At 39.7% G+C, this 71,289-nt stretch overlaps 4 protein-coding genes across 6 annotated transcripts; 2 read left to right on the forward strand and 2 right to left on the reverse strand.

Moving 5' to 3' along the window:
• Positions 1-635: 635 nt before the first annotated feature.
• On the reverse strand, positions 636-14,307 carry ldlrap1a (low density lipoprotein receptor adaptor protein 1a). Of its 2 annotated transcripts, XM_088010100.1 has the most exons (10): positions 13,993-14,307; positions 8,328-8,470; positions 7,519-7,631; positions 7,325-7,439; positions 5,567-5,639; positions 5,374-5,463; positions 4,460-4,587; positions 4,237-4,271; positions 3,980-4,011; positions 636-1,446 (listed from the first exon to the last, which is right to left on the reverse strand). In XM_088010100.1, the coding sequence occupies exons 1-10, from the start codon at positions 14,075-14,077 to the stop codon at positions 1,400-1,402; spliced, it is 861 nt and encodes a 286-aa protein (XP_087866226.1). In that variant the 5' UTR covers positions 14,078-14,307; the 3' UTR covers positions 636-1,399. The 2 variants fall into 2 exon arrangements, with proteins under 2 accessions (XP_087866226.1, XP_014853644.2); XM_014998158.2 differs by lacking the exon at positions 3,980-4,011 and having other exon boundaries at positions 13,993-14,290.
• Positions 14,308-15,627: 1,320 nt separating this feature from the next.
• On the reverse strand, positions 15,628-26,896 carry LOC106924458 (macoilin-1-like). Its single transcript, XM_014998169.2, has 11 exons — positions 26,689-26,896; positions 25,328-25,469; positions 24,894-25,020; positions 24,669-24,792; positions 24,371-24,549; positions 19,609-20,134; positions 19,323-19,481; positions 18,668-18,850; positions 18,464-18,584; positions 18,164-18,338; positions 15,628-17,751 (listed from the first exon to the last, which is right to left on the reverse strand). Exons 1-11 carry the CDS (start codon positions 26,766-26,768, stop codon positions 17,549-17,551), a joined length of 2,019 nt encoding a protein of 672 aa, XP_014853655.2. The 5' UTR covers positions 26,769-26,896; the 3' UTR covers positions 15,628-17,548.
• A 55-nt stretch (positions 26,897-26,951) lies between these two features.
• Positions 26,952-30,086, forward strand: srfbp1 (serum response factor binding protein 1). The gene is made up of 3 exons (XM_088010097.1): positions 26,952-27,075; positions 28,126-28,521; positions 28,816-30,086. The coding sequence occupies exons 2-3, from the start codon at positions 28,126-28,128 to the stop codon at positions 30,040-30,042; spliced, it is 1,623 nt and encodes a 540-aa protein (XP_087866223.1). The 5' UTR covers positions 26,952-27,075; the 3' UTR covers positions 30,043-30,086.
• Positions 30,087-32,273: 2,187 nt separating this feature from the next.
• Positions 32,274-44,863, forward strand: e2f3 (E2F transcription factor 3). Of its 2 annotated transcripts, XM_088010098.1 has the most exons (7): positions 32,274-32,466; positions 32,708-32,840; positions 33,381-33,600; positions 34,655-34,786; positions 34,893-35,007; positions 35,089-35,278; positions 43,919-44,863. In XM_088010098.1, the coding sequence occupies exons 1-7, from the start codon at positions 32,419-32,421 to the stop codon at positions 44,143-44,145; spliced, it is 1,065 nt and encodes a 354-aa protein (XP_087866224.1). In that variant the 5' UTR covers positions 32,274-32,418; the 3' UTR covers positions 44,146-44,863. The 2 variants fall into 2 exon arrangements, with proteins under 2 accessions (XP_087866224.1, XP_087866225.1); XM_088010099.1 differs by lacking the exon at positions 32,708-32,840.
• Positions 44,864-71,289: the final 26,426 nt, after the last annotated feature.

Below are 71,289 nucleotides of genomic sequence, written 5' to 3' on the forward strand. Positions count from 1 at the left end.
CGATCAGCTTCAGTTCGTTCACATTCATGACAGACACATTACCAGCTGCTAATGCTGAAAACATTAGCATTGGAGTCAAATACTGAAAGGCTTCCTAAAGTGTAAATTGTTTCTGAAAATATAAATGCTAAGTTTCTAATTGAGCTTTCTCGGTGGCTTTACATGTTGGATACATGACCAAATTTTAACAGTGATTAAATTGTGAACCGAAAACTTGTGGCTTATTGCTTCTGCTCACATTTTGTTTAATTGTAATCAGATGCAGATAACTGCATACAAAGTTAGCAGTTTTAAGTTTCATTCCTGACCTGATACATTATTTTGTGATTATAATCATAAAAAGGCAGTACAGCTGTGAAAGAGGTCAGCTGATATCATTTACATTTGATTACCTTAATGCCGTGAAAGACTGCCAGGTGATTATAGAGAAAAGCATGAACGATTTTCAACTTGGAATTGTTTCTTAAAATGTAAGTAAAACAAAAATATTTTTCTTCTTCTAAGAATGATGCCCCTCAGTTCATTCTCATATTCATAGAGACCCCAATGTCATTTCCAATCAGAAATGAGCTTCTTGGGTAAATACAAATAACTTTCAAATTTATGTTAACAGTCAAAGAATGTGAAAAAAAACCTTGTGCATTTAATTAATACATTTTATTCCTGTACTAAGCCGGTTGATTAAAAAAACGTTCATTAAGATGGTCATTCAAAATGAATTTTCATTGCATCAGTGAGAAATATAGGCGTACTACAATATGCAAAGGACATAAATAAATAGAATAAAATTTCAGATTATACACAGAAGAATATGTGTTGGCAAAGGAAGGCCAAAACTACACAATAAATCCATGAAGGAAGTGAATAACAACTGAAAACAGTAATTACCTTGTTAAGGTTTGTCATCTGATTTTCAGGTTAAACTGTCCTACTTTATGCATTTAACAAAAAAAACTGTAACTATACAATGTAACCAAAGCACATACATGTTACTTCTGCGGCCACGAATACTGATTAGGTGAACAAATGCTGCGTCGTATGCTGATTATGCTGAAAGACTCCACTACAGGTCGTTTGCAGCGTAACAGCAGATTATACGTAGTGTTAATATGGGATGTTATTATTGCTTTGGTGCGCAGATGCAGCAGACCGAGCACAAGGAAGAACTACGCATGGGAAAAGTGCAGAAGCGAGGACCACACTTGTTCCCTTGTGCTCTCACTGTTGCCTCTTGGTAAATCTTGCATTACGTTAAAGGAAGGAAAGTTTCCGCCCCTCCTTTGCTGTGCCGAGATCAGTTATCAGAAACCAAAGGGATCGTCCTTGTGTGCGCTGAAACAGTGGTGAGGGCTTCCGTCAGTGCTGTCCCAGTCAGGTTCGGTGAGCCAGTCTTGGGGCATCACCCCAATGTCCAAGACCTGGGGGTTAGTACGCGATGCTGCCAGTCTGAGTCAATGTAGGAAGAAACAAAAGAGACACGAAAATGAGTGAAAACGTCTTTAAACCTGATAAGTGTCTGAAGTTGGGCTAAAATACTACATAGAGCTACACCAGTCAATCGGCCAGATTTTAGAGTTGGATAAATGTCTGTCAATAGGATGTTCTGTTATAAATATAGATAAGTGCTGGATAAGCATTCTGTTTTATTCAAAACTGCTATCAATATTAAAAAACATGCAGCATATTTTTCTGCTTTCTGTTTTAGTTTTGAGGAAAAACCTATTTGAATTGAATCCAGCTGGTTCCACTGGTGCATCACAAGGACTAAAGTGTTATCACTCTGTGTCACATAAAGATGCCAGAAAAAGAGTCTTTCTGAAATCATATTTCATTTAGATGAGAAAACCTAATCAAATGATCCAATTAATTCTTATTTTAAAAAATATTAAAAAAAAAAAAAGTAACACCCTCCCATACTCTATAAGCCATAAACTCTAAAGGGTTTATGGTTTAAAAGTCACTGGGTCCATTCTTGTCATAAGCTGCCCCATTACTTGATTCATCACTACATGTGAAACTTTTTCAAGAGTCTTTTGCTGCATTTTCTGTTTGTTGAAGTGGAAGTTCAGACCTTTAGAATGGGTTTCAATAGGAAACTAATAGAAACTAATGGAGTTTTCTATTAGTTGGAAAAGCAGCTAATAGAAAACTCTCTTAGCATTGTCAGTTTAAATTAGCAAACTGGAGCTAAAAGTTAAGGGAAGGTCTGAGTAAAGTCACAACAAAAATCAAACTGATGTCATATTTATGTCTAATGTTTTTTGTTTTTTACAGTCATTAGCAATAATCAGTAGTGGGCACACTTCCAGTGGTCTGCTAATGTGCTAATAGCGGCACTAAGTCTTTGTTTAGTGATTTTGCGTTATTGCTAACTTTGAACACATTTTGAACACCTAGCTTTGCCTAAATATATTTTCCCCATAAATTATAAAGTGCTAATATACTTGGCTGTTTTGTAAACCTTCAGTTGAATAAATTCTGATATAATTTGGCCCTATAGAGGGCAATATGAGACATATCACTGACACATGGTGGGTGTCAACATGGTTCAAATTAGCACTTTAACATTAGGTTCTACTAATTACTATGCTGATGTAGTGCTTTAGTGTTAGCTTATGATTAGCACTTTAGGGTCAGGACAACTAACTTTTTAGTTATCGCTGCCCATCACTAGCAGTAATGCTTATTGTTGGGTACAGTTTGCTTTACTTGTTTTTCTATGAATCCATCTCAGCTATTCGCCACTAGGGGGCACTCGCAAACAAACATTCAGGAAAGATGCTAAGACTGTTATCTACAAGTTAGATACTAACTTCACACACTCTACCACCACAAGCCATACTTTATAGTGAAGATAATGTCAGGATATCTAGATTAGCTTCCAGATTAATACAGTCCTGAAGAATTATAAAATCAAACATTTTTCTTTTCCAGAGTCCCCAAAATTATTGGAACTTGGGCTGACCACATTATGGGGATATAAGTTGATTAGTGTAAATATTTATAGCAGCTGAGAAGCAGCTGTGGGATACAAGAGAAACGGCTTGTTACCAAAGGATGTGGAGGGGCAACCTGTTGCAGCAACCAGAGGCAACATGTTGCAGCAACCAGAGGCAACCTGTTGCAGCAACCAGAGGCATGACTTTGATGCTCGTTAGACATTCAGTAACTGGACTTTAAATAAATCAGGTTAAGATAAGTTGATTTACCGTAACCTGGATTTGTTCCTGGTTTATGCTGGTTTCATTTGGTTTTCCATGAACCTATCTCAAAAAGTGAGTAACAGCTATTTCCAAGACGAGGTCTAGAGCTTTCAAAGAAAAATTGTTTAAAATGACATCAATTGGTTATTTCTGCTGCATGAGGCCATTTGATGAATAGACCTTGGAGGTGAGTCATATATTTTCAGGAACATTTCGTGATTTCTCGTGAATGGGAGGAAACGCTCAAATTGATGAGAACATGATGCCTCCTTTTAGTTTCCACTTTATTTGTTCTGATTTGGGAGACCTGGATTAGCTGCAGACATCCACTTACTGTGTAGAATAATAATGTTACAAAAGATTATATAGGAGACATTCAGGTTGCCTGAACCCTGATATAAAATTAGGCGCATCACAGTGAATGCACACTACACTTATAAGATTTTTATTTGAAAAATGAATCTTTTTTTCATTCCACATTTATGAGATAATTTGTGTTGATATATGAAACAAAATCCTCATAAATAATGTCAAATATTTTGGTCGTAATGTGACACAACGTGATAGAGACTTAAAGTCATCTGTCTTGTTTGAAGTATGTGAACAATTTACCCATCAGAGATGCAATGAAAGATTACAGAAGCTACTTCAAACAACTGACACACATTAATGACCTATAAACAGTTTTATTGGCTTTGGTAGTGATTAAATGAAACAGATTCCGGTTAGGTTAGTGATTAAGACTACTCATGGTTGACTGCGATGCTTAACTTTACCTGGAAATGAACCATAGCTATCCAGAGCACAACTGGAGACACAAACACACAGCAGATTGAGCAAAATTACCAGTTTTGTTCCCAATTTGTAGAGAAATCACAGGTTTGGAGACTGCAGTACATAGAAATCACCAGTGGGTGGCACCGTGATGCCAAGCAGGACGAACGAAAACCCTGATTTGACAAGCTGAATTTGCAACAGGAATCAACACAGTTTAATTATGGATGAATAAAAATGCTCATAGTTTATATCCCACCTGGAAAAGGCTTCATCCAAACTGTCTTCCATTTCCTGGAAGAAAGAAAAAAAGGATATCAATGATCAGCCACGAAAGATTACGTCCAGTTTGTTGTTATTTATAGTTTCTATATAAGCAGCAACTTCCCTAAGAAATCTCACATTTTCTTAAGCTTTAAAATAGCAAATACTTGATAACTTGTTCAGTCTGTAAAACAGAAACAAGTCAGAGAAGATCGTACCGAGGCAGGATTGTTGTTGGTCTCTGAGGGCCTGTCTGTATCCAGCTGATCGCCGCCTGTATTCACACTACTCTCCACCAACACCTTCACACCATCCTCCAAGTCCAAAAGGATTTCTGTGGCTGCATCTAAATGAAGGGAAAATAAGAGACTGTTGTCATGTGTTCAAATGTTTCAACATCTGTTGTTTAATGTGCCTCACTACTGTTTTGTATTTTGTCTGTTTGGTGTAAAATTTACAGCTAATCTATCAGGACTTAGTAGGAAACTTTTATTAATATCCAATGATTGGACCAGCTGTTTTGTGCTTTGTATGCAGCCTTAGACTACGCTAACTCAGCAGGTGTTGATGCTCAATTCGACATGACTGTTCAGACTGCAGATAATTTGAAAACTACATAATTACGTAGTAACTGATTGAATAGGCCTGTTTAGACTGCCATGAAAAAGTTGGATTGCATTTGGGCAACCAAGAAAAAAAAAGAAAAAAACGGATTTGGGTTGCATTTGCCTGTTGTGTGAACGTCACCTAAGAGGCCTCCACGTGGTCAAATAACTTTTAGCTGAATTATTAAGAAAATAAATCCACTCCATACATGTTGATATGAAAGAATCTTCATCACTGCAGACAAAGCGCATGCATAGTGTTGCACTTAATTAAGAAATGCTATTATTAGAACTAAAATAACAAAAATACTTGTTTGCATAAAAACAGTAACATTGGCATCAATGGATTCTTCGAAATCACCAGGAAAAAAATTAAAGCTACTTGGTTTTGTACCTTAATCAATGTGCAACACTGTGCCTATATTGTGTATGGTGTAAAATTTATTTCCAGATGCTCTAACATTTAAAATAAGAGAGTGACAGAAGATTCGACTTCACTGAGATTATGTCCCAGTTCTCTTTCTCACCTGTTCCTTTCAGACTCCCCAGACTGTTGGACCTTTCTGAGTGGGTACTGCTGCTGCCCTCTCCCGCAGAACCAGACTTAACTCTCACACCTTTACAAAGAACAAAACACCTCACATAAAAAGCATCCGGACCTACAGCCGTCATCAACCCCAAGGTGCATTTAGGGGAAAAGAGAGAAGAAACTTGCCCCACCTTCCTTCGCCACCTGCCAGAGCTCAAAGGCTACTGTGAAGGCCTGGGCGACTGTCAGGGCTACTGCCTGCGCCTGGAATAAAGAGAGGAGCAGAACTAATGATGCTCTGTGTCAGGAAACACTAACAGAATATGACAGCACATATTTTATTTAGTGAAATCAACAGATTGGTGAACCTTGATTTACCTAACTGAAGAGGGGAAAAGGACCAGAAGTACACATTGAACCAAATATAAGGAAAAAAAAGTGTTAGACTGAATTCACGCTGAAGTTTGTTTATCAACATAAAGTTCATCAATATAAATATGATTTCATAGTTCTATATTTTCAAGAAATTGACAAAAAAAAAACTCAGTGAAAAAATTCAATGCAATTTGGAATAAGGGTGTGATATAACAAAATGTGGAAAAAGCGAAGTGGTGTTAATGCTTTCCAGACACACTGCATCTGATCAATAGTCAGTTTTCCTTTCATATAAGAAGTCAAAGGAAAAGTTTACTCTGAGAACAGAGTCATAGCTGAGCCCAAAATGATTGTTTCCACTGGTATTTTGACAATTATTGATGAGCTCAAGGTGTGTGATATTGGAAGGTCTCTTTGCCATTACCCTAATCTTTAGCTCCCTCCACAGATTCGACTCAGAACTCCACCAGGGCCACGCCCAAATCCTTACATTCAAAAGAAACATGCCGGTAAAATTAAAAGATTACTTTATTCTTAAATCTGCAAGGTTTATAATTAAGTTTCAAGTAACTTGTATTCATTTAATATATACAATCAAACATTTGCTTGAATCACAAGTTTAATCAGCACTTGGGAGGGCAGTAGTACTACTCATGTAAAGCAGGAGGGAGGTTTTCCTAGAAATTAGTCACTCTTCGGTCAGCAATGTATGTCTGTCCACTGGTCTTGTTGTTTGGACAGAAGGAGAAGCTGGAAATGATGCATCATGTCATCCAAGGGACAAACATTAACAGAAGAAAGCAGTGATGAAGTCATTTCCTGGAATTCAGTTCTAATCTTCTTCCTTGTAAATATGTTGTGACTGGTTGATACAGTCTTCTTCAAGGAGTTACAGATCACATGAATTTGTTAGGTGGTTTGTGGTAAATGTGAAGTTAATTGTAGGATGTCAGATGTTTTCATTCGCCACAGTACGCGGATGTTAATAAAATTGGGTTATCTAGGCATTAGGTGTTCCTCAGGGTGCGTCTCTCGCACCCCTTTTTTCTTTCTTCACACTTTAACCAAATCTTGAAGAAGGCCAAGATGTTAATAAAACTGGGTTACCTAGGTAACGACACCCATGAGCTTTGGTGTTTAGGTAATCCTCAGGGTATAAATCTGGTACGCCCTTTTTTTCTTTTTATGCACTTTAATCAAATGTTTAAAAAAGCTAAGATATTTGAACATCCAGCTGACTACAATATAAAAAAAAAAACACTAAAGAAAAAAATATGTCAATAAATAAAGACCAATGAAGCAAGAGTTAACTTCTTTACAAAATGTTTTAGTTTTTAATTAGAACACTCACCTTCCTAGAATGATGAACCAAGTTATTTTTGCTAAAAGTGATTTTGTTCTTTTTGTTTTGTTTTTTTTACCTAAAACATCTTTTGGCAAAGAAGAGATGGTATTTTTGTTTGTTTGTTTTCTTCTTCTTGTATCTTTTTTTTTTTTTTTTTTGCAAAATTCACTGTAGAATTTATTACAGGAATCTTAATAAAGTAAAATGAAAACAGAAACACAGAACCTACCACTTTTCTCTTGGAGCAGAGGTAAGCGTGGCACTCCAGGGCCCCATTGAGGGTGTTCTGAGCGATGTAAGCAAACACTTTGTCATGCAGCTTGTCCACCGTACAGTAGGATATCCTGCAGGCCAAGAGGAATGGATGGTTTAGGTAAAACAGACTTTCTGAACCTGCGCTCCATCGCTGCTTCGTTATCACACCTGTATATAGAGACGCTTTCCAGGAGTTTATTGGTAGACCTGTCCAGCACCACGATCCCTTGAGGGGAAACCTTCAGGGCAACCTTCTGGGGCTTCTTCCCACTGGCTTTAGTCTGTGCAGCACAAACATAAATTTTAGATTTTAATAGCATTTAGAATTTTATACACAGATCAAGAAGCAAATGATGTTTCTACATCGTCGCATGACCATCATGCATCTATTTGTAGTCAACTTTGATTGTCCAGAAGAAAATGAAGATAAGAAAAGCTTAGCCATCTTCAGTATTTTGGAAACAAACATTAAGCGTCTATCCATATGAGGCCAACCGATTCACTGATAAATCCTGGACCTACTCTGAACTATGTCCGCAATGACTTTAATGCATTTTATTCTTCCAAACTTTTTTTTTTTTTAAGAAAATATATATTTTAATCTAATATCAGGCTAACTGAACTTACTAAACTGCCCTTAGGTCTGACTGTGTTTATGCATTGTGTTCTATGTTACAGGGCCAGAAACCTGTTGATTAGGTAAAGGGATGTGGAATTCAAATGCACACCACACTTTTCAGACTTTTAGATGCAAGAAGAAAATTTTAAATTATTTTCCTTTGACTTCACAATTACCCACTACTTTGGACTTCTAACATAACAGTTCAATAAAGTACATTAGCATTCATAGATATCACGTTGCAGAGTATGAATATTATTACACCAACAATTTCTATGAGACAAACGCATAAGCAACAATGAGTAAGAAGAGATTTTAAATCCCCTAAAAAGAAAAGCTGGAGCTCTTTTACACCAACCGTAGCAACGATCCTCTTCACAGCGGCCGCCGACAGCTCCTCTCCCTTGGGTTGATCCACAAGTGTCATGCCTAGGTGCCGGAGGTTGAAGGTCATCCCCTCTAAAATGGTCTCCCGTGTATCTGTCCAGTTCTCTGGAAGCTCTGCAACGAAAAAGGGTTGCTGTGTTGAATTTTTTTTTTTTTTTTATCTAAAATTGTCAAAATAAAGTACAGTTTTTAGAATGATCTCATTTTATGTTACTGTATAAAAATACAGTTTTTTCTTTAAGGAGCTGCATGTTGGAGGAAATGTAAACATCAAGTCGAAAACAGAGTATCTGGGTCAAAGGTTCTGTGGATGCAAAGTAAATATTTCATCTCCAAAAAAAAAAAAAAACCCCCGATAACTTACATTTACAGAGGTGACCTGGACTTTGACACGTTGTGATAAGAGGAAATTGTCTCTTTTTCTCCCTGAGAGTATGATGTTTTGTTTTTTTAAGATTTTTTTTGGCACTATAGGCCTTTATTTGACAACAATACGACACAAATGGGGCAAAGTAACTGAAGACAGGAGTTGAACTCGGTACATCTGCTCTAACCACTGGAGCACACGACGCCCCAACATGACCGGTGGGGGTTAAAAAATAAATAAATAAAATGGTGTGTTTGGTAGTTATGAAATTAAAACTGGATGAGCTGAAAGGACGGCGTGTGCCTTCATGTGGTTTCTTATCAGGCTGTGCACGGTGCCTGGCGGCCCTGACCCCATGTGTCTGTTTACAGAGATTTCCTTGCAGTCGGCGAAGTGGGGGAAAGGGTGGGAGGTGTTAGTGAAGATGAGATCCTTACCTCAAAATTCATCCTCCCAGAGGTTTTCTTTATCTCCTGCGGGATGCAGGGCATACCACACATTCGTGCAGTCGCACGTTTTAACTCAAGATTTATAGCAAGAGTCAGTAACCAGATATGTTCCACTAAACCCTGCTTAAAGTGACAAGCTGGCCGATCAATGCCCCGAGTCACAGAGTCAACCTGCTTTCAGACGGACCTTAATACTTGTTTTTTTTTTTAACCTTATCTCTCATTTTTCTGTCTTCCAAGGGAGAAGCAATACCTTGCGAGTAATTACAGATGTTATTTTCCCTCCCTCACAGGAGCCACTGTCTGGTTTCCAAGAACCCTTTTACAGTTTTTCGAGAAACCTCTACAGCACACCAACAGATCAGGTACCAGGCTCCGCTCAGCCTGAGAATGTGGACGAATCTGGGTTCAAAGGTCAGCTGCGAGAACCACACGTGAGGGGAGACAGCTGTGTTCATGTGCTGAACCCTTACCGTTAATAAAGGACAAGGAATCCCCACTATATGAAACTTTAATATACTGTGTTGAAATAGTAATGTTTATTCTTTTAAAATATGTTGTTCAAGCCAAATCCATGATGATAACTCCACTAGATTTAACAGCTTTTCTGAGCTCAGATTTAGTCTTTCTTAATATTTCACCTTCCAGTATGTCTTGTAACATTGTAGAGAATCTGTTACATCAAGTTGCCACAACCTGAACTCTTTTTTATTTTTATTTTTAATATGAGAACCAAAGAGAACTTTCTGATTGGCTCTGCTACCTTGTGAAAGAAGATGGCGTGTTAAATTGTAATTGTTACGTTTTTAGGGAAGGAACCTAAAGATTTGATACTAGAACCTTAAATATGTATGAACAATTTTAGATAGACTAGTTTAAAGACAAACTTCTTTTTCAGTTTGATGGTCGAAGAGCGTCTGAGTGAGACCGATTACTTTTTGGGGTATCAGATAAATGATCAACTCTCTTAAAACATCTTAGTTTAACCTTTCAAACTGCTCTTGATCAAGTTTCTCAGTATCTTGGAAGTCTTTCAAACTTTCTTTAAGTCTAGATACTTTGTTATTTATGTTCTGTTTGGTACTTCATTTTTAGAAGAATGTTTTTTGTTTTTTTTAATTGCCTCTTTACCCTGTCGTTTGAATCATTCAGGCATAAAGAGGCTCCAAACCTCAAGGGACAAACCAGTGTTGTGTCTTCATACAGTGACTTAACCAAGTTTGACCAATGAAAAAAATATTTTAAACACCAACAAGCTATTTCCAAATCAGTTAATGGATGAGTAATCTTTCGGGTTTCGTGTTAAGTTTCTGCTGGTTTTGTCTGTTCCTTTAAGACATGAATGTCATAAATGGTTCACCTATCTTTTCAGGCCAGACACTTTTGTTTTTTAGTTCTCCACCTTCTTTAGCATGACAAATGCAGCCATGACTGGGTGCAAAAAAATGTTAGAAAAGCAGGCAAAGGTCCACAGAATAACACCAAAAGACCTCCAGAAAGCATAGAGAACAAATGAGGAATATCTGGAGTGCACTCCACGTATTCCACAGTAGAAGTGGTTTAAAACTTTTCCACAGTGTGCATCCTTGATAATAAAAGGTGAAAGTCTGAAACAAGAGTCGATAATATTTTCCCCCATGAGGAAACACTCCAATGTCGGATCAATGGCAGATGAGGGACACCGACAGAAACCTTTCTGCCTCCAACATTAGAATCCTGACTTGTTGCTGAGACAAAAGTCTCTATTTTTTTAATTTCCTCACAAAGTTATCACTTTACATCTAAATGTATGAGGAATTCAAGCCAAGCTGTTCGTGTCCAACAATTTGATCAGATGTTAAGAAGTGGAATCTGGAGTGAACAGAAAGGTACTCAGAACAACATGCAGTGTTCAGCTGGATGGAGGGTCTCTGTTCAACACTATGACAACAATGTTGCTGATCCAATAAGTTCCGATCGACGGGGCACACACTTTCCGGCTCCTGTGTGTGTCTACGCTAAACACTGCATCACCAAGGAGACCACCAATGGGGGTCCTACAACTTCAGACCTCTCCTGGTCTTTGTTTTTGGGAAGGCATTGAAGGGGGTTGGTGGAAAGCCAGTCGCCTGCTGCCATCTCACTTCTCTCTAAACTGTAGCCACTTTCACAAAACACTTTAAATCTGATATCTTCTGAACAACTCTGTGTGATTTCTGACAAAAACCTAAACGAGCTGGCAAGAGTAAGAGCGGTTGAACGTAACCCAGCCGTCTTGCATCTCAGGGTGATCATGCGTTACTAATCACACTGGTTGTCTTAGTAAAGGTTTATCTTGCTTTCCAGCCCTTTAAAACCAAAGGGTTCCTCCAGTGCTTACTGTTTGTGGTGGCAGATATTACATAGCGTTAGTTCTTTGCATTTCCACTGAGGTTTATATGAAGCCCCTGTATTTGCACCATCATCTCCAGAGGTTCCACATCATCCTCAGAACAGAACCAGCCTTCATTATCAGATTGTTGAGCCTTTTTGGGTGCCTTGACTCAAAGAAGTACAGCATGCCCTGTCCTTCGTTGTAGATGTCTTCACTGTGGATTACAGAGATATTATTTGTGGAATGTAATGACCCAGGTGGATCATGAAAACAGATGATCTGAAAGGGACTTTGGAAAGATCTGACAAATGCATCAAAAACAACAACAAAAGAGACAATGCTACCAGGTCTCTTTTGCACTCAGAGCGCAGAAACCCAGCTATGACATTTGTAAATCTGATTACTGGAAGAAAGCCTCCAAGTTATTTGGAGAACTTATCTAACATCCTCTACAATCTATGTGGCATGTGTGACTTTCCAATCTGTCTGCTTTCCATAGATATTCAAGTCAATATTCCAGGTCATTCCTGAATGGAGTGAGGGCCGCAGCCAACTGTGACCAGTGAGAGAGTCGGGATAACTCGTTCAGTTTGGCATGTCTCTCTGCAAAGCAGAAGGTGCAGGACAAGCTGCCGCTGAAATCTTTCTCTGGAAAACTGGAAGGCTGATCCAGACAAGTCACAGTAAGACCTGGACGTTCGGCTGGATGATATGGATCAGCGCCGGTGAGGAATGCCTGCCCTGCAGTTAGGGGAACACCTGTTAGACTACACTACAATACTCCATTTTTCCTACAAGTAGGTCAGCGCCTGCATTTCCATGAACCTGCTAATTCTGTGGGTAATCAGTGCCTGAAGGGGTAAGAAGTTCATTTACAGCAAAAAGGCAAACAAACGAGCTCATTCAGAGAAATCAGACTCCTTTTCAAATGGTCAGAGTTAAATTATAACTTAATGGAGCGCTCCATCTAACAGCTGATGTGCTGCTGAGTAAGGATGTGTTTACTTTGAACAACAAAAAAAAAGGCATTTAAGAAACTGTCACTTGACCTAATACTACATAGTCATACCATCTGCTCTGGTTATCATTTGTAGAGATTTGCTTTCCTGGTTTTTAAACCAGCTCAGACTGAAATTGAGCCATTGTTTTTACAGACAGACATCAAGAGGAACAAAATTTGACTTTGACAAAAAAAAAAACTTTTAATATCAAACTGACAACCGTCATGAGAATTAAACATAAAATAAGTGATTACATAAATATTCACCCCTTTTAAGTCAGTTTTAGTCTATTATTGTTAGCAGATGCACCTTTGTGGATAGGTTGCAGACTAATAATGACAATATATAGTTGTCATTATTTTGTAGAAATCAGTTTTCCGTTTAACATTTGTTGTTTTTGTCAAAAAAAAAAGCCTCATTTTGTTGGTCGATTGATTTGGAATAAAAAGCGTAAAACATCCAAAGGGGTGATAAATACTGTTTATAGGCACTGTAAATGGAGCTGCGACCCTGACCTCTGACCTCCTGCTGGTACCAAGGTGGAAAGAATAAGGTCGTTTGAAGGAATGAGATCATCAACAATTCCCCAAATGCCACCGCTGTGAAGAAATCAACAAGGCAATAAAGAGTCATTGTATCCTGGCCACATCACAAAAGCCTTGAGAAACTTTTGGTGTGAAAATCCTAAAATCCCATCACTGAAAAAAAAACCAACAAAAAAACAAAACAAAAAACGATTCTAAACTAATGTGTTTTGCATGCCAAATACGAACTAAAAGTTTTTTAAATTGGTATTTTATATGACAGGTGAACACAAAACTGAAATTAAGGGAAAATGATGGAAGGTTTCTGTCTGTGCTGAAAAACAATATTTCCAAAACAAGATGCTGCCACTGCCATTTATTACCATGGTGATGTGAAAAGTTATTTTGCATGATGGCAAAAAAAAAAAAAAAAAAAAAAAAAAGTTCTATTTTGGTCTTAAAACAAGGCAAAACGTCTTTGCTGGGTTTCTCACGGAGTCCTTATAAAACAGCTGGTTTATACTGGGATTAAATCACACACAGGTTGACTCTATTAGCTAGTTAGGCAACTTATGGCTACCACAGAAAAAAGGAGATTTATTCATTTTTTTTTATTCAAACCGTGTATCCTTTCCCTTCCACTTCCGATTGGTTTATCACAAAAACAAAAAACAACAAAAAAATACCTTCGCAGCAAAGTTGCTTAAAATAGAAATGGCATATTTATCTTGAACCTCACAATAGTCTACTCAAATGTTACTTAAAAAAATACGCATTACTTTTTCATTGGCAGACGTCAAGTTACAAGAACGGTATAAATACTAAACTGACTGTTTTTGACCTCAGTAAGTTAACGTTGAAGTTGCCATGGTAAATGCTGAACTATTTTAGCATTCCGTCTCCGTTTCTGTCTTCAGCTACTTTTACGACTGTCTGTCTTACTTCTGTGTCTGCCGGAGGTCCACGACTGCTTCGCCTTGCTCGGGCTCCGGATAATGGCTCTCCCAGCCGACCTGAGTGCATCCATGTCGGTGCTCTGAGGTGCAGAGAGTCGGTGAAGTTTTTGCCGCGAGGATTCCAGGGGAAATGTTGTTACCCTGACTGGAGATGAGGGGCGGGGGGAGTGGGAGAGATGGACTGGTGGTGCTTTCGAGTGCAATCGGAGACAACGCTTGTCTTACTCTCGTGATAGTTCAACAACTTAAAAACTCTGAATTAAAATGATATAGTTTCAAATAACTGTCGACATATTTCATGGTTCGAGTAGCTGCAGACAAGCGTAAAATAATCTATTAATAGTATTTTAAACTAAAAAGATTAAATGATTGTGTAGAACACGCCGACAGTCAGGTTAATACGCTGTCCCAACTACAGGTAGCGAAATAGATATATCCGAACAACACCTGAAGGCCACGTTGCACAACGGAAGTTTTTCAGATTTTTTTTTCTTTTTTCCAAAACTACTTTGAAGCTAGGAATGTGGTTTTGGGAGGCGACATTTAAGAATAATACATGAAAAAATACTTAAAGCTTAGTTACTAAGAAACTCAAAACAAAAATGTTTCCCGCTATTCTATTTAGGCTGTGTTTATATATTTTAAAGTATTGACCCATTTTAGTTATGGATATAAGTATTTAATGAATTCCCGTATTTTTTAAGCAAGTGCATCACTTTTATACAGTGATGCACTGTATAAAAGTGCATCAATATTTACATTGCTGCTTCCTCTTCATTACTTCTGCAAATTAGCTTGAGAAATCAAAGATCCTGGGTGAGGTCAAGATCTGGACAGTTGTACTGGTATGTCAAAGGCGAACAATTTACATTATATACTGAGCTGAGCCATGCCATTTCATTTGACTTTTGAATAGTGCTCAAACTGGCAAACAAGATTGTCACCAGTTTGTTTCCAGACTTCCTGAATAAGTTTGGATTCTGAAAAACACAATTTTTCCTATATCCCAAAACATTTAAGACAATTAACCATACAATTATATTGAAATAACTTTAAAATAGCAAAATTACAGTCTGACCTTTGAGCTTTTCTAGGACAGAAATGTCTCTCTTGCAAATTTTAAGCTGATGTGAATGACCTCTTATGCGATGCCTTTTTTTGCAGGCTACATGCTTGTCTTTGCCAATAACCATTGAAAACTGAAGAAGCACATATGTTTAAATGGAGGTATAAAAGTGCTGCTGTTCATTAAATGAACCATTACTTATCATATACTACTTAACTAAATTCATAAAAATTTAAAGTCATGTAATTTCAAATAATATATCAAATGAGCAACTAATTAAATGAATTTTAAAGTTGAGTGTTTATTGCAATCCACTATTTTTTCCCCTCTCTTCTCATAAAAGCAATCTGACTGGATGTTGATATCAGAAAAAATATGATACTAAAAACTGTGAAGACAATACTGATAATATTTGAGTCACATTTTCTAATTCTTTAACTGTTAAACAACCCCACAGTTATTTAGCTGTTTAAACATGCAATGTAAAACTCAGTGTCACCCCCTAGTGGATAGTATTAGAACTTCAACACAAAAGGGCAAACAAGACTCCGCATCTTGCAACGCCACCAGCAAGACTTTCTTTAATGGTGAGGCTCAAAGTGAACCGTGACACAGCCACCATTACTTTGAGTGAATAAAATAAAACATGGCAGAACAATAAAAAGATAAAACAAAGCACTTTTTTTTTAAACCTTTTCACTTCCTTCTACACAAACTTGTAAAAGCAACTCGAGAACTTAAGTTACAATGCAAGAGCGATCCACAAATGATACTATTTTTCTTTTTTTTTTTTTTCTTTTAACATAGGCGACGTGACAGCACAGGATGGTCAAAATGGTTCAGGGGTAACCTTTTTCCCTTTTACACAAAAATATTCACAGAATTCTTCCTGGTCTAAAAAAAAAAAAAAAATCATAAAAAGCTACAGGAAATAAAACGGTCTATGATGGGAAATATCAAAACAAGTGCCTGTCATTAAAGAAAAATCTAAAGAAAAATTAATAAATAAAATGTGAATTAACACAATGTGTCCAACTGACCACCTGCTGCTTCACTGTGATCAGCCCAGAACCATGTAAACACAACACCATCCAAATATGTTCTAATGACATAAAAAAGAACAGCACGCTGCTGCCAACATTATGCTAGCTACATCAATCAAAGTACGGATGGGAACCGAACATCAACACTTGGCACTTAAGAACGAAAATTAAATAAGCAAAAGGGAAAAAAAAATGAAAAAAAACATTCCCCAGTAAGTTCAATGTACATTGTTGTAAACAAGATGCCGGCTTGAGGGCATGATAAGAGACAATCAGTTTGGGTTGGCGTTTGGCATATTAAGCCCACGTCCAGTATTTTTTTTTTCCCTTTAAGTCTCCTAAACCGCTGTCATCTAGCTGCAATGATCATACGTTTTTTTTTTCTTCCTCTGAATACTGACTTCTTGAAAATGCTCTTTTTTAAGCACTCAAATAAAATCTAGACATGTCGGAGTCGGAGAGAAAGAGAGAGAAGTGCGACTTCAAAGTGAGATGCTAATATCCCAGGATTGCTAAGCAAGTGGTTTCCGCAAGGCACTGATACGTCTGCAAATTATGGTAACCGAGCAGTTACCTCGACATCATTGAATCCGGTGAGCGACATGGCCTAATGTGTCCTAATTTGGTCCAGAAGTAAGAGGGAACGGTGTTCGTGGCGAGGCGAGGGAACCTTAACGTCAACGTTTTTGGCAGTGCCTAGGCCTAATCGAGCAGTTGTCTTCCGAAGGGGCGACGCTAGCTACGTCTAATTCTTCCACTTGCTGATTATCCTGGAGAAGCCAATATTCCAGTACAAAGGAGACAATACCGCATCTAGAGAGCGACAGAATTCAATAGCATGGTTTTAGATATACGCACATTGTCGAACTGAAGTATCACGAAACAATCACGGATTTAAGTTAAACGCAGATATATCCAAACATGAATTGTTTTACATTCATGTACCTCTCGTGGGGCTTTTACTTTATTTTACTTTACAGGAGAGCCTCGGACGAACCAAACTAAAAAACATGCCTTCCGTCTCTTTTAAGCCATTGTTTAAAAACCCCAAAGGAGTTTGATGTTGTTCAATTAGACACCCGGTTGTGAAGAAAAATGGAAAGGGGAACTGACATGAAGCGATGTGCGATGGCTCACCTGTAGACATTTGGCCGACAAATTGTACGCAACCCCTTCAAAATAAAGAGTTCTCGTAATAAAGTCGAACCCTCCTTTGAACAAAGTAGAGAAAACTCTTTAGAAGAAAATGGAGGGACTTGGTGTGTCTGCATGTGCTAAGTGCAAAATCTTGTCAAGAGGGTCTAGGGGGGGCAGGGGCGCTGGTAAAGGCTGGTAAACTTTAAAAGAACCCAAACCAGTAGAGACGGTAAAACGAGGAAAAAGGGAAACGTTCTGTCTGACGAAAAAAAAAAAAAAAAGAAAAACGAAGAGAGTCACTTTTTCATTGGCTGGTAGACTGAGGCGTTGGGGTCCAGGGAGGAGGGACTATTGTCCATGAACTTTGAGGAGTAGTGCGGGGTGACTGGGCTCAGGTTGCTGCCGTCTGATGAGTAGGACAGGCTGGGCATCACTGCCATGACCTCTGCTATCTTCTGCTTCAGCTCCATGATCTCCTGCTCCCTCTGGTGGATCTGGCCTGTGTAGCAGGAAACGGTAAAGTTGTTTTTCTATGCAAAACAAAGTCATTATAAAAGGGATTAAAGGTTTACGAGATTAAAATTAGTTCCAATCGATTAACCAATATCGTCCGCTGAGATCTTCTTTCTGTGTTGTAGTTTGGCTGCCGTCCAGCAGAGTGCGCCACTGGGTATCCTTAAATTTTATCTTAATTACTGCTCCTTCTTTCAGCAAGTGGCCTTCAGCTAACGATTAATCGATTCCCAAATTAGTTGACGATTATTTAAATTAATTGACTAATCATGATTAATCATTTCAGCCCTAGTTGGAAGAAGTTAGGTTATTTAATCTTATAAACTTGTTCAGTGGTGCCCATTTGTTTAACATCATGACTAAAAAGACACATTTTCTTCACTTATTTGTTGGGGTACCTTGTGCTATCTCCAGCTGCCTCTTAGCATCGCCCAGAGCAGAGAACAGGTCCAGTTTGATGCGGGTCTCGGCGCTGAGGCTGTTCTCCAGATGCTGGGTCTTCTCCTGCATGGCGGACAGCGCAGACATCAGCACCTCCGTGTCCTTCTCGTTCTCCTTGTACTTGCGCAGCTCCTGGAGTGCGACAGGGAAATGGGACATGAAGGCGACGCTCACTGTGCATATTTTACGGTTCTGATTTACAAAACAAAAGCATCTGATGCTAGATACAGACGTATTTTTACAGTAAACAGTCTCACCTGACACTTTCCCTCCAGATCCCTAATCTGCTCCTCCTTGAGCTTCATGTCCATGCTGAGCTTCTTGCATTCCGTCTCCAGCTCTCTGATACGTCCTCGGAGAGAATCGGTGGACTCCACCCTGATGGACAGATGAGGACGATGTTATTTTAAAGATCTGAAACAGCAGTTTCTGTGAACAAAAAAAGAAACAAAAAGAGGTACCTGGTAGCGGCAGCTAAAGCTACCGCTCTGGCCGCGGTGGCCTCCTCCATCTTCTTCCTCTTTCTCTCCTCGGCCAGCTGTTTCTCAGCCGCAGCTCGGGCCTCCTGCTCAGCCTTCAGCCTCTTCTCCAGCTGGGATATGGTCTGCTTGTCCTTCTGCTTGGCCTGGACGGCACTGTGGAGCCTACAGGGCAGGGAGGCATCGTCAACCTGACTGCCTCTGCATCATTTCTAACTTACGGTGCTTTGTAGTGCTTCATACTTCCTGAAATTTTTCACATTTTGTCAAATTGTAATTATGGAGAGTTGGGGCCACGCAACAAAAACACACAAAAAAAATTTAATAAAATTACATAAATGAAGTCATTGAATTACAGAAATAAGGTTGTAGTATTACAATATTTTGCATACTACTCGTCATCATGAGTGCAGTGATTGGACTCATCGTGACGAGTCCAATCACTGCATGAAGGCCAAAAAGCTCATAGTATTGCAAAAATAGTCAAAATATTATGAGAATAAAGTCATAAAATGTAGAAGATACTGCAACTTGTGGTGTAAAACTGTAAAATTGCACCAGATTGTTAAGACGTTAACAATCGGATGGAACTACAACACAAACACCAACTTCTGTGGGTGAAGTTCTTCCTCCTCACTTGTTCTGCAGCAGCTCGTTGTCCTGTCGCAGCTGGCCCAGTTCGGAGCGGAGGCTGCGGTCCTGGCTGCTCAGCGAGGAGAGCTGGCTGCGCAGCTCCGACTCCAGCTGCCGGTTGGCCTGCAGGTCTGCCTTCAGGCGCTTCACGTCCTGCTCCAGCCTTGGAGAACACAGAACTTCATTAACAGACAAGGTTTCCATCCCACAAACTCCGCCACTGACTTGGTTATTTAAGTGGAGAATGTGAGAGTCTGAATTCGTTTTAACGTGGCGAGAGCGAGTCTTACCGGACTAGAGTGTCCGGTTTCCCCAGCTGGTTATTAGGGATGCAGTTATCCACCGGGTCCCTCTGGCCTTTGCCTGACCCCTTCTGCTTCTTCTCGTTCTTGCCGGCCGAGGAGCCCGACGGAAGGCTGCCGTTCGTGGAGCTGTGGTTCCGCGGGGACGAGTTGGTGCCGGGGTTTTTGTAGTTCTTCCCCGTTCCCCCCGTTTCCTCTTTCGCCGACATGTGCGCGCTCCCGTCGGTGAGCGCGTTCTCCCCCGCCAGGTCGTTGTTCAGTCTCTTTGTCCCGACGTAGTTCTCGATAAATTCTGCCTCCTGCAGTTTGGAGTCCAGTGCGTGTATAATACTGTTGTTATTGATTCCCACCGTGTTCTGTTTTTTGCCCTCTCGCTCTTTCGCCGTACTGTCCTTCCCTTTCTCGCGGTACTCCAGCTCCGGTAATGTGACTGAGGAGCTTTTCTTCCCGGGCGGCGCTCCGTTTTGGGTAATGACTGTGGGTTCTACCTCGGAGATCCCCTTGGCTAAGGCAGCTGGGTGAGAACGAGCACATGGTGAGTTAACAGGCTAGACATAAACATTACTAAGGAGATTTAACTGGCGAACAACTTGAAACATATTTGACCACAAACAGCAGCTAAATCATGACCTTGATTGGTTGATACAACAACAGAAAAGTCCTTACTTCCATTGGTTAACATTTCTATTAAAGGGAAGAAAGTATTGAACAACAAGATTCAACTTAAAGTTTAGTCATTAACTAGCCAAATGAACAGGACAATTTGAAAACTGCCAAACCTAACTCTACATAATTGTTTTTTGAATAAAGATGTTAGTCATGACTTCTGGTTATGGTGGCCATGTGAGAGGATGTGTTTTCACTGCTCTGCTGTTCCTGTCAAAGAATTTCCCTAAAATCCTTTCCTTTCAAAACGAGCTAAATGGCTAGTGAGCCCGGGTGGTCGGAATAATGCCTAACGCAGCAAAAGCGTCCCAAGAAGTGAGTGAGAAAGCAAAATAGCATAAGCTAATGGATTGCCATCTTCGTGGCAAAATGCAGAAAGCTAATGCTAGCCCATGCTCAGCTTCAATGGCTGCCGCAGACAGAGAGGAGAACCCGAAGTCTCAAAGCAGCAAAGTGGACAAAATACTGTCTGTTAATTCGATCCAGAAGGATTTCTGCTCTAGATTTGATGAAGTCCTGGGCTCCATCAACAGTGTGAAAAAAGAGATAAATGACTGTATCCAGCGAATTGCAGAAACCAAAGCACGCATTTCTGATGCAGAGAGTAAGATAGAAACACTGCGAGCTAAAGTGGATATGCTAGAGTCCAAGAAGAAAGATGTGGAAGACAAAGTTATGGATCTGGAGGCAAGGTCAAGACAAAACCTGAGGCTGGTCAACCTGCCGGAAGAAGAAGGACAGAATCCGTGTGAGTTCCTGGAGAAGTGGCTGCTGGAGACCCTTGGTGTCGGAGCGGTAGCCGTAGAAAGAGAGCATCAATCTGGACCCCAGAGGGACACAGCACCGCAGCGCCTCACACTTTGATAATGAGATTTCTCAGCTACAAGGATAAACAGCTTATTGCTGTAGCATTAAGGGCTAAAACTGACAATCGCTACCAGAATCAACAAGTACGGTTCTACCCAGATACCGCGGCGGGTCTGCTCCAGCTTCGGAAGCAGTTTGACCCGATATGCACGGAGCTGCGCAAACTGGGATTGGGCCACGAGGTGGTTCACCCAGCCAAGCTGCTGGTGACTCATCAGGACCAAACTCGTGCTTTCAAAACAGCGGCGGCTGCACGCGAGTTTCTAAAGAAGATCCAGAAGAAAACAGACGAGGACGCCCATACAGTTTCTTAAATTAACAATTTGTGACGTCGTATAACCTTGATGGCTCCTTTATTGGACTGTGTTCTGCTGATATTGAAACAGACTTGCGGTGGGAGTTCAGGTTTTGTTCTATTGTTTAAGCTTCTCAGATGTTCATGTTCTCACGGGGTAAACTTTTTTTTTCCCCTCCATTTCTGGTCATTTGGTTAGTTTTACATGTCACAAGCTTTAAATCTTAAAATGCTTACATGGAACTGCAGGAGCCTACAACAACACTTAAAGAAGGTTAAATAAGTCATTCATAAACTGCATGATTTGGATTCCAAAATAGTATTTCTATAGGAGACGCATCTGACGGGAAGAGGACGAAGGGCAGGTCAGGAGGAGGTGGTGGGGTAATGTGTTCACTTTGGCATTTTCTTCTCGGGCAAGAGGAGTTATGACTCTTGTCCATGAATCTGTCCCATTTCTTGTAAGCGATGTCATCAAGGATAAGAAGGGTAAATATTTGATAGTTCGGGATTCTTTCCTATCGGAAAAAATTAACCTGGTTAACGTCTACGGTCCAAACACAAATGATTCAGGGTTTTTTCAGGACTTGTTCCTCTCACTTTCATGGCTGCAGGGGTGATCGCAGGGGATTTTAATTGTACCCTTATTCCAGAAATGGATTAGATCCACTGGATCAGATCTAACACATAATAATAGTAGAACAACTATACAGATGTTTATGAAAGTTCTTAGACTGGGAGACATCTTTAGGGAACTCCATCAACAAACCTGAGCCTACTATTCAGCAACATTTCAGACTTACTCATGAATAGATTCTTTTTTTAAATTTCATCAGGACTAATATCCAAAATTGTATGTATGATAGCATAGTGATCTCAGATCACGCTCTGTGCCGTCTTAGCTACTGTGATGAGAATCTAACCGTTTTCATCATAAATGGCTGCAGGATGAGGATTTTGTTAAATATACTGAGCTACAAATTCAGGGTTTCCCCCAGTGTATTATAAGCCTGATGGGCTGCCATACTTTACGAGGCCCCCTGCCAGGCTAAGCGTTGCTTGTTTTTATTTTTAGAAAAATTAATAATTGGTAAAAAAAACCAACAAAAAAAAAAGTTTTTTTTTTTTTTTTAAGATAAATCTTTAAGCCGGATTGTAAGCGTCTCTGTTGTTCTGAGCGTTTCATTCGTGGAGCAGATTTATTTCTAATAGGTTTATAGTTTATGCATTTAAAGCCGGAGAGCGGACCAATCACACAGCTGGCGCCTCTGCTCGTTGTCTCGCGCGTTACCTCTGCTTTATTAAGTTTACCTCAGTGTGGATCGTGTCTTCTTCCACTCAAAATGGACACAGGCTGACCTGTATGGATATTTACATCAACCTCCTGTGAGGAATTATTTTTCTTTGGAGGACTCTATATCAAGGTAAGAGTTTAAAATGAACCACATTAGCTCTGGTTGCGTAGTTACGCTTCACGCTTGTTTTATATTATTTTATTATTAATTTTAGTATTATTTTTCCAGTTAAGCAGTGCACCAAACCATATCAAACACTTTGTCCACTTAGTCAGCCAGAGTTGATGCACACAGCCATGCCGAGATCTGAAAATCTCGTCCCACAAACTTGAGCAGCCAGAACCGTTTTAGTGTATTAAAAACTCAAAAGATACGAAATGGAAGAGCTACTAAAGCCACATTAGCAGAATTTAATTAAATCTCCCATTTGTTGCTCATCTCTGCGCAGTGCAGCGGATTTAACTCATCCTGCAGGGCCGGTCCAAGGCTGTATGAGGCCTGGAGCAGAATTTGACTTGGGGCCCCTCTTGCTGCTAAAAACATCAGCACCTCTACCAAATTGTTTACCGATTTGTATTTGTAAACAAACAGAGCTGAAACAGAAGTGCAAATAATTGATATTCATTTTAATTGTATTTTTTGATTAGTTGTTTAAGACTAGTTGTGGGTTTAGATAGCATTTTACTGGAGATGTTTTCCCGTAACATTTAAATTGCCAAGTAATATTTTAACTTCATCTGTCTATTTAGCATCTTTAATACAAAAACACATGGACTGCCGGTGGGCCGCCTCGGCGCCCCGACGACCAGGCTTAGCGAGTTTTCAGGGGAAAACCCTGAAATTGATGAGTTCTTTCAGCTGAATACAAATGCACCAGATGGGATGCCTTTAAATCATTTATTAGAGGACATATTAGTAGCTTCATAGGCTACAGTCCAAGGAAGCCAAGACTAGAAGGCAGCATCTAGAAAATAAAATAGGAGAGGGTTTTTCAAACAAATGATACTGAGCTGAAACAACGACTGTTGCTCCTAAGAGCAGAAGATGATAAACTGTCCAGTTTCAGAGCTGCATCCAGTCTCTTAAGACTAAAACTAAACTTTTACGAACCGGGGGACAAAGCTGGAGAATGTCTAGGTTGGCAAATCAAACGGCTTGAAGCAACAACCTCGACCACATCAATTGTAACTCAGGATAAAACTAATAGATCCAAGGGATATTAATAATGCTTTTAAAGATTATTATCAGAAATTAAACGATACTCAAGGAAATTTAAACCAAATGGAATTAGATAAGTTTTTGAATGGGCTGCATATCCCTGTCATTGCAGGTGATTGTAGAGTTGACTTAAATATAGAAATAAATAAAGAGGAATTAACACAGGCCACTGATGGGATGAGATCTGGTAAGCAAGCAGGACCTGATGGAATCCCTATTGACCTTTATAAAAAATTTAAGGATAAATTGCTGTCAGCCTTTCTTGATATGTTTATGTAGTCATTTAAAAAAGGCAGCCTGCCTCCCTCTCTAACTGGCCACTTTTATGAACATTAATTTGTTCTTTAGTAGATCATTCCGCTGCAGAAAAACCTGTTGTTTTGATTCCTGCAAGGCAGTGTAGACTAACCTTCCTCTGCTTCTCGCTCCTGCCTCTGCAGCATCTGTTGCTCCGGCGGTAGAGCCTGCTGTAGGAGCTGCATGTAGAACTCGTTTTCCTTCTGCACCTCCTTCTGTTTCCTCAGGCGCATCTTATAGCTAACGTAGCTCTTGAAGCCGAAGCCCAGGGTCACCACTGGATAGCCGATACTAGGAGGAATAATTACGAGACGGCCTTTTGGTTCCACAGACACCAAAGCAAGGGGGAGGGAATACTTTTGTACGCCAATATGTGCTTATGGAAGTTGCTTTGACTGAATGATACTTACCAGTGAGCAGCGAAGGGTCGACAGAGATCCACATGAAAATTTTTCAGATCTTTGAACCGTATGGCAGCTTCGATGTACACGAACAGAATCCAGAGCGAAACAGTGGGTAGACAGACTCCTCTCTCTGGATGAAAGAGAGCGACGTTAAAGCGGCCACCTAGCAGCCACTTCACAGATGAGGAAAACAAGAAAACGCGAAACTGACAAACATTTCTTTTGGCTAACCTGTGTGCCACACATACTGGACCCATACGTAGGTGCTGGCTGCAAAAAACAACCACTGGACGGGGATGAAGAGGAGGCATATGATGTCCGATGTAAACGCCACACAGACGAAGAAAACGGAAAATGCCTAAATGGAGGGGGTGGAGAGGAAGACAAAATTAGATGTTACTACATTTTCCAAGTCCAAATTCCATACTTTTACCGAGCTCCTAATCTTAAATTGATACCAAACATGACTAAGACTTTACTGGAGGTATTTCTATGTTGGAAAAGTTTTAAATACCTACCAAAACCAAACTGTGAGGGGATGGATGGAAAGGCAGCTACTAATTCACATATTCTTCCACACTTATTCTGACCTGCACAATACTTGCCCGTATTCCACACTTCCCGTAGGAACTCTATGCAAAGAGGGAACACAGACAGGCTCTTACCAGACCCTGATATCTGAAGGAGTCGTAGACGCTTCGGATGAAAAGCCAGAAAGGCCACAGGTACTCGAACCTGAACTCCAGCACAAAGTCAGCCAGCAGAACCAACACCCACACCACCAGGAACTTCAGGTACAGGAACGTGCTGCGGGAACGAGGCAACGAGTTAAAGGGGAGGCAAGGAAGCTCGGCGTCTTACGGATATAGAGCCTAGCAACGATTATTTGTTCCGCTTGAACTTTTCCACACTAGTTAACCTTATGCACATGTATTTTAGCTTGACTTTAGTCGCTAGACCAACACCGACTACTTACCATTTATATTGTTATAATTTTCAAAACAAATAAATAGATAAATCCATATTTAAATGACATTTACATTCATTAAAAATTTAGTATTTACTAAGTAGGTGTCTTCTGAAGGCACTGACTTCTATTTTATAGGGGTTTAATATACAGGCATATCACAATTTTCAGGTTTATTCGTAAAAGGATTTGAATGCCACATGTTGTGTCCATCGCATCCAATAAAATACACCAACTTTTGTGTTTGTGACACAACTAAATATGTAATAGTTCCAGGGGCACCAGCAAACACGCAAGATGGTTGGATGATAATCGCCTGAAAATCACATTTATACATTTTATTACTGATCTGTGTCAAAAATCTACATTCCCAAAGCAAATTTAAAGTTATTTCTCAATTTGAACTCAGACAAAACACAGGATAGGCCCTGAAGAAGCTGACTGAAACCCACTGTATGGTTTAAGCTCTCCATATGAGTGTGGGTCATGTCTGGACATGCTGGCCAGCACAGCTGCTTTCCATTTCGTGTGAATTGCTACCAATCAACCAAAGGGGCCGGTCGGCTGTTTGTGTTGCAACAAGTTAAATTAAATCGGCTGTAAATAAAACATTGTTTCATTCATGCATTTAAATTGAGCCGTCCCCCCCTCTGCCAGACAAAGCACATGTGATTTCAAAACGAGCGCCTCCGTCATTACAGCTTTTCTCACAAAGTTCCAGAGCATTTTTCTATTTTAACCGGACACATTTCCTCGGGGTGTAATTTATTATTAATGGCGCTGGTGGAGTTATTCAAGCACTAATTCAAATTTGAGCAGAAATCTTTTTTTTTTTTTTTTTTTTTTTTAAAGGCTTACACCGTGTCTACATGCCAGCTTATAAAACCGTTAACCCGGGCCTGATACTGTGAAAAATACACGAGCACGTCCATTCAGTTCATATTGCAGCTGAAACGCTGAAATACGAACGCAACAGAGGCTGTCAGTGGCGTCCTGACACATACAGAGAGACGCCATTGTTATACAATAAGGTCCCTCCAGCCCCCCTTTTTTTTGTACCTGCTATATATACCCTCGGTGATTCGGTTCCGTTTTAACGGCCGTCGGAGTTTGCTGCAGTCCGCATTGCGCCGCTTCATCCTCCCCCTGTTGATTCTCTGTTGATATCGCTCTGGTAACTGGAACTGGAAACGTCACCCGCTCATCCTAATATGCCCACTTGTTCCAATTACCCACCATTGTAGCTGTTTTATGCTCATGAAACAAAGAAATAAATAAAAACAGTCCGCCGAAGGCCCTCCCCCTTTCACGACACGCTGCGTTGCTCGCGTCTTGACGTATCGCGGCGGCGACGTCGAAGACGTAGGAAACATGGCTGCTCCCTGCTAGTCGAAGTGTTTCCCTGAATTTTTATCTATTTAAATGCAAAACATTAATTTCTGAACGGTAAGTCTCATGAGATCGTACGCTAGTTTCCGTTTGGGTTTGGTTTATTCACCGTAAAGACGCTGAGAAAAAGTCAAAGTAGACGCCAGTATGCGCACCATTTCTTCTCACATGCTGTCTTAACCACGTTTGGTTTGGTTTTTGGTATTTCGTTTAGCCCTTTTCCTTCAGTCCACAGCGTTTCCTGTTTCAGACATTATATTACTTAGCTTAACAAGAGAAGCCGTAGGTGTAAGCAAACTAAAGCACATATCTGGATCTTTCAACTTTAAATCTCTGGGTGATTGAAACTGTAGTGAAGCTCACTGTGTCAAATATGGCTGACAGGTGAAGCTTTTTATTAAAGCTGTAAAGTTTTTACCCAATTGAAAAAAAGTTTATTTCTCGAATATTTTAAAGCTCAGCAGTGCCACCTGTTGATCTAAAAATGAAAGGCAGGAAATTATGCAATGTGTGTAATATTTTAGATATTTATTTGTAATCCAAAGTTTGTATCTTTCATTTTACTAAATTTTACTTTTAAAAGGAAGCTACGTGCTCATGCAGCTGGGAAATAGGTATGCTATTAAAATTCTTAAAAGCTGCATTTAAAAACAAACTATTTAACAGGGCATAAAAACAGAAGAATCAAATGATGTCAAGGTTGTGTATGTTGGCTTGAAATGAAGATAGTTTCAAAGATTTTCAAAGCTGAAGGTCTTGGAGAGATGCTTCACTATTTGACCTAAAACATATAACAAACAGGTGCTTAAACATCCCAACAACTGGCTCACATTTTTAGAAATTCTAAACCTTTAGTAAGCTCATGTTACTGGTGAATAATCTACTTTTTTCAGTGTTTAGAATAAATTGCAGGTACATTTACCTGCAACTGTCTTTCATCCAGCATAAAAATGTCGCGTCTAAATTTTTCCTCCTGTAAAATTGTGTGTAATTTTGACTTTTACACATTTATCTAAACGTCAAAGGGATTCCCATGCTAAAATGTGTGTTTTTTTTAATTGTTTGTTTTTAAGCTGTTAAATAGCAATTAGCTCTGTGTTTCGACAGATGATTAACACCGAGCAAACGTTCCCACCTGTTGAAGAGCAAGAACAGGACGAGATGGAAGAAGAAGACGAGGAGGACGACGAAGAGGAAGAAGCCACAAGTTCAGATAATAATAATGATGATGAGGAAGAGGAAGCAGGAGGTGGAAAGGAAGCAGAACCGTCATCTGCTGCTGAGGAAAAGAAGCCCTCTGATGTCCTGAATCTAAACAACGAGGTGGTGAAGATGAGGAAGGAGGTGAAGAGGGTGAAGGCCCTGATCATCAGGAAGCTCACTCGTCAGATTGTCGCCTTGAAGAAGAAGAAGGGAAAGGAGGCAGAAATGGAGAGGAATCAGAGGAGAGCTGAGAGGCTGCTGGAGGAGGTCCACAGCATGAAGAAGCTCTCTCCAGACGGGGTACGGCCGTCCCGCTCTTTCTCTGAAACCTCAAATGTTCTGTCTGCTTGATTCCACAGTCAGGGGTTAGCACTTAGCCTCATTGTTAGTCCTTTGCTGTTTCCAGCTTTCTTCCAGCATGTTAGTCCCATCTAACTATAGCAACTTTTACACCTGTCCTAGTAAAATCCAAGCAAAATGTATTTCTATAGCAAAACAAAAAATGAGGTGCGAATACTTTTGCTAAGCAAATCATTAATTTTGCAGCTCTAAGCGGAAGCGCTTTAACTTTTTTATTTTTGCCGACAACTACAGGTGACCAGGACGGCCTTGGAAAAGAACCTCAACTTTGAGTGTGTTTGCAAAAACCCCAAGTCAACCATGTTAGATAGAGCAACAGCACGCATCGCCAGCCACCCTCAGTTCAGGAAGAAGATCGAGAGCATCAGAGCCGCCGTCAAAGACTTCAGAGAGGAGCGCACGAAGGCCAGGAAACAGCAGGAGCACCCGAAAGGTCAGAGACAACCAGAACAAGCCACCCAGCTTTCACCAGACACAAGACAGGACAGGAAAAATGAGGATAAAGACAAAGACAATCCTTTGAACCAACAAGTGGAAGACATTAAGGAAGGAGCAGATGTCCTTAAAGGTGCTAAAAAATCAGTTGTACAATCACCTGCTACCTCTGATGTTCACAAGCAAGAGAAGCCAGAGTCTACCAGTGCTAAAGCTACTGTAGTTAAAAGCAGCACGAAGCCTAAGCCTCAAATTAAACACGAAGAGAAGAATTCCCGTCTTCAGCCTGTTCCTGATTTAGCTCTCAAAAGCGCAGATGAAGAAGAGAGCGACGTCGAGTCGTCGGACGATGAAGAGAAAGAGTACTTCGACGACAGCACAGAGGAGCGTTTCCACAAGCAGTCCTCCGCGTCAGAGGAGAGCGATGAAGACGACTTCTTCATAGGGAAAGTTAGCAAATTCAAGAAGAAGAAGAAAAAAGAGACGAGCGGCGAAGCGGAGGTGGATAAAGAAGGGGAAGGGAAAAAAGATCCGGGCGACCCAAAAACCGACAAACTCCAGAGTCAACTGGACGAGCTGGAGTCCAGGTTGAAGTCCAAACCCTTGACAGTTCAGTCTGTGTTCTGCTCGTCGCTGGCCGGACGTAAGGGCGGACGGGGTGGCGACAAAGGGAAAGGGATGAGTAAATCTGGAGCTCCGGGGAACTCCAAAACCGGCGGAGGTCTAAATGATGGAGACTCTGGCAAATTAAAGTTTGCAAAGCAGGAGAACAGAACTTCAAATTCTGGGGCCAAGTTCGGCAAACGCCCCGAGTTGGACAGAAAAGAATCTGGGTCTGCCAGGATAGGAAGAGGCAAAGATGTCCGAAAGCAGACGGACAACAGGGGGAGAGGCTTCCTTTCCCATCAGCCGTCACAGCCAGCGCTCCATCCATCATGGGAGGCCAGCAAGAAGAGGAAGGAGCAGCAAGGGCAAATCCTGGCATTCCAAGGGAAGAAGATTAAATTTGATGACGATGATGACTGAAGGAATAGTTTTAGAACTGAATAAATTTAACCTTCAGGAATGTATTTTGGATGTGGTCATCTTCTGTTCCTCATAGATATAAAGTCCATAGACACTTGTCATTTATACAAGCATAGATGCAAGGTGGTGTGTTGTGGCCGTTGTAAACTTCTTTGTCTTTAGTGATAAAACTTAAATATTAAGATGTTTGAGACGTCAGAATATGATGGTTTAGTACTTTTTTTTTTATTGAACCACTCTGTGTTTCAAGGAAAATTTCTATTAAACTTGGATTTTCATGTTTACGGACCTGGACACGTCACCTATTTCCCTGTTTACATTTCCATAAAACTGTCATAGTGTTGTGACGTGTTTACTTACACAGCAGAAAACATTTGACTCAACTAACCATTTCTCGTTTATGCTAGCCCCTGTTATTAGGTAAGTTTAAATCAATGGCAAATTTTTGAGGTTCTTTTGCCCTTACTGCTCTGTTTTTCTTTAAATATTCTTAGCGGTGTCTCTGAATTTACTTAAAGTTACACCTAATTGTATAAACTTAATAAAATATTTGATCATTTGAACCTTCATATTCTCATTGTGAACTAGAAAATTTATGAGACAATTGCAGAAATGTCTACTGACGCTTTTTTTTTTACTCTTCAGATGCGCCACCTGCTGGCAGAAGTAATAGCACACCATTAAACGTTCAAATAGGGTTACTCTAAAAAGTTGAAATAATTATTTTGAATATAAAACTAAATGTATATTGTTTAAAAAGATAGTTTGAAGAAAACACGGCTTATGGATAACCATGATATCTAAAGATTTATTATAACAGAAATAACTATATGGGTAAGTATATGTTACTCATGAAGAGCAAAATATTTTTCTGATTACAATTCCTATTTTTTTGTTTGTTTTCCATTTTGAAGAACCCTTTTATGTGTAACACCACGTTTTACCTCAGGGAAAACAATTGATGGATTACTAATTGTAGACACTGACTGATTAAATCACTCTCCATACTTTGGGCAAAGGTAAACGTGTTATTGACAGCAGCCTGTTGTCTACATTCACTCTGCATTTGAACAACCTCACGGTTAGTAGATAGGCCTTCCAGCATTTTTTGTTAGCAATATCTTTTTCTAGAAACAGATTTCAAATACTAACTGTGACAATAGAGTATTCTCATCACATTGAAGAATCTGAACAAGATGGATTCGAACCTGATTTGTGCTAAAACCCAAGAAGATACTTGTGATTAATTTGAATTACTTTGTTTTGAAATCAAAATTAAATAATTCATCATATACAATTTAAACTCTCCATCAAAAATGATGAGTAGGAAAATAGAAAGGAAACTCCTAATACTGTAGTCTGTAGCACAGTCACTTAAATACTGGCTTTAGTGTGGTGTTAGTTTTGGTAATTACAAGTTCTTTATAACCTCAAAGGAACTTGGATCTTGGAATGACGTCAAAACCATTTTAATTGTTCAAGTTCCAAATTAAGACACAAATAGGATGGACATCCACAGTGACTGGTATTAGTATTTCCTAATGGCAATTAGCCTTAATAACAATGTGATTTTCTTAGCACAACTTTAAAATCTTGTAGGAACGTATTTAGTAAAAGAAGACTGTGTAAGAAAGACTTAAAGAGATATAAATGATCTGACGTCCACAGGAACATAAGGCAGCCATTTGGATTTTAACACTGCTGGGGTTATTTAGAAAGTTCTGACTTCAGGGGAATATTTCTGTTCATTTCTCCCAACTATAAACTGGAGTATTTCAACTTCTAATTGTAAATGAAACGTACAAACTGCATATGTCATTTTTATCAATCTCCTTCCCCCACCAATCTAAACACTTCAACTTAGTATTTCAAGATACGCGTTAAAATGGTCGCACTTGGAAAACTTAGTACTGAATTGGTTTTGTGGTTCTAGCTATAAAAACTCTTAGAATAACTGGTGCCTGAACGACTTTAGTAATGCTTATTTTTACCCATATTGATGCAAACACATGGTTTGGTCACGTTAGAAAATCTAAAGCCTATTGTTTCTCGTAGGATTTAGTTGGAAGGAATATTTGCCTTAATTTTGTCAAAAACTCAAACGCAATAATGCTATACGAATAATAATAATAATAATAATAATAATAATAATAATAATAATAATAATAATAATAATAATAATAATAAATATTTTAGATACTTTTATTTTGAAGGCTAACTCTGACGTTTGTATACATCCGGAGGCTGTAGAGGCGTGCTAATCCTCCGCTGGGGTGATTTGGCGGGTAATACTTTTGTATATTTCTAATTTCGGTCGGCGCATAGTCTGAAGCAGGACCTAAGTGATGCTAAAGTGACTTTTAAGAAGTGTGCGAAATGTTGTCAACGCCAACAGAGGAAAGAAAGTACTTTTGCAGCCCTGAGGTAAGCTTGGAAAGTGGGGAGGGACTGTTGTTTCAATAAGCTAAGCAAACTTTTAAGTTAGCCTTTGCTAACTTTACGCTGCAGGCTCGTGCACCAGGTGATACACGGAGTCGAATTGAAGCATTAATTGCTTTTCGTGTGTGTAATAGGGAGCTGAGAAGTGAATATTGAAGCAAAGTCGCCCCTTAAACAGACTTGGCAAACTTTATGAACGTGTTTATTTGCTAATATTTTCTGTCAGGCGATTAGCAGACTGAAGCTGCAGGGCCGTGTACGGCGCGAGCCTCAGGACGAAGGTGGGATCATGGAGTCTATCGGTGGGGAGAACCAAACCAAGATGGGCATAGCCTCTCAGACCCATAATTTAAAAAAGGGTGAGGCTTTGCAATCCTGCTTTTTTTTTTCTTTTTTCTTTTTTTTTTTTTTTTTGGTCAAAACTTGCCTCAGAACTCCATTACACATTTTGTCACATTAAAGCCACAAATATTTAGTGTGTATTTATTAGATGAAAGGACAATAATAATGTTATTTAAAAAAACTAATTAACTGACACAATGATATTGCAATGAAAATATATTGTGGAACCCTAGCATATACTTCAGTGTATAGAGCTGCAAAGCTGGTAGAAAGATTCCTCAGCAAAAAGTCAACTAATGATTGACTCTGGAGGCATGCATATTTTGGGAGATTTGTTTTTAATTTTTATTATATCAGTCCTAATGGAATTTATGAAAACTTTGCGCATATTTTGACATAACGTGAAAAAAATAAGATGCTATGACTATACTTTAAATGCTAATAAACTCTATTTAAGTGTTAGTTTTGTTGTGAAATGACCTCATTGTCCAAAACTTGTTCCAGTTTTGATATCATGATCCAATTTTTGGGTCATTTTTTTCCCCTCCAACCCACAGAAGCCATGCTGCTGTTCCAGAAGACCCGCACCGATAACTCTCTGGTTCTCCTGACGAGGAAGTTTGCTCAGAGACTAAATCACTCTCGAGGTGGACTGGTGGACCTCAACTTGGTCTCATCGGAGCTCAAAGTGTCCAAGAGGCGTCTGTATGACATCACCAACGTGTTGGAAGGAATCAATCTCATGAAGAAGACCTACAAAAACCACCACCAGTGGTTGTAAGTACAGTCAACTCTTATTATTCATGCGTTACCATCAGCAAATTAACTCTTTAAGTGAGCTGATGGGCAGTACATAGCACTAATTGAAGTCGCCTAAACAATTTAACATGAATAGAATGTGAAACCTTTTTTAGAAAATTGCTTCAATTGATTTTGAAATTGGGTTCAAAATGAAGGCAGCTCAGACAGAACGTCCAGTGGAAAGCTGCTGCTTTTTACGGTCAGCCCAAACCTCAAACGTATGAAATAGATTGATTGATTGTATCTATTAATCACATATTTGTTTTTGGAAGATTTATTCCTGGAAAAATCTGGATATAAGATTTTTTTTTTTTCCCCCCACTAATGTGCTGGTTGGGTTTCTGTAGTTCAGAGTGATAGCACGCCCCCGGCGGCCATCTTGTGTGCGAAGCGTTTTTTCACAGCTTCTATTTATTTGAACTTTGAATTCAGGAGAGCTTTACGGTGGACTATCAGGACCAGACAAAGCTTTTATTTCTTATTACAAGAGCAAAGTCTAATGACAATAGAGTCGAAATAATATGAGAATAAGGTTGTAATACAATGAGAACTTTTTATCACATCAGTACATCTGCCACAATAACAGTTTTTGCTGGACAATAATAAATTGCCCAGAGGTTATTGTGATAAACCATAATATTGTTGTTTTGAGATCACTTTCAAGTAATATATTGATAACGGCATAATAAAGCAAGAACAAGTTCTCAAAAATGATGAAACTTTCAATTGAACATTTAACACTGGAGCTGGAAGACGTTTTAAAAAACCAAAACGAATAATAATATCACAACTATTTTCTTGTAATTCAAAAAAATATATATCTTGTTGCCTTAACCTCATTCTCCATTATACAACTAACAGTAGGGTTGAATGAATTAAAAGCCACTTTTTCAAAGTATTTTTTGTCATTTTGTAATTTTTTATTTTTTTTTTTAGAAAAGAAAGCAAAAAAAAAACATATTGATATAAAACAAAAAAGAGAGATTTTATTTTGAAGTGGCATCGCCCGGCTCTATTCTCCTGTGCCCAGGGGTGGCCCTGTGGAGGACAACCTCGGCAGAAGCCTGGAGTCTCTGATCGAGGAGGAGGAAAAGCTGGACGAGCTCATCCAAATCTGCGCCCGGCAGATCAGCAGCCTGTGCGAGGAGAACCTGCATGACAGATATCCTTGGGGCTTCCAGCCTTCGCTGTCGGATACATTGGGCTGTTTTTGTTTCAGATTTACCCGCAAATACACATCGGTTACTTTCCTGAACTCCGCCGATCACGTACGCCTACCTGACGTACGAAGACATCAGGAGCATTCCGAGTTTTGAACAGCAGACTGTGATTGTAATCAAAGCTCCGCCCGAGACTCGCCTTCAGGTGCCACATCCAGAGGAGGTACACAGATCAGGATGATTTCAGATTCTTCTGCAAAAGTCACTTCGTAATCACACCGTCCTCTTCTTCTCTGACGCTCAGAGCTTGCAGATTCACCTCAGAAGCACCAACAGACCCATCGATGTCTTCCTCTGCTCTGACACACCGGTTGCCATGGAATCCATGGAGACGCCGGCTGCGGGCAACACCAGCGGTGGACAGGTTAATCTACCCACCTGTGGGAAAGACTCCTCTGCACCTCCGTTCTTCTCAATGCAGACGTCGACTAAAGGTGAGCAAATCACTTTATGAAAGGAAAATAAAAATCTATATGAACAAACCGGGCCGTCTGTGGAACGAGGTTATTATAGTTAACTAAAACTGAAATTGTTTTGTAACTTTTGTTAACTGAATAAATAAATAACAGTAATTAATATGGAAAAAGTAAAGCTAACTGGAACGATATTGTGTGTTTTATAAATCTAACTAAAACATACTGAAATTATAGATATATTCTATGTTTTTGTGTTAATTTTTTTTTTAGCCTCTTGAACTGATGTGAAATAGATTTTTTCCCCCCTCCACACGCAGCTGTTAGCAAATTACTGTATTTTCCACACTATAAGGCACACCTAAAAACCTTCAATTTCCTCAAAAGCCGACAGTGCGCCTTATAATCCGGTGTGCCTTATATGTGGACCAGTATTGAGCCACAACAGGCCTAGCAGCCGCCGACTTCATTTTCGCCCGTAGAAGAAGAAGCGCCTGGTGCATGCTGGGATAGTTGTCAGACGCTGGTTTGTTAATAAAGTTTGAATGACCTATCTACCTACCGACCTGATAATCAGGTCGTCTGCAGGTCATTTAGCACCACGTTCTCCAAGAACATGCTGTGCGTGACCGGAGAAGGGTGACCATCGTCCGGCTGCGCCCCGGCCTAGTCGCGGACGGCTCTCCTCGCTGACCGGAGTTGGACTGTTCTGTTGACATTTTTTTATGTCAACAAAGTGGCTTTAGACATTCATCCGGGGTGCTTCGACTAGGGTTACCAAGGGACCAGCCCCTATACATTTAAAGCCGGGGGGGGCGGGGGAAGAGAGACGGAGACGGCAGCGTGTCGGTTTGTCTGTGTTACCCAGAAAGCAGTTGGGCACAATATCGCAACACCAACACCATGAGTGAAACAATGACTGGGACAGCCTACTATATAATGTACTCGAGGACCAATTCTTTATTATTACACATCCACATTTGTAGAGTAGGGAACAAAGGGATGGGTGTCAACCCTAACTGTGGTGTCTATTCTATGTGCCTTATAATGCGGTGCACCTTATATATGAAAAAAGCACTAAAATAGGCCATTCATCGAAGGTGCGCATTATAGTGCGGAAAATACGGCACTTAACTCCATGCTGGTGGCGCTTACGCTAGTCCACAAAATGATGACAGCAAAAATTGGGTAAAATACCAAAGTCAGGTTTTTGTTCAGCAATTATTGAATCCATTTTCTGAAATGGTTTCTTCTGTTAAGTATTTATTACCCAATCAATGTACATAATCTCAATATGCTACTTTCATCCTTTTGAAATCTGCACCTAAAAATTAACCAATGTATGTAAAAAATAAAACTACTATTATAACTAATTAAAACTAAGCTAAAACTAGACAATATTTAACTAATAAAAAATAAACAGTATGAGTGAGTTGTTCCAGCACAATATACGGTTACATCTCCTCCACCCATATGTGATTTCAGGGAATCATCCCCTAAACTTGGTGCAGAATCCTTTTAATTTAGCTACATCAGTAGGTTTTCCACTGTCACTATTAATGTCACACGTCTTCATCTCAGTCACTTAGAACTAGACCACGTTAATACTAGGGCCGTAGTGATACAACAATCTCACGATACGATACACAATATCTGCTCATGATACGATATATATTGCGATATTCAGCAAACGAACAATTCAATACACTTTTGCGATTTTAGAAAGATTTTAGAGGGAAAGAGTGATTTTGGTGACATTTTCTGACTTTTATAGAGTTGGTTTGAATTAATTTTTTTTTTTTTTATTAGGTTTTAACAACAAAATACAAAATGTACAAAAGTATATGAACAAGATATGAAGACTTTTTTTTTTTCCATAACAGAACCGAACAAAAGTCGTACAGAACACATGAATAAGCCTTCCCAAATAAAATCCAGAGGACTAAGAAAAGAAAACAAGAAAAAACAGAAAGTAGATACGTTAGAAGAAGAAATAAAAAATACATTAGTCTTGTGTGCAAAGTACAATGATATAAATCTAGGTCTTAATAGTGAAAGAAAGGAAAAAAAAAAAAAAAAAAAAAGGGGGGGGGGAAGGATTTAAGAAAAAGGTACATCAATGGGTATTAATGACAAAATAAATAATTTGATAAATAATATGATAATGTAAATAAAAAAGGGTCAGGCAAAAGCAAAAATTTAGTTGGGCACCATACGGGACGGTAATGTCTGAACAAAATCAAAAAACGGCTGCCAAATCTTTAAAAATTTGGTTGTGGAACCTCGTAGGGTAAATTTAATCTTATCAAGTTTACTAAAGTGTAAAGCATCTTTAATCCAGATTTCAAATGAGGGAGGCAAAGCTGATTTCCAGCACAGCAATATTCTACGCCTCGCCAACAAAGTGAGAAATGAAACCAGATCAGCCTCAAGTCTTGACAAAGAAACCGTCTCAGAAAGTACACCAAACAATGCAGTTAGTGGATCAGGCTGGATGGACATATGAGCTACTTCAGACAAGGCTGCAAAAATGTTTGTCCAATAATGCTTTAGTGATGGGCATGACCAAAACATATGGATCAGTGAGGCCGGTGTTTGATGGCAACGATCGCATTCCGGACTAACGTCTGGGTATATTTTTGAAAGCCTGGCCTTAGTCCAGTAAGTACGATGCAAGACCTTACACTGAAGTAGTCCATGTCTGGCACACAGTGACGAACCATGTACACGGTAAAGAATTCTGTCCCACAAGTCATCTGGAAACAGAAAGCCAAAGTCCTCCTCCCATGCCGCTTTGATTGAGAGAATTGGGGACTCACGAAAACAGCACAATCTCTCATATAAACATGAAATAGGACCCTTTTTCGGTGGGGGAGGTGACAGAAGATTATCCAAATCATTAACAGGAGGTTTAAAGGGAAAGAGAGAAGTTTTTGCCTTGACATAACTTCGGACCTGTAGGTAACGAAAAAAGTGGCTCTTTGGGAGGTCGAATTTTGCAGAAAGCTGATCAAAGGAGACGAATGTACCCTCCTCATAGAGGTCACTAAAGCTTTTGATACCATGAGAGAACCAAACGGAGAAAGCACTATCGATCATAGAGGGCCGGAATAAAGGGTTCTTGAAGATAGGAGATTGTAAAGAAAAAAAGTTTAATTTAAAATAGCGGCGGAACTGAAACCAAATTTTCAGAGTCACTCTCACCATTTTGTTGTTCGGAATTTCAGCTCCTGATAGCAATTTGGGAGCATAAACTAAAGCAGACAAAGACGATCGTATACAGGATGAGGCTTCCAAATCCAACCAAGCCGGGGCACCGTCCAAATCATTTGCCTTTAGCCAATAAATAAGAATTCTAATATTGGATGCCCAATAATAAAACATAAAGTCCGGCCATGCCATTCCACCCACACTTTTTGGTCTCTTAAGATATGATTTACGAATTCTAGAAGGTTTATGATCCCAGATAAATCCAGTGATGATTTGGTCCAGTTTGCTAAAAAAAGAAACGGGGATAAAGACAGGGACACACTGAAAGAGAAAAGAAAACTTGGGAAGCACATTCATTTTAATCGTATTAATTCTCCCAGCAACGGATAAATGAAGCAAAGACCATCTATCTACGTCTTGTTTGACCTTGTCCACCAACGGCTCAAAGTTAAATTTAAAAAGGTCGCAAAATTTACATTTGACCTTAACCCCTAAATATGTAAAACCATCAAGGGCAACTCTAAATGGAAGAGAAGCAAGTGAATATTTTCGAGCCACCGAGTTTAATGGAAAAATTTCACTTTTGCCAAGGTTAAGTTTATAGCCAGAGATGCGGCTAAATTGATCAAGAGTTGAAAGTACAACAGGAACTGAAGAGGCTGGTTTAGAAATATAGAGAAGCAAGTCGTCGGCGTACAAGGAGAGCCGCTGTTCGATGCCTGATCTTGTGACCCCACTTAAATGTGTATTGGATCTAAGTGAGATGGCCAATGGCTCTATAGCTATTGCAAAAAGTAGTGGGGACATGGGGCACCCCTGTCTAGTGCCTCTGAAGAGAGGAAAGTATTTAGAGTAGATGGAATTTGTTTTGACAGAGGCAAGTGGGGAAGTGTACAAGAGCTTTATCCATGAAACAAACTTATTACCAAATCCAAAACGATGAAGTACATAAAAAAGGTAACCCCACTCCACTCTGTCAAACGCCTTCTCCGCATCCAGACTAATCACAAATTCAGCTTCACAAGAATCTGTGGGGTTATAGAGCACATTAAATAACCGTCTAACATTGGAGAAGGCATATCTCCCCTTAATAAATCCAGTCTGGTCAGGACTGATCAACGATGGCAAGACAGTTTCCAAACGGAGGGCTAAAAGTTTGGCGAGAATTTTATAGTCTACATTTAAGAGAGAAATTGGGCGATAGGAGCCACAAGATAAAGGATCTTTATCCTTCTTCAGGATCAAAGAAATAGAAGCCTGTAACAAGGATGTAGGGAGAGTTCCAGTTTCAAATGAGTGCCTAAACATGTTCAGTAGGAGGGGAGCCAATTTAAGACTGAACTTTTTATAAAATTCGACAGGAAATCCATCCTGTCCTGGGCATTTTGAATTTTGCATATTATTAAGAGCACGTAGAACTTCTTCTACAGCCAAGGGCTCTTCCATTTTAAGACTATAAGTTCGGTCTAGTACAGGAAAAACAAGGTTATCACAGAAAGAGTCCAGAGACAAAATATCAAATGGACATTCAGACACGTATAATGACGAATAAAATTCTTGGAACTGGTTATTAATTATTTGTGGATCCGAAGAAATGCCATTGTGAGTTTGGATCTGTGGGATAAAATGTGTTGCTGACGCGTTACGAAGTTGGTGAGAAAGTAGTTTACTGGCCTTGTCACCATATTCATATTGGGCATGCTGCGACTTCAAAAGCATCTCCTCCACTTGTACTGATGCCAATCGGTCAAACTCTGCCTGTAAAGACAACCTAACATTGTATGCCTCGGGTGAGGGGGAAGCTGCGTATAGTTCGTCCAACTGCAGAATTCGAGTTGTAAGTTCTGACAACTTTGCCTTTCTCTGTTTAGTTTCGAAACTACTGTAGGATATAATCTGTCCTCGTATAAAAGCCTTAAAAGTCTCCCACAAGAGAGAGGGTGATGTACCTGGAGTATCATTTGTGGCAATGAAGAAGTCTATTTTTGAAGTAACAAAGGCCACAAACTTATCGTCAGACAACAGACGTGTGTTCAAGCGCCAAGGAACAACAGAAGGAGAGCCACCTCCCATCACCAGGTCCAATGTCACAGGAGCATGATCTGAAATTACAATGGCATTGTGAGAACAAGACCGGATATGTGGTATCAGTCGGCTGTCCAAAAGAATGTAATCAATACGAGTGTATGTATGGTGAACTGGGGAGAAAAATGTATATTCTTTACGAGTAGGGTTAAGAAAGCGCCAGGCATCAATAACTGAGAATTCTTTAAGAAAGTTATTAACTTTGGAAGAACGTGATTGTCTGTTAACATTATTTGATGACCGATCCAAAGGATCCAGCCAACAGTTCAAATCACCAGCCAAGATAAGAAAATGTGAGGATAAATCTGGAATTTTGGTAAAAAAGGAACTAAAAAAATTATAATCGTCCCAATTCGGAGCGTACACATTAGCCAAAACTAATTTTGTATTAAAGATGCTCCCACAAACAATAATGTACCTACCATTAGGATCAGTAATAATGTTAGAAGACACAAATGGTACTGATTTGTGAATTAAAATAGCAGCACCTCGAGATTTACCTTGAAAAGTTGAGTGATATATTTGGCCAACCCATCCCTTCCGGAGTCTAGAATGATCTGAAATTTTCAAGTGGGTTTCTTGTAAAAACACAATTTGAGCACCCAAATGTTGTAAATGATGGAGCACTTTACTCCTTTTAATGGGTTGATTTAAACCCTTACAATTCCAGCTACAAAACTTGAAAACCTGACCCTTTAGTAAATTATCACAATTAGATTGTGACATCCATCAATCTGTGTAAAGAATGACCCATTGATAGCACTTAAAGACCAAATAACATGTGAAAAACAGTACGACAAAACAAGAACGTTAGAACTTACCCCTGACTGCTGAAGCATCTTCCCAAACAAGATGCGCGCATACCCCCTTTTGCTAACTACTAGATACCTCTTCTCAAGCATCCACGGACCCAGTAGAACTCAAGCTCCCACCAGTGCAAAGCAGGAACAACAAAAAAAAAAAAAAAAAGTGGATCAAAGTATATTATCTAATTAAGTGTATAAATAGATATGCATCTACATACCCATACACACACAGAAATATAAATAAACAAATAAAGTATATATAGGAAATAAATCAGTAGTAAAGTTAGAAAAACTAGATTACCATTTCACAAATATAAATCAGAAATAACGAACATCAGCCTCAAACCAAGTCAAAGTTATTAGTCAGAAGGAGCACCACCTCCCAGTTTCTTAATAAAGTCTGTGGCAGCTTCGGGGTCGGAAAACTTGCGTACAACTCCATTTGGCAGTGTAATTCTCAACTCAGCAGGGTAGAACAGACCAAACTTAACGCCAGGGCACGAGTGTAGGAGACGTTTGGCATTCCCAAATTGTGAGCGTTTTTTGGCCACTGATGACGTAAAGTCTGGAAAGATAAAAATTTTCCTGCCCTGATAGAGAAGAGGTGCAGCAGCACTTGCCCGGCGCAGAATCAGTTCCTTCACATGAAAATAATGCACTCTGATGATAATTGGTCGAGGTGGAGCTCCTTCTTTAGGTTTTTCCCTGCTAGATCGGTGAGCCCGGTCCAGAAGCGGCACATCCTCCAATCCCAAAAGGTCACGCAGAAGCTGTGAGATGAATTCTCTAGAACTGGGCAATTCCAGTCCTTCAGCCAGCCCGATGAGACGAATATTATTACGCCTTGACCTTCCCTCCAGATCCTCACATTTAGCCTGTAGTTGTTTAACTTCCTCCACTAAACCAGATACAGAGGACTGCAGGGAGGACAAATCATCACTGCAAGAGGTAGCAGAAACCTCGAGCTCTTTGATTGTGGCTCCCTGAGATTCAACAAGAGACTGGATGGAGTTTATATTAGCATTAAGCTCAGCCTTCACGGATTTAATTTCTGACCTTAATGTGAGAGTAAGAGAGTCCATCCTCAAAAGTATCACAAATGTCCCGCTTCAGACCTTGCAGTGCTTTGGTGAATGTTGCCTCACTGAGCGGTGTATCTGATCCACGCTCGTCGCTCCCCAGCGGTGTCTCATCCATCCGGAGCGCGCCCGACCCGGAGCTCGCCTCAGCGGCAGTACGTCTCTGACGAGGTCCCTTAGTTTCCCTCTTGTCCATTTTACAAGAGTCGCAGTACTTTAAAGCAGAAAATGGTCCCAAACAGTGCCGAAGAAAGTTGGCGTAAACGATGACGTCACAGTTCAGCGACACGAGTGAGCGCAACCAATAATTAGCTTTAGCACAATGGACCATCCAAGGACGAAAACCACTCTTTTTTGCTCACCCGTGCCCGCAGTAATATCAGTCCTAGTGCCACCATGCAGGAGACAAGGGATCCACCCAAAATTGACAAACCAGTCCGTTTCGGGCCCGGGTCGGGCGCTCCGTAGCTAGTGCACGCTGGCTAGGTTCGGGGCGACGGCCGCGGCCTGTCACAAAAAGTTATTAAAACAAACGACTTATCGACCAAAAAAGGTGTCAAATGAACCAGGGATTAGAAGCGCACCATTATATACATATGCGAGGCTGATTTATAAATAGAGGTGTGCTTTAAAATAAATGTTTTGTCCCTGCTTTTGCGGAGCCTCGAGGAGCACGTCTTCACTCCATGGTGTTCCGGAAGTCCCCCCGGTTTGAATTAATTTAACTGAAAATTGATTAAAAGCACCAACTACACAATACCTGGCTCTGGTTGGACATGGACACAGACTTAAAGCCGACAGCTGGACAAAATGAATCAAAGTGGCGAGAAAACATGTTTCTTTTAATTGAACCAGTACAAACTGTAGCTTACATGCGTTTGTAAAGTAAATAAAGTGCACCAAGTACCCTGCTCTGAATAGTTTGATACCTTTTTAACCTTGACACTTAACATCTGAAGGAATCACTCTAAGCCTGATGACCTAATCACTCTCCCAGCGAAGCAAGCAGTGAGTGAGCAAGGTGACAGTTGGATGTTACGATACTTGCGGATGAATATCGGTTTTTTTTTCTAGGTAAGAAAATATCGATATATATTGCAAAATCGATATTATTACACAGCCCTAGTCAATACCTCAGTTTTCTCTCTGAGACAATCAGAGGTGGATTTGCTGGTTTTAAGTCATCATTATCCTGCTGCAGAACTCAAGTGAATTTGAGCTCAGGGTCAAACGGATGGCCAGACTTTCTCCTTGAGTTACAAAACAATTACAATTACAACAATTACAAAAGGTCATGCATCTCAATTACAAAAGGTAATGCATCTCCTAAAGCAACACAGCAACTCCAGATCATCACACTGCTGTAAAATGACACAACTGGGGCAAAAAAGCTCAAAGCTCAGTTTTTTAAATGTATTTTTTAACTCTGATAATTCATTCTTCTTTCTCCATCTCTTCCCCCATCCCAATTGTCTTTCCAGAGGATTCTAACAGTAGCTGTGAAACAAAGGGTTTCTCAAACCCAGAGTCTGAGGTGACACCACACTCGACACTGTTAAGTTTCATCCCTTTGACGAACTCGTGCAGTATCCCCCCGAAACTCGAGCATAACTACGCCATTTCGTCTCCGGTCTCCTCCCTTGACGGGGAGCGTTGCCGCATCAGCCTGACCACAGATGAAGGCATCACAAACTTCTCCTCAGCCTGACATGGAGATGCTTCGTTGCTGAACAGACTCTGTTGGAATCGTCATTCAGGCTGAGGGGAAATAAAAAACCCCAAAACAAAACAAAAAAAACACTACTCGCTCAAATTAAGTTTTTGTTTTGGAACTTTTACTACCTCCGAGGAAACGTCACACTGGATTTGCTCCGGAAATGCTAAGAAACTCAGGCTTATTGGCTGGATGCTGTTTGGCTACACTGTTCATCTGTCTGAGATCATTAATCGGTTTAAGACTGAGTGAGAGAACATGGATAATTTTTCCTGTTGGATGTCAAATGAACTGTAAAGACATTATAAAGGAACAAACTCGGTTATAGGATGCAACTTGAATTCACTCACTGATTTAAAAATAAAGTAAGATCCTCAAAGAATCATTCAACCTTGGATGTAGTTTGCTGCAAAGGCGGGGCAGTGTTGGGTATGTTTTATTTTCAAAGTGCTCCATCAACACAGGGCATTAATAGTGTCATCATGGGTGACATGATGACGTCACCAGGAAGTTTCCAAAGCATCTGATTCTGTCGTCCCATGCTGTCTTGAAAAGACATCCATATTTTGTTCCCACGCTCCGCCATTTTATCCCAAGACTCCAACCTATTTCCACGTTTTGCTTGTAAACAGTGCCTTTCATATCCATGTACTTTTTATTATTTTAGTCAACAGGTAATCTTGATTAATAAAAGAATCGTAGAATGCAGAAATTTCACGTTTAATTAATGCTATGTTATTTTGTAAAAGACTATGTTAACTGTTATTTCCATTGATTCCCCCATTGGAGAGTGCTGACTTATAAAGTAGGACCCCTGATCAAACTAAGACAAAGCTGAGCCACCTGCTGTTAGTTGAGATTATTTATTGGAGTTACGTAAAAATGTTTACTTTCAGTAGAGTAAGAGCGAATAAAACAGAAACTCCTTTGAACCATTGGTTTTCAGCACAGGTACAAAATCTTCCTGTGATGGGTCTAAATTAACAAGTGATGGGACAAAATGAGAACCACTTGTTGTCCCCTCATTAATTTGCACAGATTATAAAATCCTTAATGTTGTTTACTAGGATTGCCCCGATATATGTTCGTAAATTTATATGACTGACAAGGCACAGGCCAGTAGGAGAATCTGACTGTATTAAACCCTTTAGTAAAGCATAAGTTTTAACTTGTGTAACTTTTAAAAACAATGTTTTTACATATTTGTTAAAATTGTCACTCTGTCCTGACAATGTAATATAAAAATGGAGCTCCTCTGCCTTCTCTCTGTGGTCCTACAACCATCTGCAGAAATACACCAATCAGAGCCAGGAGGAGAGTCTTGGCGCTGTCCATCATCCTCATGTAGATTCACACCCTACCCACTGCTCTCTTTTGAATGCTAAGGCTAGTTAGCACGGCCACCGATGATGGCAGATGAAGTTTTCCTGTTACGATAAATTGTTTCTAAGCCATCAGCACATTGAGCAATGCATACACAAGCGTGTTTGACAATACTAAGACCTTCTTGTTGGTTCTGATTGGCTGCATCCACCAATTGTAGTTTTAAAACTCAAATACCTTTATTTCCAAATTGTTAGTTACTGTTGGACGATAGATTGTTTTTAGGTATTGGTAACCAGAATAAGGCTGTTCATGACGTCAGTACGGACAATTCAAATTTAAAAGCCTTAACATCAAGTCTGAATCAGACTCGAACTGGTACATTTTGTATGTAATATTTGTCTCATGAAACCTTTATGTACTATAGGTCTTGACTCTTGGGGTTCTGAATTGGTCCATTTCCCTCTACTGCAGTCTTATTAGAACTCCCTGGTAAGACTCTGTCTGAAACTCTTTACTTTGTAGTTTTCTCAGGTCTCTAGCTCTCACTCACTCTTCAGCCTTCTGATTCGTAGACTTTTGATTGCACTCTTAAGGGTTTGACATTGAACATTGCTGCAGTGAAAAGTCTCATGACAGTATTTTTGTCATCAAACCATTCAGAGAGTGGTATGCCTGTGCAGACAGCGTGCCCTCTGGTCGATGTTAAGAGTGGTGGGGGGGAATTGTCTCCCAGTGATGCTCTGGACCTCTGAAAGCATCGACTTTTATTTCTCCACTGTCACAAAAGCCCTTTATGCCTTCCATTTAAGGACCTGCCCTACATTACGAAACAATTTCAACTGTGACAACTTAATAGATGTCAGGTGGACGCGGCTCTGAGGGCGTTAGCTGTATTTCAGTGCTCAGTTCGACTTGTCATGTTGGGAGAAGCTCAGGAGGATTTGGCAACACTAAAGAGAAGTACTGTTTGGTTTTAGTCTGCTGGTCTTAGTCTGTTTCCCTGGAATTGTCCTGGTTTAGCTGTTTTAGCTCTGCTAAAGCAATTAAATTGGGTTCTAGTTGCACTTTTTTGCTGCATATTCAAGGCCTAATTTAGTCTTCATGGTGCAGAATTGTAAATACAGTGAGATAAATAAGTATTTGATACAGGCCTGATCTTTAGAGCTTTTCCAATAAAGAAGAACGGAGAGGTATGTAATTTTCATCATGTACCTCAACTGTGAGTATTACGGCCATATTGAGTAAAACTAAAAAATAAAATTGAGAATATCTTGAGAATAAAGTCATAATATTATGAGTTGTAAAACAAAGTCGAAATGTGAGAAAGTCGCAACAATGAGAAAAAGTCACATTACGAGAATAAAGTTGTATTATAAGAATATTGTAAGTCAGGATAGTACCACTTTATTCTCATAAAACTACAACTTTATTTTAGGAATTATTTCAACTTTATTCTCCTAAGACTTTTTGTAATATTTTCTTAGCATGGCCCCAATAATCTATCGTACATGACAGACAGAATCTTAAAAAAAAGTAGAGACAATAACATTTAATTAATTGATCAGACGTGTACTGTAGCTATTGAGTTGGTTTGTCTATAGTGCCTGAGGGATTTTGGCCCACAGTTACATGCAGATCATCTCCAAATTTTTCAAAATTCGGGTTCAGCTCTCTGCAAAGATTTTCTGTTTGGTTTAAGTCTAGATACCTAAGCTACACATTAAGTCACTTCAGGAGTTTGATGTGCTTCCTATGGAGGTACTTCTTACTTGGGTGATCGACATAGTAAGAGACCAAAGCAGGACCTGCCTTTAATGCTCTTACTGAAGGAAGGAGGACAGTGTTGCCCTAAATCTCATGACTCATGGCCCCCTCCATCCTCTCCTCAGAAAAGCTCCCACAAGTCTGCTTTGGTGACAGTGGTGAGGAACAGTGGTGTCCAAAGTCGGTCCTTGAAGGCCAGCATCCAGCATGTTTTAGTTCTCTCCCTGGTTTAACGCAACCGGATCTATTGATGGCTCATTAGAAGCCCTAAGAAGAACATTGACATGCTGAGGAGGCTGTTACTACCACCAGGGAGAGAACCCACTTTGTGGCACTCGAGGACCCAGTTTGGACACCACTGGTGTAGAGTGAGACATTTAATCAGAAACTAAATTTAGCACATTTTTCTTCTTTTGGGAATTTTTTTCAACTTTAATCTGTTTTGCGTCATTTTGCTTCATTTTCCACTCTCATACTTATTGCTTATGTATTCATATTTGTAAGATTATCTGATTAAGTACGCCAGTTTCTGTTGGTTTTGGGCCACCTTTGCTGGAAAATGTGTTGTTAATGTTCCAAAGAAATGAACAAAAACCGCTCTAGAAGACTAATTTTGAGAAATTGTATTAAATGTTAAGCTTTTCTTCAGATTTATTCTCATGAGACAGTTGACTTCCATATGAGAAAAATGTTAAAAATAAAAGCAGTACTTCTCTTCTGGGCCTCTCTTCCCACCTCAAACATTTCTCACCTCGCTTTCTTCATACTTGGTGTGAAACACCCCCCCCATGCCGTATTTATGTGGCGACACTAGGGGGCAGCGAGAGCCCACAGAATCCCAAAATGTGTCCCGGCTGCTCCAGACCCGGTGTTGTTTTCAAACTGCCAGATGAAGCGTTACCCTCTGGTTCTCAGAAATACAGCTTTTGTGAATTCAAGCAGAAATGAGTCAAGGTGAAGTGTGGAAGTACTCTTGTGTTTTTGAGAGTGGAGAAGAAACCAAGGTGTCAAACTGAACATCTGCATACAGCAATGACTTTAAATATCATCTCTTGAGTTTTTTTTTTTCTGAGATGTTTTTGGTAAGAAAAACATGTCTTGAAGTGATGCAGAATGTTCCAGACTCAGAGTCAGATTAAAGGCTAACAGGTGAGGAAACACTGACTACTTTTTCTTTACAACATGATTGAGTTTTTAAATAAATATTTCTGCTTTAGTAAGCCATTTATATCTAGAAAAATCTTTTAAACTAGTCAAAAACTCAGTGAAATTCCAAATGCCATAGTTATTTTTAAAAACTTTTCTCGTACCTTCAGGATCCACAAACAATCTCTCTTTGTCTGAGCCGCAGCATCTCAGAAAAATACATCATCGCCTCAAACATGATGATGTAATCCTTTGGCCACCCGCAGTACCCCAGTGGTGTCCGTAGATGGCAGTGTTGGACCTGTAAATCCCCCTCCTTGAACTCTGTCAACCCAATTCCCCCCACAACAGTGGCACACTCAGTCTGAGTTCATGGAGAGTCACTGGATCATTGCTGGTATTGATTCATGTGTGGTTCTGATTTTCTTTTTTTTTTTTTTCTTCTGTGCCACTAAGATGAGCACATGGGGGTGGAGGGGACAAAGTTTTTTATTTTATTTTTTTAAGATTGGTTTGTATTGAGTCGACCCTGGATGTCGGCGCACATCCAGGAGTTAAAGAGCAGTCGGTTGGGTCTGTCAATCAGCCAATCAATTTCTCCATGAAGGTTCGTTCTTAAAGTGCTTTTCCTTGTCACCTGCAAACTAATGATGCACAGCGGGAGGCTTAAAGTGCTGAGCAAAATGCACAGATGGCTGGACTTTAAAAGCGACATAGGGCAGAGTCACCACTTAAGATAACATGCCTCAGGTTTTTTTGTGTGTGTGTGTGTGTGTTTTTTTTTTTTTTTTTTTTTCCTCCCCACTGTGAAGGCCAGTCCAGATATCTCTTCTTAGCCAAATTGTGCTGCTGGTTTCTGCGCCGCACTGTACTCCCTTCGCCCGGGCTGCCGTTGCGACTGCTGAAAACTCAGAGGCTGGAAGAGAAAACAAAACTCGGAGAGGGTTAAAGAGGGAGCACGAGAGAGGGAGAGCGCGTACTACTCGCCTCTCATTGGCGGCGGGGAGGCAAGCGTCGTCTTTTTACGCAGCGCCATCCGGCCAATCGTCTACCTTTTGCAATGTTTTGGGTTTATGAATGAAACGGATAGTGAGAAAGCAGCGCAGGAGTAGTTTGATTCACCACTCGGTAGCTCAGGGTGGAGAGTCTATTCTAAAAAAATAAAAAAAAGGGAAAAGAACAGGTGTACCTGTAGTTGACTCAGAGTAGCTGTGGATGTGGAAGAATGAATGGATGGAGATTCAGAAGAAACTTTAGGTGGTTATGTCAGTAGAAACCTGTTGCCTAATCGGTGCTGATATGCTTTTTGTAGAAGATATATATATTTGGAAAACGCAGGAAACTTTACTTTTTTTTTTCTTCAGAAAATACTCAATGTAGCTGTCTATTAAGATAATAATATAAAAAAAGAGATTTGCAGATTACTCCACCATACAAGCACTTTCTTAAATGCTTGATGTGTTATACCATGTTGTGACAGTTTGCTCTGACTACTCAGTCATGTTTGTTCTACATTTCACTCTGGTAGTGTATTTTTTTTAAGTAGGGTTCTATTAAGTTATGTATAGTAATTATCTTACCCGGAGTTGCAAGCTCTCTTTTAGCTGTTACATTTTGATGAATCTGTGAGTACGTTTTCAACTAACTGGTGGTCAGAGTGATAAGTGGATGACTTCCATGTTTCAACAAATTGTCTTTGAAACAAATGTCTTTGTCAAATTTTTTTATTTTATTTTTTTACAATATTTGAAAGGTATAAATAGCTTAAGATACTTAAACTATTTAATCATGAGCGAACATTGTGAAAATGTCATAAATAACAGAGTAGCATCTTGCTAATTGAAATGAGGACAAACCGTCTTTATGTCTACACACGGTTAGGGCTGTCACAATAAAAAATTTAACCAGACAATAAATTGTCCGAGAAATGATTGCGATAAATTATAATGTTATTTTGAGTCCATATCCATCTAATATGATGATAATAATGGAAAATATACCCACTCAGATAAATAAAATTATAAAAACATTTAGCATTCTAAATATCCGAAATAAATTAAACAGTCAAAACAACAATAAGTAAAACAGACTATGAAGTTCCAGTAACCAAAATTGCATTTTAATAAATAATAATCATTCAGCTTAGACAGGGAAAACAGGCAAAAGTGGCAAGTACTGCAAACTAACTACTTCCTACTGGATATGAAATGTTTACAGTGTTTCTCAGTGATATTAAAGGACTGTTATTTGAAAATCATTACACTCATTTTAATTTATCGTGTGGTCAATTGATTTATTACTTATTGTGATAAGCTAGCTGCTATGTAGCCGGACATCTAAAGGCCTAAATGACTCATCAGTACAGCCTTTCCTTTTTTAAATCTGTATTTTCAGTGTTTATCTTCCTGTTAATCTCTCACCCTGTACTTATTATTGCCAAGCACACAAAAAGGCAGTGATTCTGCATTTCATTTCTTTGCAAATGTACAAATTGAGCAGGATTACATCCACATTGCTAATTCTTCAGCTGATGTACCTCGAGGGGTGGCCTTCACGGGTGACCGCCCTCCCCTCCCCGGAGGAGACGGTTTCCAGGGGGATTGACTGTAAGATGTCTCTTTATTGATCAACCGAAGGGAAAATTACACATTATGGCATGTCTTTGGCCAGTTGGAAGTGGAGTTCTGTTTTTATGTTGTTGTTTTTTTTCTTAAAACAAGGAAAAGGCAAGACTATTGTACTAAAATGAATAAGATGTTAAATGGAATATTTAGAAAGTTTAAATGTATTTATTTTTTCTTAAAATGAAGGTTTCATGAATACAAATGAGGTTTTGAAGTCTAATCAGTGTGGAATATTCTAGTCCAGCTTTGACTAGGCCATAAAGTGTGGGTTTTGATTAATTTCATTTCAAGCTTCAGTCATTCACCTTCATAGCAGAGGATCATAATTGTAGCTAAAACATAGTGGTTAATACGACTATATTTAGCACAGAAAGCAAAAACGTCCTTGTTAAAGGTAAGTTGTTTCTTTCTGCTGTCGCCACATGCAACACATGGAGGAGGCCAGGCTTTCTCGTACCCTTTTCCATTTGGCTTTATAAATGGATTCAAATGTGCACTGTACAATAACTCGGGTCAAAACTGAATTTAAATCTGTTGGCATGTATTTGTGACTGATCTGGTTATTAATTTCTGTATATAAATCTGATCTGTTTTGTAAGGTTTGTTTAGTAACAGAATAATGTATCGTTTGGTCTGATGATTAATTGAATAATCCAAACAAAGTCTCTTTCTGTAGTAGCTACTAGTAAAACAAATCTATGAAACAGAAAATGCTACTAAAAAACAATTCAGTTCCTTTTGTGTGCTTTAACATCAACCTGCCAGTGGGACAAGAGATGGAAATTAGCCACCTGGCTATAATCTCTTGTAAATTTTTATTCAAATATCCTGCCGTATTGTTAAGTTGAACTTTAATAAAATAACATATTTATTAAAATGCGATACAATTCAAATAGCACTTTTAGTCTCAAGTTTGAAGTATGAAAAAACGTATTTAAAGTGCTAAAACAGATGAGAGTTCAAATACACTTTTTGTTTAACATTTTATTTGAAAGAAATAGACAAACACAACACAGAGGTGGTGTAGCTGTGGTACAAACTGAAGTCTGAAGTGTTCAAAGAAAAATCCACCAAAAAAGCCTTGATTAAAGAAAGGGAAAGTAAATGAAATGCATAAATGAAAACATTTTTAGATATTTCCAGATGAATGCAAGTTTTATTTTTTTTAAAGAGGTCAGATCGTAGATCACTGGGCAGGTAGTCCAGCAGGCTAAAGACTAACCTTAAAAATTAAAAAGCAAAATTAAATTGAGACAGTGGGAAAAAGGGACATTTTTATATATAAAATAGTGCTATATAAATAAGCTCAATGTTGAATAAAAAGAGACTTCATTTATTGAAAATCTGAAAAAAATATTGTAATATTGTGCAGTTTTAAGATCTCATTGCAGCTCAAACACCCAGTAGAAGTTGTCAGTCCTTGCGGTTGTAGGAGGGCAGGAGGTTGGTAGGCAGATCAATTTACTACTCCTACATGCATTAATCCATAGCATAGGTTAATTTGTTGACTGCACATTAGAAAAAGTAATTTTTCTCTGACAAGTGGTCTTTGGGTTCTCGTCTGCTCAAAAGTCTGACCTCTTCCCAGTGGGGTTACGGCTGCGGCTTTGCTCTCAAACGTTAATACCACCCTAGACATATCGGCATATTCATATCCAAGCTTTGAACCGCAAGGCCCGGTCTCAGAAGGGGAGGGGCGAACTTTGAGGCAACGCTACTCGTGATGTAGGAGTCGGCTTGATCTGACACAGCTGGGTTCTGTCTTTGATAAATGTGGAGCAGTTTGCATGTGAAGCCTGCTTGTTTCTTCTCAGGTTTTGAGGTTGTTTTTTTTTTCCTGGATAACAATTCACCTGCGTAACGATGATACAGCCGTGGCTTTGGATCCTCCCCCAAACACCCCTGTCTCCTGTGGGCCATTTACCTTCCTCAGTTCATCTTGGATAAATCAAACATTTGCTTAGACAAAACCAGACGTGAACCAGAACCTAAAGGCGTTTAGCCTTTGGCCAGTGGAGACAAAGACCATCGGTTGTTATTTGCATGAAATTTGCATCGGATCCTCCGTTCTCCCCCCCCCACGACTGTTTGCAATGTCAGGAGGCCAAATTAAACCGTGTTCCGTTTAAGCCTGATTTACATCTCATTTGCATTGGAGTTGCTTAACCGGGGCTACTTAGCTGAGTGACCCCTGTGGAAACTCCTTACCTCACGCTCAGAGGAGGCAAGATGGCGCGACGGGCTAATTTCATTAAGCCAAAGCAGCCGTTTGACTGAGCGAGTGCCTTTGGATGTAATCATTAAAAAGGGACGACGGCTTGCAAGCTGTTTGTAATCAGGCCGTTTCTGCGTGCATATGGACATTGTGTCATATTTACTGTAAGGATGAAAGATTAGGCATGGGGGGGAATGGCGGGCGGCATCAATCTCACTCAGCATCTCGGAGCAGGCACATTAATCATCACATCTAGGGGAAATCATCGCTCGGCGACCGCTCTCCGCACACATGGCGACGGTCGCCGGATGCGGGAATGGACAGAGGGAGAGTTAGTGCCTCACTGAGCACAAGCACAGCAGCCAATACTTCTTCATTGATCCTCGGAAGTTGGACTGGATCTTAGATGGGATTTTTTTTTTTTCTGTTGCTAATGTGCTCACATGGTGAGAACGGACTCCAACGTCTGCTTCCCCCAAGTTGATCATAGATTCCTTACCCAAAGAGGCTCCTGTTGCCCCCCTCTTTCCATCTTCCTCCTCCTCCACCCCCCTCAACACTTTTACATCCGTTTTTATTTATAGAGGGAAAGAGAGGGATCCTGGGTAGATGGGTTCCCTTGGAAATGATGTGGGGGGATTTCAATAAGGAGAATCAATTCTGGTTTGTTTGTGGAAGCTTGCACACAGACATCAACCGGGGCAATATATCACCCACAGAAATTTCATCATGCTGTTTGTTTGCTTTGAAAGGAATAAGGGCAAGACATGGAAGCTAGAAACAGCCGACTTATTCCACAAGGAATCGTGGCCCTACTGCGTGCTAGTTTTTCTTCTGGTATTACCTTCACTTCTGTTCCTGTTTTATTCCCTGAAAATAAGGTTATATCTGAAATAGAAAAGTAGTTGTAGTTGAATTCCAAGTTTGCAATTTTACCGTGTGTCTGAGGCTTTCAAGAATAGTGAGAATTAGAGGTGTGCCGATCAATCGGCCACCGATCACATTGGCTGATTTCCTTGAAAAAGTGTATGATCGGTGATCGCCGATCACAGTCTTGTTGCCGATCACACAAACCGATCACCTGCATCTCATTTCGCAGCTTGCCTGTGCAGCTGGTCTCCTTTTTCCTTCACTCTGCGAAAATGCGCAGCAACAAATCCTAAGCGATGTGGAACTATAACGCACTGAGTGAATGGGGAAGTTTGCGTGTTGTGGCGGAAAATTACCTCGTTGTGGCAATGTTGAGAGGTTTTATTTTGACTTTTTTTTAGCCTCTTCAGAGCCTTCATATGTTTTCAGTCTGTTAAAGATAGTATTACTGATAGCAGTACAATTTGCACAATGCCTGTTTTGTTTTTTTCTTGGAAAAAGTTATTAAAAACAAGTTTTTTGTCTAAATTAAAGTGAATTCATGGTTCCTTTTTCCACATAATGTAACCGGTAGTGCTTATGATTAAAAAAATAATAATTATGTGATCGGTATCGGTGATCGGCCGTGATCGGCCCTCATCGGTGATCGGAATCGGCAGGAAAAAACCTGATCGGCACATCTCTAGTGAGACTATAACGTGCTACCATCTGTACAGCCAGTAGCTGCTACTATTGTGAACATTTATTTATGGTACAGGTTAGAGGTGCAGAAAAATAATTGCTTATATAGAAATTCAAAATTGACTCAGATTCAGATAGATTTTAAATCTATTTAAAAATCTGTTTTGAATAGATGTAGACAAGTTATACAACTTTGCCACTTCTTTTTGTGAGGATAGTCCGTATTGCATTGTTCGTCCACTCACCTACTGTAGAAGGCTTAGAGGCGCCTGGGGGAGCCAAAACGATGGCAGATAAATTCTTTCTGGTCGGTATTTTTAGTATTGACACAAAACAGGAAAGAATGCGCTGATGTTGATTTTGTGTGAATTTCCAGAATTGCACTATTGTGAAAAACATTGGAACTGCCATAACTTTGTACGTTTACAGTTGTGAAATATATTTTTCAGGTTTCACACAATGGGTTAGATTAGATCTTGATGTAATGAAGGCTGTGTTTTAACCTAACCTTCGTTAAAAGTTCTCTACAGATTTCTCTTTGACCTGCTGTGTTCACTCTTTGTTCACTACTCCTTTCTGTCGTACCTTTGAGTACTTCACACTTTTACTCTCCTTTGTGTTCTTCTGTCACATAACATCTCAAAAAATTACTTTGACGGTTGTGGTTGTAATGTGGCAAAAAAAAAAGTAGAGGTCATTTTAGTCTTTCAGCAAGACACTGTGCTGTAGTTCCTCTGTCAGTAACGTTTCAAGGCAACCTCTTCAATACCAATCCAAAATGAAGACACAAAGCGAAAAAGTGTCATTATCTTCAATTAGGTTAACCTTGAGATATAGACATAATTTATACATGCATTCCTAATGGTGAATAATGGCTCTTGTCAGACAGATGTCACCAAAAGCCCCGCACACCTTCAGACACAGCGCTTTCATCGGAATCCCATACACCGATGAATGGGAGTACGGATGAATAGTAAAAACCAGCGAGAGCTGTCACCTGCACTGAAATGTAAAACTATGATAAAATCCTCCTTTTTGCTGAAGAATTCATCAGAAGCTTTGACTCGCATTGTGCGCATTATTCACGCGTGCTTCCATCATTTAAGAGCGGAATATGACTCTTGTTTCCTGCCGCTGCGCTAATCCCATCTACAGAGGAGAATGAAAACGCCGTTGTTAGCTAAATCCATTATTCCCTCTGTAAGCAGACCAGCCAGCACTCACACGCTCATTAGCAGTGTTTAAGTGTTTGGTGCGGTGTGAGGCGCTTGGCTGCACGTGCGCACACACTCGCCGGCTACGTCTAATGAGGGAGAAGGCCTTGAATGGTTCCTATGCTGTGATGCATTAAAGTTTAATAACCTGTCCTTTCGCTTTGCTCTTAGGAACATGCTCCACAGCTGATAATTGGAAAGATATTTGCTTCTTTCTCTTGTCTCTTTTGTCTAATGGCTGCTTTCACTTCAGCTTGGGTCCATTATTTGCCCTTGAAGGAGTATTTCTTCTCTTTGGCTCTTTACTTGGAGCTTAGCTTATGAAAAAGGTGAAAGTGGCATGTTTAGTTCGGGAGCAGTTTTCTGTAACATCTGCCACATTTGCCCCGTACAGTGCTGGCGAATGAATAGACATCACTCATGAATAGTCAGAAGGCAGTTGTGTTATTAAATTTTAAGGTGACTGGCGTTAAATTAGGTGTAAACAGTTCTTGAATGTAAAAGAAATTCCTGTAATGGCTAAGCTCACAACGGATAAAGGATGTTGTCCTCTGCTTTTGATGCTTTTGATAGCCTGTATTTCATTCTGTTCAAGGTGAGGAAAGAAAAAAAACCTTAGCAAACCAAAAGTTTCCAGAAAAAAATAACTGAAACTAATAACAGAATTTGTGGCTTGATTAAAAAATTTCCAGCTGAAGGTTTACTAACAAGCTTTTTGCAATGCTAACCTTAACCTGTGCTCGGTAGCTATTGAGCTAGCATCCATGTAGGCTAATTTTTATGACAATGGCACAAACACGGTAGCTAGTGAAGACCTAAACCTCATTAAAAACATTTTGAACTCAAAGCGTTTTGTGAAAACATCCTCATAAGTATTTTTTAAAGGTCAATAAAAAGAAAATAAAAAAAACAGGTTATAAATCAATGAATCAATAAATCTGCTATAGCGTATAAAACTGTATTCACACCTTAATTAAAGCATTTCAAAATAAGGAACCTATTAAAAGCTGAAGGTCTTTTACAAATTATTGTAAAACTGTATGATGCACCCATCTTGCATGATGTCATGAGGCATATAGGGTTTATCAGACAAATATGCCCCTTTTTAATTTTTGCTTCAATATTACATTTCATAAACTGTTTTTAAAAGAATCTTCAATTAATGTGGATTGATCCAGTACAGGATTAACTCATCCTTTCTTTATGATTTTTATGTTTCTCATTCTAAGGTGAGTTAACTGTTAGTTTAGCTAACTGCTATTTAAGCTAAGTGTTTTTTTTTCTACTTTGTGAGGATTTAAGAGTTTGAAGCTTCTCCTACGACTATGTAACCAAATGTTATAGTCTGTACTCATATCAAGACTATTACCAGTAAGAATTATGAGAACATCACTTTCAATTTGCACATAACCCATTTGACCAAGTTGACACATAATGTTCCCCTCGCTGATGCATTTGGGAGGAGGTGGCTGGTACACCCTTATACATTGGAGATTAGGATAAAGGGCAACTTTATGTGTTGATGCCCAGAGCTGTGTGGCTCTGAAGTGCCTCATGTGCAATCACAGTTGGTGGAAGCCTGTCCACATTGGTTTTTCGCCACAGGGCCAAGAGTGTCGTCTCAGCGTGGGGGCTTGTTTAATGTGCTTTGACCCAGAAACTAGAAGTCTGACCTGTTTAGCTTCTGCTTATAGGAAGTCATCCTCCCTGGCTCTATCTAGCTCTCTCTCTGTCTCGTTCCCTGCCCTCCAGACCTTTCGTGTTGTTGTCCTCTGCTGGTCTTACATCTCCATTTCTTTACTCAAGAGCATTGATTGAACTTTTAAAACTAAAACAGCTTAGAAATCCTGAGGTCAATCTTATTTATGAGGTCACTTAATCTGTTTCTTTAGCTTTATTAACCCAGCTGCTCAAGTCTAATTCGGGTTTGTGACGGAAATGTTGTCAGTTGCCCAAATCTGTAATGATGTTAGCTCTGAGTACTCAAACTGTGTTAATGTGCCTGAGCCACCTTAATACAATAGAAAATGCTTTCACTCCAGATTAACAGTGGTATGCAAAAGTATTCACATTTCTTGAACTCCCACATTCTGTCCCATTACAACCACAACTTTCTGTGCAATTCAATGGGATTTTGCATCATAAACCAACACAAAGGAGACAAAAGAAAGGGGAAACATGATCTGGAAAATGGGGCATGCTTTTGTATTCATTCCCCTTTAATCTGATATCCCCAATAAACAAGCCCACCTGCATATAGGCAAAGAAAGGGCATCATGAAGCCCAAGGGACACCATAGACATGTCAGGGATGAAATTGTGGAGAGGTTTAAAGCACAGTGTCTCTCAAAGCAGTTTTCCCACAAGTCATGTAGGAAAAACATCAAACTTTGTAGAAGGAGGGGCTCTGGTCAGATGAAACCAAGGCTGAACTTCCTGCTCTACATACAAAATACTGTGTGTGGCATTGCACTTTAGTCTGAACACACTAGCCACACAGTAAAATGTTGGTAGTAGACCATGCTGTGGGATGCTTTTCTTTATAATGGACTTGGAAACTGGTCAGAGTAGGAATATTGATGGAGCTCAATATAAACATGGAAGAAAACCCATTAGACTGAGAAACTATTTGAGACTAAGTTAGAGGTCCACCTTTCAGCAAGGCAATGACCTTAAACACACAGCCAGAGCTGCAATGGAAATGTTTAGATCAACACGATTTCATATGTTAGAGCTACACAGATTCTGAATAGATTCAACTGTTTCTGTGAACTTTCAAAGATCGTCTTCACCTGATCTGCCTGAGCTTGAGCTTTTTAGTCCAAGCAAAGGGTAAAGGAGTTCAGTCTGTAGATGAGCAAAGCCAGAAGAGTTGAGCCTTAAGAGACTCGCAGCTATAATTGCAGCGAAAGGATAGTTGCACAAAGTATTGGTTCAGGGGTTGTTGAGTAAAAATTTACATAAAATCTCAACAAAACACATTGGAGTTTGGAACTGTAATGTGACCAAAATGTAAAAAAGTTCAATGAGTATGTGTGCATTTGCAAAGGACTGGGTGTTATCATTATAGACCATTACAAAACTTTACAGCGGGCGTCTCCAAATTTAGTCCTTGATTCTTGCTAGTGGCCTATTTAGTTTGGTTGTGTTGAAACAAACAAAAAATGGTTTCAGTGCTCATTTTGGTGATCTTGTGAGTTTCTTTTATGTTTTAGAGATGGTGTTCAAGTCTTACTTTGGTGAAGAAAGTTTTTCAGAAGCTAAGATCACCATTTATTCTGTACATGGAAATACACTCACACTTGCCACACTTCTCTCCCCACACCCTGCTGCCCCCATCTCTCTCCTGTTATTGTGACTTATATAAGCTGTGTTTCTGTTTGACCTCTCACCGTGGTGACAGAGAGTGCTGTTAGAAACGTTGCCCAGTCAAATTCAATCAGGCTCAGCAGAAATGTGTGGGGCCTGTTAGTATGTGTGAAGTGGGATGGCCTCCGAAAACAAAATAAGTATTACTTTGAAAAGAAGTGTATAGATCTGCCTGATTTTGAGAACGCTAGTAAAAAATATCAGTAGAGCCCTTATTAAAATGCTTAACAATTTACTATAACATTTTACATGCTCCAGGTTGTTTCACTATTTGCTCAACTCTCACTATTTAATTTAATCTAAAGTTGTAAAGGACTTCTTGAGCGAAAAACATAATTTAAGTTATGAATCTGAATTTATTTCATAAGGGACAGTGCATTAATACCCAAGTACATTAAAACAACCATGTAAATATGCCAGTTTTATAACACTACACTTTATATTTATGTTTAACTTCACTGGTAAAGAAAGATCCACAATTAATTTTGTGTCTAATTTTAGAGCAAAGAAAGGCATCAAACTGTTCTTTGGGAAAATGAATCAACCCTCTATATATTTACAGAAGACAACCTACAATAAAAATAAAGCACATAATTAAAATGCCAAATGTGTAATAAAAACAAATGACAAAAAACAACAACCCTCTTCCGCCATTGAACATATCAATATTGTTAGGAACTGTTAGTTTAGGGAGAACCATGATTATTTCTGTAGCTTACTTATTTAAGCCACAGGCTCAAAATGACAGAACTTTTGTCTAGGTATTATAGATTTTGAGCAATAACTGATAAAATTTTAAATCATGAAATACCCCTTTAGTACCAATAGAAAGCTCTGAAACAGATGCTAGCTTTAGCATAGCTAGTGGTCAACACTTGGCTGGTCATTATTTTTAGTAGTTTTAAAAATTTATATAATTTTTTTTTCTAGCAATTACCAAATATGATTTAAAAGTGTTGGAGCTTTCTTTGGTGTGTAATATTAGCCAGTATGAATGAGTTGACTTTTATATTAGTCAAGTCTGTCAACACTAAAACTACTTCCTTTTTTACTTCAAAATAAGAGTCTCAAAATAAAATGAGGTAACTTTTAACTTCAGTTGTTTCAAAAAGCTATAAATATGAAATGTTACTTAGTAATTTAACACCTTTAAATTGGGCCTCTGTCACTTTAAAAACTCCTGCTCTTTTTGAAACTCCACCTTCAGGAAGTCATAACATGGCTCCTCTATAAACCCTATAACAAAGTTTTTACCAACGTTGCGCTGAGAACTAGCTTGTATAGTGATCTCAGCAGATGCGGAGTTCCACCTGGTGTTTGCTAATTGCTTCTGGCTAGTCTGAAGGAGCTGAGAGTGGGAGAGTTGCCGTGGAGGGCTGGACTGTGAGACATAAGCTCAGAAGTTAGGAAACTGCAGCTCTGAGGAGGAGCTGCGTCTTGAAGGTGGAGCTAGGTCCACCTTACATTTTGCACAGATGACTGGTTGCTAGAAGTGTGCCGATCGATCAGCCACCGATCATAATTGGCCAATTTCCGTAAAAAGTTTATGATCGGTGATCGCCGATCACGGTATCTTGTTGCTGATCACACAAACTGATCACCTGCATCTCATTTCGCAGCCTGCCTGTGCAGCTGGTCTCCTCTTTTCTTCACTCTGCGCAAACGCGCAGCAACAATGAGGAACTATAACGCACTGAGTGAATGGGGAAGTTTGCGTGTTGTGGCGGAAAATTGAAGCAGGTGGGTTAAAGCACGTCAAAATGCATCAACACAACGAAGCTAATACGACATAAAAACAGTGCCATACTTGACGGAGTTTGGCTACATCGAGGCTCACTGCAGTAAAAAGACATACGGAGGATCAGATAGCAGGTAAAGCAGCGCACAGCTACAAACACTCACCTGGATTAGCATGACGGTCAGAAAGCTAAACAAATAACTCGCAAAATTATTTAAGTCATCGAGCTGCGATGCAAGACGCTGGTTCTGCTCTCGCTGTTGAACCGCTGCTATGCTACAGGTAGTAATATTTGATTTGACAGACGGAGCGCCGCTTCTACTCCACACCGAACCTCTGCTTAAAGCTGCAGCATCTAACTAAAAAAATAAATTTTACATGCGTATTAAAACTGTCGCTGTCCTAACATGAGACAGATAATCTCTGAAAAAATAATCGATCTCCTCCCTGATCTGCATAATTACTCCGCTCAGTCAGAAACAGCCAATCAGAGCTAGCAGTAATCATCTAGCCGCCATGCTATCAGGAAGTTTTCATTCAGTAACTCAGGATTGTTTATTGTAATGGATCCTGTTTTTGCCTTTGAATGTTAAGTTTTATTTATACTTGAATTTTTTTGGCAATATTGAGGTTTTATTTTGACTTTTTGCATTATTTAGCCTCTTCGGAGCTCTTCAGAGATAGTATTACCAGTACAATTTGCACAATGCCTGTTTTGTTTTTTTTCTTGGAAAAAGTTATTAAAAACAAGTTTTTTGTCTAAATTAAGGTGAATTCATGGTTCCTTTTTTCACATAATGTAACCGGTAGTGCTTATGATTAAAAAAATAATAATTATGTGATCGGTATCGGAAATCGACCCTCATGGGTGATCGGAATCAGAATCGGCAGGAAAAAAGCCTGATCAGCACATCTCTACTGGTTGCCATGGGAAATTTAAGGATTTCTCAAACATGCATGAAAGAATCAAGGCAACACTCCAGGTATGTTATTGATGAGGGAATGACATTATAACATTATTTTATGTAGCAGTACTATGTAAAATCATTTTACATGGTACTGCAGCCTTAAAAGATGCTCCATTTTGTATCACATTTTCAAAATGGGACGGTCATTGTTGTTGATTACTGTGGTATTAATGCAAACAGTTGGTTTCTATGCAAATGAGGGGCGAAACATCATCTTCGTAGGTCACTGATCTTTTTCAACCTTTACCCTCCTATAAGTGAGCCTTTCATTTCTTCAACCCACTTGCAATTCAAAAAGCATTATGTCAGTTGGTTTTAATTGGCTAAATGAGAAGTGAAGGATCAGAAATAACTCCTGTCAACACATGCTTATGTGAACACCACTTTTCAAAACAACTTCATTACAAAGTGCAACAACTTACGCGAGGAATTGTGTGTTCAAACTGAGGCATGTGTCCATGTCAACATGTGTTTGTTGCCAGCCACTCAGCATCCCCCACCTCCCTTCCCGCCGTCTGGCCGATCCTAAATGTCAACCCCCCCCTTCTGCGCGACGCGGGAGTTGTTATGCAACTTTATCCCGAGCGGTGCAGCGTCGCGGCATCAACAAAGCCTGCCGGCTGCAGATCTGTCCTCAACAGCCTGTTGTTTTTGTTGTTTTTCTCTCTCTCTGTGATCACCGACTACATTAGCAAGTTAATTATATGACCTGACATATCCGACTTGGTCAGAATCTCACAGGGAGCTCAACAGCCCCGTCCTGCACGGGCTGCGGTAAACAAGTAGGAGAGAATCAGGTCAGACGATAGACAGCCGTCTGCGTGTGTGTGTGTGTGCGTGTGTGTGTTTGCATGCGCGCTCGCTGTAGCGTCACTAAAAGTCTGCCCTTCTGACGCCCGGTTCTTTTAGCGACTGCTCCCTCCCTCCCCATGTGCGGCTATGTAACCCATGGCCTGGTTGTTGGGTTCTTGTGCACTGAATTCACCTCTCCCACCTCTCTCTCCCCCCCCCCCCGCCGTCCCTCCAACCAGATGAGTCATGGTAGGATAATCAGGCCCAGAGCTTTACGAGGATAACTCAGCTCGACAGTGTAGACACACACTAGTCACCGCCCTGTTATCCCCCACCAAGAACAGGATGGGCAGAGGAAAAGGCAACCGATGATTGAGCGGTGCAGAAGTTTTCCATCATGCACAGCTGACGTTTTTGGGATGCATGCATGTCTTTGCATAAGTTATCGTGGGCATGCGTCTCCTTTGCAGCCTGTCTGTCAGTTGCGACGGGTCAGTAGGTGCAGTGAGTTGGCAAGTTGGGGTTTTTCCCAGGTTAGTGCCAAGGCCAGTACCCAGGATAATTATGGTCTTATTATGAGTGTGTGTGTTTATTTTACCGGAAGATTCTGTTCTTCCCCTCATTCTTCTCACATTCCAGCTCTACACAGTGTCTGAAGCCAGTGGTGCCATCTGTCAGTTTGGTGTGTGTATGCACACGTGTGTGTGTGCACACACCTTTTAGATGCAGAGGAAGGGGGAGTTTATTATGCAAAATAGAAGAAGAACAAGGGAGAAAAAAAAGCTGAGGGTGGCAGCAAGTGAAGCGGCGAGGAGAAACGGAATGGAAATGATTCCATGTGCGTGTGTGTGTGTGTGTGTGCCTTCTGCCAGAGAGCTGCAAAGTCAGCCATTAACTTGACCCCTTCCTGGCAACCAAAATGTGTTGTGGTTTGACACTGTTTGCATGCGTGTGTGTGTGTATGTGTGTACGAACTGGAAAGCGGCAAGTAGCACCAGTTCTCTTTACTGGAAGAGGGCTGCGAAGCTGGAACCGAGCGACTGGTGTTCAGTGTGCAGGGGCGGAAAGAGAAGCAGCTGCACTTTCAGGCTGGTGTTCTGCTGGCAAAAGATTGTTTTATTAGAACTGAAATCATTTGCCTTCGAGTGCGCCACAAGAAAATGGAGTTATTTTAAATATTTCTAATGACTGTGCACTTTGAGTAGAGTTAATAGAATCCGGCTACGGCAGATGCAGATAATATATTGTGGATTATGCAACGGCTAGAAAAGCAGAAGGCTGTTTTGAGTCATACAGAAATAGAGTTTTGGTTTTTGCTCTTGTTGAGTTTTTCCACAAAGCTTTCTGAGGATTTATTTGGTAATGGGTAATCAAATGTAAAACAATTGTGAATTTTAACTAAAACTCCTCGCTGCTGCATAGTTCCACATTTTCTGTGGTTCAGAATGTAAAATAAATGATTATACGGAAGCGCATTGCTATCACGCAGGAAAAAAAATTTTTCGAGCGCTATCACGTTATAACGTGATACGTATCTCGTTAAAACGTGATAGTATCTCGTTAAAACGTGATACGTATGTCGTTAAAACGTGATACGTATGTCGTTAAAACGTGATACGTATCTCGTTAAAACGTGATACGTATGTCGTTAAAACGTGATACGTATCTCGTTAAAACGTGATACGTATCTCGTTAAAACGTGATACGTATCTCGTTAAAACGTGATACGTATCTCGTTAAAACGTGATACGTATGTCGTTAAAACGTGATAGTTATCTCGTTAAAACGTGATACGTATGTCGTTAAAACGTGATAGTTATCTCGTTAAAACGTGATACGTATGTCGTTAAAACGTGATACGTATGTCGTTAAAACGTGATACGTATCTCGTTAAAACGTGATACATATGTCGTTAAAACGTGATAGTTATCTCGTTAAAACGTGATACGTATGTCGTTAAAACGTGATAGTTATCTCGTTAAAACGTGATACGTATGTCGTTAAAACGTGATAGTTATCTTGTTAAAACATGATAATTTTAGGTCCAGGAAGTGGCGGTATTATGCTAGGCTAGTACAGTGGCTAACATGAATTGGTCAGGTTTCCTTTCATGTTTGGTCTACAACATGTAGAGATACGGATGCTGCTTTGCACTGTGGTTAAAACCATTAATAGCATGCGTACTCTGACAAGATCCTAAACAGAACGGGACTGCACCGAAGGAAACGTCAGTCCGGTCCTCTAGCTGTAGCGGCGTTCCTGACTGTCTGGATCGAAGCTCAAGTTGGCTTCCGATTGTAGCTTCTGATTTGGGAAATGGCTAAAGGGAGATTATAACGGAGGCTCAGACGTATTTGCTGAACAGTTTCTGTTCAGATTTGTTTTAACAGTACACTTGCTGAACAACGGCAACGGCTGTTCGTAACCAAGCAACCGAAATCAACAGAAGGCTCGATAGTGGCAAAAGACAAAACTAGATCCTGTTAAGCATTCTTCAAAATAAAAGACTTCCTCTCTCCAAAATAAATCATAAATCAGCAAAAGCTGAATGGCCTCCTTTAAGCGTCCTGAGAAACAATCACCTAATGATCGTGATTCATAAATCTCTACTCGGCTTGGCTCCAGCATCCTTAAACTTTCTTTTACATAGGTCTGTTAATTCCCATTCTTTACGTTTTAACAATATTTTTCTTTTACATGTTCCACTTTTCTGAACTGAAAAAGGGAAGCAAGCTTTTAGTGTGATGGCTCCTACAGCCTGGAAACAGCTCCAGTCTGAAATAAAGATGTCAAAGCTGGTTTCACTGGACTTATTTCGAGCGATTCTTAAAAACAGACGAGATTCTATTAAACAGTGTCACTGTTTTTAAATTCTTTTCTACTGTTTTACACTTCTGCATATGCATTAATTAATTTTATTTTGTAACCAGGTTGCTGTGTGTTGCAGACTTCTACCCAGGTCCCTCTTGAAAATAAGATAAGATGTGTATCTCAACGGGGTTTACCTGATAAAATAAAATAAATAAAATAAAAAAATAAAATAATAATATTTGTCAAATATTGGTCAACAATTTTTAATATTTGTCGACAAACAAGGAGCAAAGAAGAGACACCTCTCCTTTACCATATAGGTGACTTACAATAATGTTTTCTAATGGAGACAAAGAGGGTAGATAAAGATTGTTGTGTTGCTTTGATAAAATAAAACTCTGAACTTGAAGATAGTTATAGAAATATTTTGTAGGAATATCATGTTTGTTTTTAATTTCTTCAAGTTACATAAATATCTTCCCTGAAAAAAGATCAGACACTTTAGTTATATTCTTAGCAGTTTAAATCCTGCTCTACATGGATGAACATTACATCGGATAGTTGTTGCATTTCTCCCAAATAATCAAGTGTTTTTTGCCAGATCATCATTGTATTTTTCAGAAATGGGTATTTTGTTTGCTTAATTGACCTTTTCCTGCCTGATGAGTACATGTACAAGTCTATAGCAATAGAGATCCAGTGGGACACAATAGTAACCCATGCTGGGGGCTGTCTGGCAGTAAAGTAAAACATTGCTGCCCTGATCTGGGTTGAAATAACATAATAGGTTTGATAATTGTTAACACCCTCTGTCATATGGCTGATATAAGACAGACAGTTTCATTCTCGGGCGTTTACCATTTAAGTGAAGTTGGAAAAAGTTATATTTAGCTCCTTAAAGAAGAAGGGGAGTGAGGAAATTGAAACTGATTGGAAAACATATAAGAATTTTGGCAATATTGTAATTTTTATAATATTGATGTGACCAATTAAGGAGATGAGTAGCATCTTTAACTATTAAACTTTTAAAGCTAACATACTTAGACACTTCTGATCTGGAATAGATTATTCATCTCTGATGCTACGTTGCATCACTATAAATCGGAATCTGAAAAGTTGTTGGCATTATTATCCCAGCTGATGGATCCTTGTAAGCCACACAAAAAGGCAGGTGCTCTAGGACAAAAAAGTGAAAGAAAACAGAAGGTTAAAATAATAACAAATATTGTAAATGTGATAGGAGTTTATTTCTAATGCATTCCAGATGCAAACATATTTTTAAATCTCTCATTGCTGAGGTTTCAATTCAGATAAAGATTTCACAAATCACAAACTAGGTTTGAAATATTCTGCCATTAGCGTAGATTAGAATAATCTACTCCAGATTTGAAGTGTCGATGTATGTTCGTTTTTAAAGCAGAACAAATTATTTCTTAACATTTATATGTTAAATATAATTTCCATGATTAGTTACTTATTTACAGTCATATGTCAAGTCATATGTTAAGTATAATTTACATGATTATTATTATTCACCGAATTTAACTTGATTGTACACAATTCCAAAAGGTGACGTGAAAAATAATTAAATTCAAAGCTTTCTGTATGATTTATTTTGGAGAGAGGAAGTCTTTTATTTTGAAGAATGCTTAACAGGATCTAGTTTTGTCTTTTGCCACTATCGAGCCTTCTGTTGATTTCGGTTGCTTGGTTACGAACAGCCGTAGTTCAGCAAGTGTACTGTTAAAACAAATCTGAACAGAAACTGTTCAGCAAATACGTCTGAGCCTCCGTTATAATCTCCCTTTAGCCATTTCCCGAATCAGAAGCTACAATCGGAAGCCAACTTGAGCTTCGATCCAGACAGTCAGGAACGCCGCTACAGCTAGAGGACCGGACTGACGTTTCCTTCTGTGCAGTCCCGTTCTGTTTAGGATCCTGCTCAGAGTACGCATGCTATTAATGGTTTTAACCACAGTGCAAAGCAGCATCCGTATCTCTACATGTTGTAGACCAAACATGAAAGGAAACCTGACCAATTCATGTTAGCCACTGCACTAGCCTAGCATAATACCGCCACTTCCTGGACCTAAAATTATCATGTTTTAACAAGATAAATATCACGTTTTAACGAGATAACTATCACGTTTTAACGAGATACGTATCACGTTTTAACGAGATAACTATCACGTTTTAACGACATACGTATCACGTTTTAACGACATACGTATCACGTTTTAACGAGATAACTATCACGTTTTAACGACATACGTATCACGTTTTAACGACATACGTATCACGTTTTAACGAGATACGTATCACGTTTTAACGAGATACGTATCACGTTTTAACGACATACATATCACGTTTTAACGACATACGTATCACGTTTTAACGACATACGTATCACGTTTTAACGACATACGTATCACGTTTTAACGACATACGTATCACGTTTTAACGAGATACTATCACGTTTTAACGACATACGTATCACGTTATAACGTGATAGCGCTCGAAATTTTTTTTTTCCTGCGTGATAGCAATGCGCTTCCGTATGATTACGGTTGATTCTCCAGAACTCAGAAATTTGGTTTTCTTTTTAAATAGGTTAATCTTGTCAGCACAAGCCGAGGCTGTGGATTATAGACTCGCAGGAACAACATGACCCTAAACAATTAGAATCAAACCAATCGCATACAAAAAGTCTTCCTTATAGGGTCATTACGAGGCTCTTCAACATCAGATCCATTTTCTTTGGCATTGGACATGTGCACTAGTTCCTGAACATCTGGAGAAACGGTACATTTAGAAATGAGCCCAGTTTCTGCCTAACTGAATAATATGACTTCGGTGTGGAGAACAATATGTCTATTGCTACACCAAGTCAAATGTTCTGGTGGAGGCAGTGTGATGATGTGGACCTGCTTTAAGTCTCACTAGAGGAACAAGACGTGTCATCATTGGAGGCAGTCTCAGTGTAGAGACACTGATTGATTTCAAGATGATTTTGCAACCAGTGACAACTCTATTTCTCTACAATCTGTGTCTGAACTCTGTTCTCCAACATGTCAGCGCTCATCATCATGATGTATCGTTCCAGAATACCTCCAGCTTTATGGAGCAGAGAGAAAGGCCTCGACTGCATGCCTGCAGTCCTGACCTCAGCCCCATTCAACACGTCTGGGATCATCTTGGGGCTGCTGCTGGTCACCAACCCAACCACATTGGGTGACTGGAGACAGATGCTTGTTGGAAGATTGGGAAGCTATCCCACAGCAGTGTGTGACCAAGCTGGTGACTAAGATGAGGAAGTGGTGCCAGGCTGTTGAGGTTGTTTGTGGTTCTTCCACACACTATAGGGGCCCCTATGTGGCTCTTAACACACCAATTATCCAGTCTGATAATGCCAAACAAACAGAGTAGCCAAGGAATACTGTTTGAGCTGTGGTCTACAAACATGGATAACTATGGTCAGTTTGTTAGTCAATAGAAACTGAATTCAGTCAGTTCATTTGTTTTCTGGAAGTCTGCATATGGCAAAAATCTACACTGAAAATACAGGTAAAATCTTATTTTTAAGAATGTTCATTCAAAAGCTCAGATAAACCCTGTAAGCTGCTCAGACCAACCAGTTTGCAGCAATGTCTTACACTGAAGCTACCCAACTTTTGTAGAAACGGCTACATAGTGATTATTTGTGGACCAAACCTGTCTGTAAGCTCTTCAGAAAGATCAGCTTTTAACTAAGACGGTAAAACTTTTCCAGCTCACGATCAACCTTACAAGGATTTTTTAATTTTTTGACATTACAGAGGCACCATCTTAAACCAGTGACTTAGGTCGGTGCTTGTGCCCATTACCCACCACAATGCCCACATAATTCTTCAACACTGCCACCTGACTCATTTTCTCCTTTGAAGCACTGGCAATACTTGTATCTAAACTTATCTAAACTTGAGCAAGAGATCTGTCCTTAGGCAGTTACTTCACCATAGCATTAACCGGATAAAAACCAGCTATTGTTTCTACGCTTTGCTTTGTACAGAAGGTCTGGACCCTCGTCTATTGTAGTAGAACCGCAACATCTTCTCCAGCAATAAATTGTCTCCGGCATTTCTCTTGCTCTGACTTTAATTGATCAATGTTTGGAAACGTGGTCAACATGGCCTGAATGTGTATGTTCACTTCCTCTGTGGCCATTGCCAAACTACAACCATAGGAAAACCACCAGTCAAAAACGGTGCAGAAACTTGGCATCATCGTTCTCAACTCCTCCTTCTGTTTGCTGATTGGCCTGGATAAAATGCATCATGAGAAATTTAGCTCAATGGGAGAAATTCCTTGTGGATAACTTCAGGATGATGAGAATTGAGTGATATCGCATAAGAAGACAATCTTCAGGCTAACACTGAATTAAAACAAGACTATAAAGTTTTCCTGGGTCAGGCAACATTTCTTTTGGTTGATGCCGCTCACTGAACCTTTGCGTCTTTTCCCCACAAACCTCTTTGGTCACTCTGAAAGTGAACGACTTTCCATGACAACCAGTTCCTTTGCCAGTGGAATGCCACAGCCTTCCTGGTGTGTTCTGGTAGTTTTTGGAACTCTGATAACCGGAAAAATAAACTCAGTAGTTGTTTCCATTATAAATGTTCACAAAACCTTGTCAATATTAAGCTAATGTAGAAAAATAATTTTGCGACAGCGGTGTTTCAATTAAATAAGAAATGCAATTGAAATCACACATGGATAAGTTTCTTCAGAGAATAATCCTCCAACTACTTCCTGTTGTTGTCTTAGGCTGTTGATCATGCGATTTGTGTGATGCGGAAAAAGTGTTTCCATTGCAGTTTAGTGAAATAAACCAATTTCATTACGGACAAAAAAAACCCACCTCATCCTAGCGCAAAACTTTTTTTATCGAAAAACAAAAGTACTTTGGAAATAAGCAAATTTATTTTGGAAATGTGAAATTGCGCAATTTCATGGTCAGTGGAAACACAGCTAGTGTTGCACTGAACATAAACCTAAAACGTGGTTGTGAAAAATATTGCCTTTTGGGAATTTAAAACCTCAAAACAAACAACGGAGGCATAATTGGCTGTATTAATTCCTCACAGTCTTGTCTTTCCAGTTAATGACATAAATGGGAAACTATTTGAAATTTAAGCAAAAATGTGGTAAACCCGGACCACAGTTTGTTGTGGATGAGAGACATAACTGGATTTTATTGCTTCCACTCCTAGGTCGGGCACCGACCACATCACCGCAGCTCGGCCCCAGTTTGTTGCTCCCGGTGGCAAAATGTGGTCTCAGCTTTGGTCGTGTTTGACTTGCAGCATCTTACTGTAAAACTCAGTCAGAGCGCGCCACATCCGGCTCGCTTTACAGCAGCTGAATCATCTGGTCTTTGTTGCCGCATGTTTTATTTGCCGACCCGACGAGTAATTAAATAAAATGCCTAATTTGCTGTGCAGCTGTTGGAAATTATATGTTCTGTTATGCAGTATGCAGACATTTTGTTTAATATGGGGTTTGTGAGCTTTTTCACACTTTCTGATTGATCGTGCTGTGATTGTGTTTATGTGATATACTAACAAAAAATAAGGCATAGCTGT

Source organism: Poecilia mexicana, unplaced genomic scaffold (assembly GCF_051168715.1).
Source record: "Poecilia mexicana isolate PSO_F unplaced genomic scaffold, ASM5116871v1 scaffold_11, whole genome shotgun sequence".
Taxonomy (NCBI): domain Eukaryota; kingdom Metazoa; phylum Chordata; class Actinopteri; order Cyprinodontiformes; family Poeciliidae; genus Poecilia; species Poecilia mexicana.

Excerpts from the sequence above, each read along its gene's own strand:
- ldlrap1a (XM_014998158.2), bottom strand. The coding sequence starts at position 14,077 with ATGGATGCACTCAGGTCGGCTGGGAGAGCCATTATCCGGAGCCCGAGC. Across the intron at positions 7,440-7,518 it reads GAAAGCGTCTCTATATACAG|GATATCCTACTGTACGGTGG; the intron begins GTGTGATAACGA and ends CTTGGCCTGCAG. Across the intron at positions 5,640-7,324 it reads TCTGCTCCAAGAGAAAAGTG|GCGCAGGCAGTAGCCCTGAC; the intron begins GTAGGTTCTGTG and ends TCTTTATTCCAG.
- LOC106924458 (XM_014998169.2), bottom strand. The coding sequence starts at position 26,768 with ATGAAGCGGCGCAATGCGGACTGCAGCAAACTCCGACGGCCGTTAAAA. Across the intron at positions 24,550-24,668 it reads CGACCCTTCGCTGCTCACTG|TATCGGCTATCCAGTGGTGA; the intron begins GTAAGTATCATT and ends TATTCCTCCTAG. Across the intron at positions 19,482-19,608 it reads AAACCGGACACTCTAGTCCG|GCTGGAGCAGGACGTGAAGC; the intron begins GTAAGACTCGCT and ends GTGTTCTCCAAG.
- srfbp1 (XM_088010097.1), top strand. The coding sequence starts at position 28,126 with ATGATTAACACCGAGCAAACGTTCCCACCTGTTGAAGAGCAAGAACAG. Across the intron at positions 28,522-28,815 it reads AGAAGCTCTCTCCAGACGGG|GTGACCAGGACGGCCTTGGA; the intron begins GTACGGCCGTCC and ends CGACAACTACAG.
- e2f3 (XM_088010098.1), top strand. The coding sequence starts at position 32,419 with ATGTTGTCAACGCCAACAGAGGAAAGAAAGTACTTTTGCAGCCCTGAG. Across the intron at positions 32,841-33,380 it reads GACCCATAATTTAAAAAAGG|AAGCCATGCTGCTGTTCCAG; the intron begins GTGAGGCTTTGC and ends TCCAACCCACAG. Across the intron at positions 34,787-34,892 it reads GAGGAGAACCTGCATGACAG|GTACGCCTACCTGACGTACG; the intron begins ATATCCTTGGGG and ends TCCGCCGATCAC.